This window comes from Lycorma delicatula, chromosome 2 (assembly GCF_047948215.1).
Source record: "Lycorma delicatula isolate Av1 chromosome 2, ASM4794821v1, whole genome shotgun sequence".
NCBI classification, from domain to species: Eukaryota; Metazoa; Arthropoda; class Insecta; order Hemiptera; family Fulgoridae; genus Lycorma; species Lycorma delicatula.
The window spans coordinates 76,159,020-76,231,108 of record NC_134456.1 but is presented as its reverse complement, the minus strand read 5'-3'; positions in this window follow the sequence as shown (position 1 = coordinate 76,231,108).

The following is a 72,089-nucleotide window of genomic DNA, read 5'->3' as shown; positions in this document are numbered from 1 at the left end:
ATTTCTTAAAAGATTTTGCAAAACAGCTTTAAATTAACCTCCACACTGACTTTTCGACACGGTTTAACAGGTTTTCGACACGGTTTAACAGGTTTTCGAATTGTCCTTCTTTAATCAAAGTTATTATTTTGGCACCCACAAAAGTTTCTTCCTTGATTTCAGCGCCACTAAAATTAACACTTTAGTATAGCCGAGCTGCAAACCCATTACTAACGCGATAACCTTTAAATCGCAACATGTATTACAACGGTACTGGTTGTACTGAATTTTTTTACATGATTTTCGTATTATTATATATTTATTCAGTGGTTAGTTGCAAAATAACGGCACAGAAGGAATTTTGTTGCCGTTGTGCAAAAGGACAGCCTTTAAACTAATTTTCGAAGAATCAGTGAACATTCTCCATTCTGTAGAGTTATGTACATGATGAAATGCGTCAATGACTGCACAGATATTGTTACAGTACCTTAAACTATTTCCTTAAGGATGTAAATCCTGAAATTTGTCCTGACGATTATTAAATAAAAACACTTAAGGTCAATGTGGAAAAAATTGCAACCGTTTAGCTTAGATTCATTCAACAAGTTCAAATCCCGAAGTAATTCACCTTGAGTTATCAGAAGAGATTCATGGAAAGGGGATTATGGTTGAAAATTAGGATCATTTTTGTCCTCATGTTGAACTTCATATTCCGAATTTATCTTCTAAAGTTATATGTGTTGGAAAATGCGGTACATGTAAATCGTCGCCATGAGGTACTGGACTTACAGCTGACGATAAATTCGTGTACTACACTCTGTGTTTCGGTTTACTATTTATTCCTTTTATCTTTCTAGTATAGAAGTAATAGTCCAACATATGGTGTTGTGGTGTTTACGTCACATCATCGTGTTGGCAAGCCTCATGTGCCTATTACTCCTAGAGTCAGTCAGAATTTTCACCCAGGTCGAACAACAGGTGTGAGGGGCCCAGCTCTTTTCTTGATTCCCGATTTAACAGACAAAATATAGATCATAATATTTTAACTCGTAGAGTAAAATTCCGTCGTTAATTTTTTAAACATCAAATCTCCACATACGTAACAGACGTTATCCGGACATTTACGCAGTTCCTTGGTTTATTTATTCACTAACACAACACATCTAATACAGTAACCGAAAATCACAAAACAGGTTGAAATCACAGTACTTAAAAACACAGCGACATTTAAACAATACTGATGTTTCAATTGTGTGATTCAGAAAATTGCTGTGTGTTGACAGTCGAACCTACAGTAAAAAAGAATCATCATGATATTGCCTTTGTAATGTTACGTCTGTACTCAACCCTCTGTTAGAAATCATTTAAAATATTCATAGAATTCCATAAAGCAATACTTCAGAACTGTGTTATCAAACAAAATCTTTTTGTGATGGAAAGATTGTGATTGAATTTTTGAATTCAGCATAAAAAGTTACAATAGAAGCACAAAAAATGTTTACGTGCCAAAAACAGGCCACCTGATCTAATCAGGCTGAATCAGGAAAAAAAATAAAAGATTTTCATTTAATATTTAAAAGTTAATAATTTGGTTAGTTTTGAATATTACGTGCACTTATATGTTACAGGCATCGAAATAGGTACGATGCCTGAAACAGGTAAGAATGTTTAACCTTTTTTTAAAAAACCTGAAATCTCTACCAATTCATTGGTACGCCGGCATCGATTTGATTTTTGTTAGTTACCAAAATAAGACTGTATCGAATGACTTGTTTCAAGTAGTTCTATTAACGTTCATTATTGGTTTTGGGGTTTAAAGCAGTTTGGTTCATATAATTCTTATAATCAATAATCAGTTGAACGCCTTTTTTCCTGGTTTCTCTCTAGCCTATTTGATTTCATTTGATTATTGTATAGAAAGAAAAGGCCGTTATTTTAAAATTTAAATAGAAAATTTATTATTTGTATATCGATCATTTGAGAGAGAAATTTATAAAACCTTATTATTTATAATGATGGACTAGGGTGTCAGTAGAGATACTGTAGATATATATACAAATAGGAGATATCGCTGTTATATATTTTTACTATTTAAAATTCTATGTCTAATTAAAGGAAATTTATCGATGCCTTTTTAAATTATTTAGTTTGTGTATGTAACCAGCGGATCGGTCTAGTGATGAACTTGTAGTAGTAAATTAGCTGATTTCGAGGTTGAGAGTTTTAAGGTTCAAATCCTAGTAAAACCAGTTACTTTTATACGAATTTGAATACTAGATTGTGGATACCGGTGTTCTCTGTTAGTTGGCTTTCAATCAACCACACACCTCAGGAATGACCGACCCGAGACTACAAGACTACATGTCATCCCCATTCATCGTCTGAAATAATACCTTACGGTGGTTCCGGAGGCTAAACAGAAAAAAGAGTGTGTTTGTATTTGCAGTAGCTTGTACAAATATTTAAGTTTAAGTCGGGATGGTAATCAATTGATGGGATAAATTGAAATAAACGAAATCTTTGAAGTAAAAGAAGAATATTTGCAATTGTATTTTATAGAACCAAAAGATGACATATGATCTCCAGGACGGAGTGGAAACGACTTGTCTGGAATCCTTAGACGTCCCGGATTTGGATCCCCGTCGGGGAATCATAAAATAAATTATTTATTTTATTTTAATGTATTATTATCAGAAATAATGTTCATTATATAAACAGTCTTTATATATATGTCGCTACAAACGAGGAACTCCGACGTCATATGAATTCTAAAAAAAATAGTAATAAATTAAATATTGGTGATTTATAACGATATATATTTAAATAACTTTTACTAAGTAATTTCTACTAAAACTACGCATACAAGAATTACATGGTTACCTCTGAACTTAATTTAAAGAATCAACAAATTAAGAAACGTGAAATGAGTCTGTAAGATAAGATTATTTCTCATTCTAATCTATTATGCTAACAAAATAAAACAGCGATCAGTATAGATTTACTGTTGTAGTCATCAGATTTCAATAAGAATGTCGGTTAAAGAAATATTTAGGTCGGTTTAGCGACGCTTATTTTTTTAACGATCGTCTTCCTGTACAGACTTGTATAAAATATGTACGTACGGATTTACATGTAATTATTTATTAACACAGACGAGAACACTGATTGTTTGACAAACGAGGTCAATTTTGTAGTAACAGATTATTATCTAAATTTGCTATTTATATACAATAAATAAATTGGCATTAATATTTATTTATTTTTTTTTTTTTTTAAACTAAAACATATGCTTATTTGTATAATTACTTAACATTAAGAAATAGGTATTAATGATAAGGAAGACAACGAACAATAGTTCGGAGTACGGGTAATTGAATATTTGTTTTCATCTATTAGCGTATTTTTGCCGTTTCGAATTTCGATTTTTTATAGTCTGGTAATATTTATATAAAGAAATAAATATTTAAATTATCAATGACCTAAATCTTTCTTAAATTTTTATATTCTGATCGTTTTGTAATGAATCCTTTATTATTGGGCATACATGCATTTACACTGGAAAACATTGATGTGTGTCCCATGTACTACATAAAGGACTGGTTTAATTGTATCTTTGTCAGTAATTAAGCTATAAAAAATTACATTACTTTATTATTATTTCTTTTTTTTTTGTTTCGTGATGCCTTGCATAATAATTAGACATTAGTATATTTTGCTACAAAAAAATAAGTGTGTTTAATTATAACCTGTTCTATAAAAGTTTTTACTATATTTTAGAATTTAGTAGTTATTTCTTATTGTTATACCTATATAATTATTATATATACCTATGTTATTATTATTATTATATTATTCTCATTCTTATTCTTATATATGTTTAATGATTAATTACGATTTGCGGTACATAAAGAAATAAGAACTAATAACCTCTTACCTCTTAACCTCTTATCAGAAGAGTATTTAACATTATCACTAACAACTGCTTTTTTTTGTAATTTTTTTTAGTGCAATACCTGGGTTCAACTACAGTTAATAGTTGTTTATTTACGTGTATTTAGATTAGAATTATTATATATTTAGGATAGCAGAAAAAGTTTAAATTTACTAAATAGTCAAAGCATTACTGAAGTTAAAAAAGAGAGTACAAAAATACATTAAATTACAATTATTCTTACTTTTCCGCCTAGAGTTATAACTGTAGAAGGGAAAGTATAGTAATCGATTCAATTTGATCATATGCGGTTTTCAGCGGATTTTTACGTTTTAACAGCTAAGGAACCCCAAAAAAGCAGATGGAAATATTCCGGATGTTCGTTTGTACGTATATGAGTTCGGTGTAGGTGTCGCACCCTAAAAATCATCTTGTATTTCCTAAACTACTCGAACGATTTTAACCAAACTTGGGCAGATTACTTCTATATATGGAGCATTGATACCATTCAATTTTCAACTTAAAAGGCAGTATAGTAAGGTCACCCTCATTATCTCGACATTTTGCCTAATTAAGGTCTTATTTTTCTTAGAACATCTGTTAACAATTAAAAAGTAATAATATTTCCACAAAAAAACAACTTTTGCAAAATCGCACCACCACCCAAAAAAAATACTCGTTAACTAGTGGCTAAATCGGTATATGGTACTATTAGTACCTCCTTTCAACACATGGAGCGCTAGTGTAGCTAGTGTAGGAAAGCTGTTGTAGTTGTCTTTGTTGTATCTCACAAGTAAGTGATAGATTAGATCGTGGATACCGATGGTCAGTGGTGGTTAGGTTTCAATTAACCGCACTTCTCAGGACGATCGACCTGAGACTGCACAAGACTAATTTACATTCATACATATCATCCTCTGAAGTAATAGCTTATGGTGGTTTCGGAGGCTAAAACAGAAAAAAAGACGTCCATTGTAGAATTAAATAAATTAATAATATTTACAATGTAAAAAAGTATTTAAAATGGCCACTAGTACAACCACACTCGCGCGAATGAAATACGGTATGTGCGCGCGCTTTAGTTGTAATCATTAAATTAAATAAACAAAAAATATTATATATAAATAAAATGATATATTTATAATTAAGTTTTGTATGTAAGTCGTGCATCAGAAAAAAGCCGCGCGGCGGGAAAGTCCTGGAGCTGTATGGGTAACTTTATTACTAAACTTTGTAAACACATTTACTGTAAGGGAAATAAGTTATATTTTTAAGAAAAATGTGTAAAAACCCCATACGATTCAGAATTAACTAAGCGGGAATTATCTATTTGTACGAGCAACATGAATTTAGGAAAAGAGGGGACATCCCCTCTTACACATACAGTTTGAAATATTTAAAATGAAAATCAATATTTGAGTCATGTTTGAATAACTTGTGTCGGGTTTTCTTTTTATATATCTACGTCATTCATTACGAATATTGCCAATTTTTACTATTTCTCTAACGAATTACCAGTGTAAAATGCTGAATAAAATTAAAATAAAACGTAAGTTAAAATTAAATTAAGTTTAAATTGAATAGATGTTTTAAACACCTGTTCGTATTAATTTTCATACATGATGATTTACTGAATATTATTTAAATTTATTATAATATATCTTTTCTTAATATTTCGTTTTACTCAATATACTGTAACATCTTTTATTTTTCATAATAAAATGCGTTTCCTGTAATCTTTTAACGTTTCATTTTTTTAATATTTGCATCAGCCGATGTTCAAAAAAGTTAAAAGTTTTAATAATAACGTAATCCTATAATCAATATTGAATAAAATTGAGAAATAAATAAAAAACTTATACATAAAAATATAAATATATATATATATATATATATATATATATATATATACTAGGCATCGGCGTCGCGGATTCGCTCTCGCTATATGCTTTTTTTTTCTTTTTTTTTTGAACTCTACTTCCCTGGGCCGGTCCGACAGGTTGGTATTGCGCCTGGGAGTGCCTGTTCTACTCTAATGGGCCTTCCCACCTATCGGCAATAAGTCCGGCATGGCAGGTCGGCCCACCGGTCAGTTCTTTTGTCCCATCCGTATATCGCCACGTCAATACCATTTATTGTCGTGACGTGGCGATTGGGACTTTTCAGATCTTGATATTAACCTAACGAAAAACCCTTAGGAGTCCCCAGTGGATCATCGGAACCGACACACCTCGGCATGTCAGCCCTCACCACTGAGGCTGTCCACCCTGCCCTATGCTAAAGTTTAAAATCCTAGTCTCCTCTCATCATTGTTTTTCTGCATAAGTATTCTTTTGATGACCAACTCAACTTTTTTCAAGTTTCTTCACTGTTTAACATGCTATTGATTAGTCTGCCAGTTCCATCAGATGACAGGTCAATACCCTCTGTCTCTTCCCTCCATTTATGACATACAGTGAAAGTATGTTCGACATCATCATCACAGTCACAGTACATTCAGGCTGCAGTTTCCCTTCTACCGACTCTATGCAGATAGTAATTAAAACAACCGTGTCCTGTAAAATACTGTGACGTGTAAAAGTTTATTTCACCGTGTTTTCTATGTATCCAGTTCCTTAGATTGGGGATTAGTCTTCTGGTCCTGTCTCCAGGGCCTGCTGTGCTCCATCTCTCCTGCCACCTCTCTATTAGCCTATGCCTCGCTTCATGAACTTCAACACCTTGATCTCTTTCGACTCTGAAATGAGCCATAAGGCACTCCTGATAAAACGCATAACGCGTCATAGTAGACTGTCCTGTACGCGGAAACCACGCCAAGCAACAGTCTCCTATGGGTCCTAACTAAGCGTGCCAAGTTCTTCTTTATCCGTACTGAAGGCCAACATACCGGGACAGCATATAATATCGACGACATAACCGAGGACGCAACAACCCTCCTTTTAGGCGCTTTAGGTGCTCTTTGAGAAGTCATAATAATATTAAGAGATTTAGTCATCTTATCAGCCCTATTGCAAACCTCGTGTATGTGTTCCGTAAATGCACCATTTCTCTGAAAGGTGACCCCCAAGTACTTTAATCTATCTGTTTCTGCTATTACTTGTTCATTGACCTTGATATTTAGCCGTTCGATGATCCTTCTGCCAGTAAATGTAATAAAATTACATTTACCAGTATTTAGCGTTAGATTCTTTTCACATAGCCAACCATTTATTATCTGCAATGCCAAATTGGCCTTTTCTTGTGCCTCCAATTCATGCCTGTCACTCGCCAAGACCACCAAATCGTCGGCATAGTCCATAACTTCAACCCCAGCAGGATAGTCTAGATTTAAGATCTCATCAAACGTTAAGACCCATAATAATGGGTCTAAAACTGAGCCCTGGGGCACACCACCATGTATATCTATCTCCATTTCTCCTTCTTGCGTTGCCATCTTGCATGTTCTATCAGAGAGGTATCTCATTACTTGCCTCCTCAAATATAGACTAACATTTTTTGCTAATAGCGCTCTATGTATATGGCTTCATTTAATTGAGCCAAACGCATTCTTGATATCCAATGAGACAAGCAATGGAACACCCCTCCAGGTGCAGCGTCTTATATCTGTCATCCAGGAGACTACTTTCTTGGCGGCCATCACTGTGGAGCGACCTTTCCAAAACCCATATTGCTTTTGGCTAATCCCCACTCCTTGCTCAATTTCTCCAATAATCCTTGCGGCAAGCATCTTCTCGATCACCTTGCTCACATTATTTAAAAGGCTTAACGGCCTGTATCGAACTTGTTCTTGTTCCTTTCCACCCTTGGGGAGAAAAACAACTCTTGCTTCTCTCCATCTCACTATATGCTTACTTCTGTTTTCCGTCACGGTCAGAGTATATTTAGCAGGTCAGGTTTCCGTCTAGCCTGGGGCTCTGCCCCTTGCCATCCTATATTCATTAAACTCATGCTTGTGTAAATACACACATAGACGTTCAAGCGAACGGTTTTTTCAAATTAAATTTATTTGGGTATAGGAATCATAATAATAACTAATTTAAATCCCTGAATCTTGGAAAAAGGTACTAAATGAAAATCTAAAGTTTGAAATTAGCGCACTTAAGAATATGTTGAATATTAATCAAGACTCATTTTTTAAGTAGATTCAGTCATAACATGTCTACTAATACGATCAAGATAATAATACCTCATTATTATATTGATTACTGTATCAAGATAACAATAAGATATACTACTTCACTTTTATTCAGAGATTAGATAAAAAAATTAAGTTCTTTTTGTTATTTTAAATATATTTGGTAATATTAATTATTGCATGTGTTTTATAATTCGTCTAATGAAATAATTTGATTGTATAAAAGATAAATAGATGATCAAATCATTAAGTCTTGCACGGTATAATATTTATAGGCATGTCCTACTGGCTGATAATTAGCTTGTCTCTAGAAAGAGGAGACTAAGTTGAATGATGATATAAAATGTAATATTTAAATAAAACCGGTATATGCATACACATTTTATTGGAGGGATAAGGCATTTACAGAATGTTAGCAGTAAATGGAGAAAATAATGTAAAAATATTTATCAGATTGGAAAAACAGAAAATTTATAAAGGAAACATTATATATAGTGTAGAGGGTTTTAGTTTAAATAGAAGATGAAGAAACTAGAGAAATTGGTTATGAAGAAGGGGTAACAAAAGGGTGTTGCATATCACCATTTCTATTTGATATTTGTGAAGATAATGTAGTAGAAAATACTGAAAGATAGAACTGAGTTGACTTCGTAATGTGGGAAAAGAGAAAATGAAAAAAAGTAAAATATACATTAAATAAGACTGTAATGAAGAAAATTTAGAAAAATTACCAAAATTATAAAAATAATAACTAAACAGGTTAAAGATTTGATATAAAAATAATTACGGAAAAGTCAAAGGATATGAAATTATCAAAACAACTTAGGAAGGCAAGAGTACTTATGAATGGTAGCAATCAAAAATATTATGTGTTTAGGAAGCTGAATAAAATTCCATAAAAGCTGCAGAGAAGAGACCGGAAGCAGAATTTACAGTTGAAATAGTAACATTCAACAAATTGGAAAATTATTGTTGATAAAAAGCGTATAGATACAAATAACAAAAAAAATTAACGAATACCTAATTACGAATTAAGACAGTTACGTTCAAAAAATAATTAAATTGTGAAAGAAAAGCAAATGAGAAAGAAATATGTGTATGTTAGATAACCTGAAAGGACGTCAAGGATGTAAGCTAGTAAAAGGCAAAGCTTAGAACAGAAAGAGGCGGAACACATTCTTTGAAGCCTGCCAATAAATAGAATCATTGAAGAAAAATAAAATCACTTCAGATTCAGGTATCAAACATTTTTCCACCACGTTTGTATGAAGCAGTTCCTAAAAAAGTCCGGTTAACAACCAAGTTGATGTCAATTTACAAAGTAAACGCGATGTGTAAGTGTTATTATTTTTGTAACATTAACTAAAATTTTATTATTATTTTTTTTATCACGTAGATGCAGTTCACATACGTATATATTTTATTTTTATGAAGAAATTGACATATGTTTAGACATATGACATGTTCCTAGGTTAGGTTTTAATTTAAAAGCCTGATTGTGTAATAAAAACAATGAAATTAAAATTTTTTATTTCGTTTTGTGTTTTTTTAAAACTACGATCTTAAATTAAAGAACACGAATTTTTAATTTTTATAGAAAACTTCCTTTAACAAAAAAAAAAAAAAAAACGATTTATAAAATATTACCCAGGAATTAAAGTTTGATTATTTTAAACATACATATATTTAAAACCTAATCTCTGAATACAAATAAATTATGTGACGCGGTTTTCTGTTTATTGCGATATGTAACAAAATTTAACTTTTATGTTATAATGATTTAGCATTAGGCAATTATTTTTAAGATGTTTAATTTCTTCTTTTCCATATTATGGATAATTAAGTGATAAAGAAGTGTTATTTATTATCGTATTTTACACGCGATACAGCCATCTGGGGTTATAACAATGGCTTATATGTTACACAATGACACGATAACTACTGTGAATTGATACTAACTTTTTAGTATGCGTGTAATACTTGCTTACGATTTTGAAACAATCCTGTTAACGAAATGGATTCTGAATAATGTATATATATATATATAGATGGTTAACCAGAATATGCAGATACTTTGGTAGCTCATTCTGCATGTAAAAATAAAAAAAATAACGTTTCGTTAACGAGTTACGGCTAGCGAAAAATTTCGTTCAGATTTCATCTCTTGCAGTGAAATGAAACCGTGCAGAAATTATTGGCACGCAAAAATGTAAGCTAATTTGACGGTATCACATGAAATTTGATCTGAAAAATTGAAAAAAATGGAGTTCGAGAACTGTAACATCAGTAGGTTTTTAGAAAACTGGCGGAGTGCTCAAAAAACGGGAGTCGAAAAACGCACTCTTTTACGTTTGACTTGTAATAACTTTGTTAAATTACCGATAAAGAGATAAAATTCTTTAATAATACTTGTAGGAAATTTGATTGTAAACAGAATATTATAAATAAAGTAAACAGAAAGCGAATAAAAGTTGAAAATAAATGAGTGGTTTAGTTTCATAACCAGACACATCACTTTTTTCGAAATTCGGATTTTTACAGTTTTAGTATCTTTATAACATTTTACATCATATGTGAAAATCATTTTTTTCAAATGTAAACACATCGCTTTGTAAAGAGGCTTTAAAATGTATGTTTAGTTTCATAACCAGACAAGTATCAGCTGCTTTTTTTCAAAACCAGACACATCCATTCACAGTGCTGCGCTCTACAACAGTTGTGAATTAGTTGTCGATAAAGCTCTTGTTTTTGCTAGTCGGTTTCAGTTAGTCACAAATTTAAAGCCAAAGCGTTTTATTCAATTTTAAAAGAAAAACGTGCTGACCTATTAACAGTAACATTTGATATGCAGAAAAATCAAGTGCTACCGAAGGTCCCAGACCAAAGCGCTTATTATTCACGACAGCTTTACGATTACAATGTCACTGTAGTTTTGGGTGATTCAAAAAGCAGACAAACTAACAAAAATGTATTTATCTATCAGTGGAACGAAAGTGAACATGAAAAAAGCTTTACTGAAATATGTTCAGCTGTATGCCATTGTCTTTCACTCATTGAAATTCCGGAGCACATCAAAGTTGTCCGCCTTGCATCAGATGGGTTTGGCGGCTAAAATAAAAATCATTTTATGATGGGAATGCTTAGTGCCTAGTTATTAAATAATGCTCAACAAAATATTAAATTAGTTGAATATATTTCCTGCGGTTGGACATTCGTTCCTACCACCGGATAGAATTTTCGGACAAATTGGAAAGGCAATTAAAAAATTCAGGATTATTTTAGACCCAATCGAGCACACAAATATTTTTTCACTCTTTGGAACTGTAATACCTTTACACGATAAGGTTTTTGATTGGAAGCAGTCCGTCTCTGAAGTAATGCTCCCTCCTGGGCAGTGGCATTTTAAATTTAATCCTTCGAAACTGTTTTTTTTTTTCAGACTTAATCATAAGAAGGATAATGTCCTCATAAAAGTTGAAGTTCATTATAGAACAGAAGAAGGAGTGTACAAAAGTGTGTGTAAACGTTCAAAACACATTGTATTTCCAAAGATAATACCAGCTGGTAAGGCCGTACCACAAGTAAAATTAGATGATACTAAGAAATTGCTAGCAAAATACTTCGGTGAAGCCTGGGTTGATTTAAATTCTTTAAAGTATTATAAGAATATTATAGAAAATCAAAATAACAATTTGCAGGAAGATTATGTCGAGGACGAAATTATTTATTCATGTGATAATTTTAATTGTGAGGTGGATGAATTAATTTTTTAACTTTTTGTTATAATAATTGGAATCTAATGAAAAACATTTTCTTTTATAATACTTATATTGTATTTTTTAAGCTTTTCAAAAACGACTAATTCATGATAATATATTTAAGATATTTCAATTAAAATTTTTCACTTTTCTGTAATGTTTTATAATCTTCTCAACGGTAATAATATTACAACATTTTCTTTTTATGAACAGTGTTTTACTTCATAACCAGACACGTCAAACACAAAATTTCAATTTTCTGGAAAAATAATTATAATTCTTTCCTTAAAATTTAGCCAAATAATAGCGATCACAAGACTCAATAAGGTAACATAATTCCAAATTTTGAGTTCGCAGGATAATGGAAAAAAATGTTTTTTTTTTGTTTCCTGAAAAATTTTCCTATTGTCATGTGTCTGGTTATGAAACTAAACGACTCAAATGGACTTTTATTTAGAGCAATACAAAGTTCTAAATATCATTTTAACTGGAAAATAATTTTTAACGTAAAAACATTAATAAAATTTACAATAAATTTTCTAAAATGTTTCCATTTACCTCAATGGATTTTACTGCACATATGTGGATTGCTCGTATTGCTCTTTTTAGTTCATCGGAGCTGTTCTTTAACGGTGCAAAAGAATCAATAATACGGGCAAGTAACTTCTCTCTGGTAATTTATTTTCAACTTATAAAGATTTACCCCGTACATAAAAATCCATCGGCGTAAGATCTGGTGATGCGGGTGGCCAGGACTGTGGACCGCTCCGACCAATCCATTTATCCGGGAATTGATGATTTAAGTATGCGGAAATAATACGAGAGACATGTGGAGATTCGCCATCGTGCTGGAAGTACATCCAGCGGCGTGTTGCAAGAGGAACATCTTCAAGTAATGGCTGTAATTGTTGTGGAAGAAACTGTATGTACGCCCCACCTGTTAAGCGCCCTTGGAAATAAACGGTTCAGTCAACTGATTATGAATAATCATACACCGTACATTAATGGCCAATCGCTGTTGAAAAGTACATTCCACCGTTGTCTATGTGTTGATTTCTCATGTGGTTTTGCTATCATGTGGTTTATGAGTGTTGATTTCTCATGTGGTTTATGCTATCGCGAGTGAACCGTGACTTATCGGTAAATAAAATATACTTGAAAAGTTTCAACGAGTATTTAACCGATTGCGGAACGCCAAGCGAACGACAGTGTCTCCTGCAAGTAAATATTGTACTTTTTGCTTATGATACGGATAAAGGTTGGTGTCGTCTATACTTTAGTTTGTGAAACTCTCAACCGATTCGAAAGACTTCACGTACTGACGTCGGGACTACGCTGAACAACAAAAATAATCATCGACATAAACATCATGCTGGAGAGGACAATCATAAGGGATACTGCTAGGAAGAGGTCCTGTTTCCCGTAACATACGTAATGACGCACTATTAGTTCTTGGATTTGGAATCTTGCGATTAAGGTAACATTGTCGGTATTCTTCTACAGCGGTCGTAGCACTGCCTTCACACATACCGTATAACAACATATCGGCATATTCTTCATTCGAAAATTGGTGTGGTGTTATTACTTCAATCACAAAAAGATTTAAAACGGCTATACAGTATACGTGTCTACTTGTACTAACAGGAAAATTGAACTAATGAACTGGAATTCGACTGTAAGCTTACAAAACAATACAGTTAGAATTAAAAAAAGTTAATTTTTGGACAGCTGTTATTGTATTGCGAATTTATGCAATAAAAATTTTTTCTAAAAAAATTATTGCTTATTTTAATTTGATTTAAAAAAAAAATTATAATTTTTTAAAGGAACTTAAATACATCGCTACATTCGTTAATACAGTGCTATCCCGTATGAAATAATTTATTTTGAAATTCTTTTATTAATTTTGAATAACAGAAATTTCCGTATTTTTTCCCCCAGTTTTGAAAAATATATCGGTTTCGATAAAAATCATTTTCCAGACAACTTTGTGTTTCTGTAAATAAAAGTCCATTTTATTTAAATGTTATTCGCTTTCTATTTACTTTATTTACAACATTATTCTGTTTATAACTTTTCTACAAGTTTTATTAAAGAGTTTTATCTGTTTATTAATAATTTAACAAAGTTATTACAAGTCAAACATAAAAAGTGCGGTTTTCGATACCCATTTTTTTGCGTTTTTCGCCAGTTTTTTAAAATGTGTTAAGTTATGGTTCTAGGACTCATTTTTTTCAAGTTTTCAGATCACATTTCATTTCAAACTATTAAATTAACTTACATTTTTGCGTCCCAAGAATTTCTGTATGGCGTCATTTCACTGAAATGACGCCATACAAATGAAGTATTGGCGAAATCTTTAGCTAGCCGTAACTCGTTAACGAAGCGTTTCCGGATCTATGTTTATTTATGTACTTTTTTGTTAGTTTTACATGTAGAATGAGCTACCAAAGTATCTGCATATCCTGGTAAATCAACTGTGAATGTATATGCTGTATATACATACACACACACACACACACACACACACACACACACACACACACACACTTAATGGTACGTGTGTAATTTTTTTATTGCGTCCTCTCATTGTTAATTGTTTAATATTGATTTAGGATTAGATTTCTAATTAATAACTTTATTGTAAAAATATTGGCTGATGGAAACATTAAACGTTATGGAATTGTGTTGTAAGTTTTCTAACCTATATAGTCATATATGATGGGCTTAATGCCTTGACGCAAGTCTCATCCCCTTTATCAGTTGTTACGCAGGCTACTCAGACGGACCCTATAGTTGCAAATTCTTACTAAGGAGCTGACAGATGAGCAAATAATAGATCTACTGCCCAAAAGGTGGTCAAATAGTTTGCGGAACAAAATTAGTTTGATTAACGAGTTGCCTTCTGAGGTGGTGGACTCTTGTACTGTTAGTGATTTAAGTAAATCAAGTCAAGGGGATGAAAAAGAAGGTATTAGTACCAAATACAAAGTAGGCGACATTCGTAAAGATGTACAATTAATTCTTGGAGACTGTGACGACATTAAGAAAAGTAAATACAATATCTACTATGATGGTAATGCTACTTAGAAGAGCACAATGAGAGCTATATTGAGGGCTTTAAGGAAGATTATTCCTCAGGCTGGTAATTTAGTTTTTGTCGTCCCCAATAATAATAGTGGAAACTATATGAAGAAATTAATATCTTATTTGCAGAGAGACGAGGAAGTAGCGGTTAAAGTGCTTACGATCCCAGTTGAAGGTAAAGCTATACAAGGCAAGTGGACAAGCCCATATTAAAAAGTCGACACCACCGGCAGTTGACAGTCGAACTGTGGTTATCAAAGCAGCTGCAAAATCCTATTCTGATTTACTTAAAATGATGAAGTCTGCAGTAAGTAGTGAAGATGCAAAAGAGGTCTTCTCCTTACGTAAGGGCAGGAATGAAGAACTCCACGTGAGAATTCAGGGAGCGCAGAAAGCTGCAGAGTTTACAAGTAACCTACGAGATAAGGCGGCAGATTTGCAGGTTGACCTGCGTACAAGAGCGGGAAGGCGCACAATAGTTCACATCAGGGATGTAGAATATGACACCACTGAGACAGAAATTTTTGCTGCAATTACTGCAAGAGTAGGTACTGATGAGGACATCAAGATATCGTCAATTAGAAAAGGGTATGCAGAGACCCTAAATGTTACAGTTATCACTTCGTATAGGGCTGCCTGTAAGCTGGTGGAACAAAGATTGAGGATTGGCTGGGTAAATTGTCGGGCAAATATTAGGGAATCAGAGGAAAAGTGCTTCAGATGCTGGAATACTGGACATCGTAAACATGAGTGCAAGGGCCCTGACAGAATGGATCTCTGCTTCAATTGTGGAGGCAGAGACCACAAGATTGCTGAATGCCGGGAGCATAGTAGCTGCCTGGACTGTGGGAGCCAAGAACACCGCACCGGAGGATGGGGGTGCTCAAAACATTTAAATGCTTAGGGTGATAATAGTTAACGCAAACAGAAGCACCATGTCTCATGATTTGGTTAGTGAACTGGTCATAGAGCAGAGGGCTGATTTACTGATAATCACGGAGCCGAACAAGTACTTTGTTGCTAGATCAGGCTGGATGGTGGATACAAATGGTGACGTGGCAATTATGGATGTAAGTGGCAGGATAGCATGGTGATTGACGTCCAGATCTGGAGGAATGTTGGCGGTGGAGTCGGATTTAACACTAGCGATTGGTGCCTATGTGTCTCCAAACTGTGACATACATGAATTTACTAGAAGACTAGACATAATACAAGGAGTAGTAAATAACGCTAGGAAGAAAGTCATTATTCTAGGTGATTTCAATAGTAAAGCGATTGCAGCAGGGGGCGCATACACCAATCGCAGAGGTGAGATCCTTACGGATATGATGGGGGCAATTAGCTGTCATTGTGTAAATGATGGCACCCCTACATATGAGGCGAGAGGACACTCGTCTTAACAATCATAGACGATAGATGGAGTAGGGAACACTGGGACTGGCGAGTGTTACCACATGATGTGGCGAGTGACCATCATGCCACTATGATTACCATAAAAGGCTCAGACTATGTGACTAGAGAGAAAATGCCCTATAGTAGTTTTACAAAGGAACAGATCGAGATCATAATCGACAGAACGGCCGAAAGGATTATCAACATAGAGAATCTGACACCAGTTGCCCTGACTAACGTTATAAGACAAGAAATGGGCAGAGTAGCTCACAGAAGAGCCAATAGACACTCAGTGTATTGGTTGAATATGGAGATTGAAACACTGAGAGGGCTCCTACAATCGCGCAGAAGAAGGAAGCAGAGACTCAGAATGCGAGGCGGACAGGAGTACGAGGAGGCATCTCTGGCTTATAAAGAGACCAGACGGCCCTTAAACAAAGCTATTCGTATGTCTAAGAAAAAACAATGGCACAGACTCTGCGAGGAGTTAGACGGAGACCCCTGGGGACAGGCATACAAAATAATCACTAAGCGATTTGGAAGGCGTGTGCCCGTATTAAATAATGAGCAGGTAGAACAATAATTTAATGAGCTATTCCCCGGTAGAGTAGAAACTGCAGTAAATGTTATAGATTGCGAACCCAGACGCTTCACGTTCTCTGAACTGCACTTGGCTGTAGCACAACTGGGTAATAGGAAGAGCCCGGGTCCAGACGGAATTCCAGCGGCACTCCTTAAAGGGCTGATAAAGAGAATTCCTTATGAAATGCTTGATGTTGCCAGCCATGGATTAGAAAACAAGAAATTTCCAGGAATCTGGAAGGAATCTAGGGTGGTGTTTATCCCAAAAGGCACAAATGAGAATGGAGAACCGTTATACAGACCATTGAGTCTTTTAAATACCATGGCGAAGGTAGTGGAGAAGATGCTCGCTGGCCGAATCTTTAAGGAACTTGAGGAAGAAATAGGCATTAGTGGAAATCAGTTTGGATTCATGAAGGGTCGTTCGACGATACAGGTGACGACAAAAGTGATCGACTGGGCTAAGGATACTAGGAGCGGCACATGGAGAACGAGGCGTATTCCCCTACTCATAGCTTTAGATGTAAAAAATGCATTCGGTTCTATTAAGTGGGAATCAATAAATAGGGCATTAGTGGAAAAAGGTATCAGTCCTTATTTAAGAAGGCAGATAGGGGAATACCTCTCAAATAGAGAATGCTTGGTGGAGACGCAGAGTGAGTGCCTACGTTTCAATATTTATGGCGGTGTGCCACAGGGGTCTGTACTGGGACCCTTACTCTGGATACTGGCCTTCGATGGGATATTAAGACTAGACTATCAGGTTGGGGTACAAGTAATTGCCTATGTCGATGACCTGGCGATACTCATCAAGGGTAAAACAACTGTCGATGTACAAGAGAGTGCTAACAACACGTTACGGACGATAGATAATTGGTTGAAAGAGAGGGGACTCCAGCTGGCAATAGAAAAATGTAAATATATTATGTTCACAGGGAAGAGGATTTTAGACCGTCCGGCCATCCAAATTGGAAACCAACAAATAACAGAGGTCGAAAAGATTAAATACCTGGGTGTGACTTATGAGAGGAATTGCCGGTTCACCCAGCATATAATAGACATATGTGCCAAAGGTGAACAGATGACTAAGAATTTGAATATAATAATGTCTTCGCAGAGAGCTCCAAGACCCACTAAGCGAAGGGCAATAGCGTCCACAGTGACATCTATGATGTTATATGCAGTACCAGTGTGGTGGCACTCAGTCAGGGTTAAAAGAAATTTGAACAGACTGGTTAGTACTCATAGGAGGCTGTTGCTGGGGGTTGTTTCAGCTTACAGGACGGTCTCCTATGAGGCGTTGTGCGTGTTGTCTGGGGTGCCACCAATAGACTTAATGGCCCTAAATAGAGTCGAGAGGGCGCAAGGCCTCGAAGCAAATGAAGCAAAAGATAGATTTAGACATAGATGGCAGGAGGATGGACCAGCCAGACGCACGAAGGAGCTGATTCCAGATCTTGCACTATGGTTAGACAGGGAACATGGTGAGTTAAATTATCATATCACGCAGTTTTTTACAGGTCATGGCAATTTCAATGAGTACCTCCATCGTGTCGGAAGAAGGCCAGGTCCAGAATGTATGTACTGTGAGAGAATTGACAATGCAGAACACACATTTTTCTGCTGCGAGAGATGGGCAATTAAAAGGAGGAACTGTGGCATAATAGGTATGAGCCCAGCAGAGGTCCTAGAGCACATGTTGAGGAGCGAAATAAACTGGAAGAAGGTTACGGAATTTATAGTAGCAGTATTAACAGAGAAGGATATAGATGAAAGGCGACTAGGTTACTAGTGTAGAATAGGGTAGGGTGGACAGCCTCAGTGATGAGAGACGGCACGCTGAGGTGTGTCGTTCTCAATGATCCACTGAGGACTCCAAGGGTTTAGATAGGTTCCGATGAAGAAGAAGAGTAAGAAAAGACCCGGTGCCACGTTACGGCTATTTGAGGTATGTCGTGGTTTCCAAATGGGCAAACAGAAAATCACTCAAAAGAGCTGACACCGGCGAGCCGACCTGCCATGCCGGATGTTCAGCCGGTAGGCGGAGAGGCTTGTTAGAGTTTACCAGACATTCCCCTGGGTGGCGCAATACCAACCAGTCGGACCGGCCCAGGGGAGTAGAGTGAAAAAAAAAAAGAAAAAAAAAAAAGTTTTCTAACCTTTAAAAATATTATTTTAAAATGTAGTTTATAGATAATCATATTTTCCTTAATTGTATTATCTTCATTAAATAATTCAAATCGATGAGTACTTAAGATTTTGCTTATTACAATTAATAATTATCACTTTATACGTCATTAATTTCCATTAAAAAGATCTTTATTTATGAAATCAATTTGTATTATTTTTTCTGCTTAGCTTTTTCATTGAAGCCACTTCATCTCGGGACTGAATGAAATAGAAAAATAAAAAAAACAGATAAAACTCTTTAATAAAACTTGTAGTAAAGATAGTTATAAACAGAATAGTATAAATAAAGTAAAGAGAAAGCGAATAACAGTGGAATTTTGTTTATTTAGACGAGTAATAGTTCTTAATTCTTAGTTTTGTTTTTTTTTTTTATTAATGATTCAGCATAATTATCGGGCAAGGAATTAAATAATGGCGCCTATTACATGATTTAACTATAGTTCAAACTAGATAATTAAACTATAGCCTATTAGGCTGGTATCTAAATCAACTTAAGATGTGTATTTAATACTGTAGTGCGTAGGCAAATCCATCTCATTAAGCATATATCATCGATTTAATCCGGAAATGTTATGGGATTGCTACCGTGCTCTGATTACTCTCTCGGCTTTCAGTAGAGTATAATTTACGTTGGATGCATGGACATCAAGGTATAAGAAAAAAATAACACTTTTTTTGCATTCACTAAGAAGTCTTTTCCGTGCTTTTGGAATGTTTGTAAAGAATTCAATTACTTTTTCCGGTCTGGATTAATTTGTATTGTGGGTTTATTCTAGAGTGATATGCTTTACCGTGCTCTATTGAAGTGTTTCCATATTTTTTGAGTTTGTCTTTCTGAAAGTGTTGAGATTTTTGAAGTGAGTGAGAAGATTCTCGTACTTGTTATAGATGCAGAACTAGACATGTTTAGGTAGCTTGTAAGAATGTAACAAATCTTTTGGCTGAAGTTTGGTGATATCATGAGGTAATTGCTGGTTAAGTTTTTTAATATTGTAATAATAAAAAAATGGTACTATAAACTCTCAGTTAATTTTATAGTTACTTCTATGATACTAGGGATTCTACGAATCTGAATTCAAATGCAAAAATTTTTCAACAAAATAAAAACGGAAATAAGAAAATTATACGCCGAAAAGTTTTTGACGTTCAGAATAAATTATTCCCTAAGCTGTTTCGAATAGCGGAGCCGCTAATAATGATAAATACCATCACGCTCTGGAAAAAAATTATAATTAAAATCCTAATATTACAGTTATTAACTGTCAAGTGTTAATTTACTTTACTTGTTTAATCGGGATCTGGTTTAGTCTTGTGGAAGTTTGGCGTAATTTATTATATCAGGTGAAAGACGAGACTTGTGTAGTAAACAAGTAACCCTTACTTGTCCCTTATTTGTGTAGTGATAGTGCTCATTTTGTTAATTTACATGCTCGATTCACCAGACCAGGTCGAGTTACGGTTTGTATAATTCTTGCTTGATCGAAGTGTAAGGTAAGGATTTAACTTTACCGTAATCCTTATGTCGGTTACATCTTTTTTGGAAATACTGTTATTAGTGATCTTTTATCTGTAATCTATTTCATTAATAAACTAACAGAAGCATCCACTAAGAGTACTTTGTTGAGACAAAATGGTCCAATTCTGCCGCAGTGACCAGACAAAAAATACATTCATGCGTGAATGGAGATCATTTTGAAGGTGTTTTTTAATCATCGGATTTGAGCTTAATCCATAGCATTTATTGGTATCAGAAAAAAATATTGATTAACGCGACTGAAGTATAAGAAATAATGAATTCTGAGATAACCGTGCAAATATGAAGTTTTTCACAAAATCAGCTGATATAAGCGTTTCAAAGCAAACCGAATCGTGTTCAGAATTTAATACTTTGTACAAGGAATACACTTTCACTATCTTTTTAAATTTCTTCTGTTAATTTGAAATTTGTCAATGATATTAAATATCTTCTGTTAAAGTATATCAGTTTTTCAAGTCAAGAGCGTAATACTTTTCCAAGTGCATTGTATTATTTATCGATTATGGCATGAAAACAGGTTAACTGTTTATTTATTTTTTGTCTTACATCTAGAAAATGTAGTTAGCATTAAAATTTTGTGGTGTATACAAAAAATATATATGTATATCAGCATAATAAAGTTATAAGTTATGTAAAATACTTAACAGCCATGTTTCATTAAGAGTTTATTTCATTAGAATTCCAAATTGTGTTTTAAACAAATCGTAATAAAAATATTATCTTACCTTCCCCTTTTATTAAAAGAACTACATGATTTTTGTTGAAATCTAGCTCATGCAACAAACAAAAGTGAATAATTTCACTTTTGAGATGAGTAAAAACATTTTGAACGTGACAAAATTGTACGATGATCAAAGTTTCATTAAATGTAAAAACGTTTTTTATAATCAGGAAATTTAAAAATTACACTAAAAAAATTTAATTAATCTCTTTCAAGGGTTGTTGAAGTAATATTACATTCGCCAAACAAATATTAAAAAAAACAAGCGGTTGAGAGGTTTTGGATATTTAATAAATGCTTTGTTGTTACGCGTACTGTGTTTACAATTGAAAATTAAACTGCATTACGTAGTGGCAACAGTATTATTATTGCGCAAACAAATTTGGTACGTATTAATTAAATCAGAAATTGTTTCTGTCAGAGATTGTTCTGATATCATTATAATTGATTAATTATTTCAGCTAGCGGTTTATTATATATTTAGAGGATTCAGTTCAATGTATACTATTTAAATCAAATGTTACCAAATAAACGTTAATTTCACAGTTAAAGCACTGTACGGTTTGTAAAGCTTAATTTTGTATGTGTATCATAGGTATAATTTTTTCTCTTTAATCACATATTCTCCAAAAAATATTTCTCTTTATGATTATTTTTCTTTAGATTAATTTGTATATAGCTCTTTCTGACGGAAAGTATCTAATACATTTTTATTATCTTTTAATAAACTCTCTCTACTAAGATGGGCAGTTAGTTATTTATTATTATTATTATTATTATTATTATTATTATTATAGTCTAGCTTATTAGAATGCGCTTTTTTCGTTAATAAACTTTTTTAGTTCATAATCTTCCTTATTAAATAAAATAAAAAATGTAAATAAAATAAATATTACTTTAAAATGTACAATAACTGGCAGGTAGTAGCACAGAAGTACTAAATGTGAGAAGGTGAATGAGAAATTTTTTCTCCTTTGAGTATTAATGAGATTTATTTTTAGGACGTTCATGGGACTTTATATTAGCATTTTAGATGACCGTAAAGTGGAATTAGTTAAAAATTATTTTAAAAAATATATATTTTACATGTTACTCATTGTTTTGATGGTAAATTTAAATAATAAAATGAATATTTATTTAACAGGAAAAGGAATTCCAAGGAAATAAATAAGGCTGCTTTCACTTTTTTACGGTTATTATTAAGAAATTTATAAATTTCAAACTCATGGCGGCAGGGTTAGTATAATATTACGTGACTCTACTTTACACAATGTTTTATTTTTACTACTGTAGAACAAGTTAAAAAAAACTCTAGTAAAAATGTCATTATTATTATTCTTTACTGTTCCGTTACTGTCCAATTTGTGATGTTAATGTCAGGTTTACCAATTCGTTATAAAAATGTATCAAATGATTTAAAGTTTAATTTTCTTTAATCAACAGTTCTGACGGCCGTAATATCATTATATCACAGAAACTAAATTTATTGGTTGGTATCTGGTTAGATTAACTATACTAATCGGTAAAATTAATTATTTTTGTGTAATTTATGGTTTATTTGTTTATTTATTATCCGTTAATACGTTCTGTGTTTTGAAACACAGAACGTATCGTTTGTTCTGTGTTCTGTGTTTTTCTGTATTTTGAAATTAAATCATTTGTTATAATATATTATCAAAATTATAAACTTGAATAGAGTTTTTTTGTAAATGTTGTAAAACTCGTAGCTAACAAACAAATAAAATTGCCTTCCTAAAAGCGACGTTCTCAAATTCGAAATACTGTATGCGTATTATAATTACTATTCATTCTTGTTCTAAAGTTATAATACATCGAAATATAACGCATTTTTTAAAATAAATAACGCAAGAAATTTTTCATACCGTGAATCAATCCGTGCTACCCCAAAATCACGATTACAGTGCAGTTGAAAACATTTTAGGTTTGCTAGTGTGTTCTGTTACTGCTCAGCAGCGTTGTGTTTATATTTAAAAAAAAAGAAGGAAAAAGCCTATTCCATTTACAATACATCTCACCCCCAACCCCCTTGTTTTTTACTTTAGTGTAGCTTTTAGTTCGTCAATCGTGCCTGGTCTGTTGGAATACACTACTTGTTTCGCTGCTCTCCCATAGAAAGTAATGGTGGGTATGAGGGGGGGGGGGGGAGGCAGATCGGGCGATCGTGCAGGCCAGAAAACCCTCGAAATTATTCGTTCACCAAAGACATTTCGTAAAAAAGTTATTGACCTGTCAGCTGTGGCGCCATCTTGTTGAAATAAACCGTGATTGATTTCCAGTTCTGTTAATTGACTAATGATCTTTGTTAAAACAGCACAGTAACGATCACTATTAACTGTAATTTCAATAAAAGATTGGACTCACAATGCGCGTTCTACTCACAACGATACAGCTGCAACATTCGCTTTGTGTAAAGATTGTTCGTGTAATTCAATGGAGTTATTTGTCGACCACAGTCGTGTACTAGGTGTGGCTATTAAATATCAAGACTAATGCCGTAAAATATTTGATTTTAAATACATACATATTTAGTAATTACGCCCTTCAATACACACCCCTCCTCTATCCCTACAACGCTCCATGCGAATTTTCCATCGTTGGAAAATTCCAGCATTGAAACAATGCTGGAAGTCTTCTTTCTGTGAGTTCTTTCATGACGCGCGCCGATTTTTCTTTCACAGCTTCAACGGTCTGAAATCTTGTTCCTTTTAATGCAGATTTGACCTTGGAGAACAGATGAAAGTTACATGGTGCCGTGTCAGGCGAATAAGGCGGATGGTCTAATACTAGGATGTTATACTTGGCTAGAAACGTTTTAACAGAAAATGAAGTCCCATGTGAGTGTCAGCATATCCCATGTCTGTGCATGTCAGGCATGCAGTGTGAGCAGTAGTCCTCATGAAGAACCCATGACTTGTTCTTCCACAATTCGTGTTGTTTTTTTCTTATTTTCTCACGGAGTTGAGCAAGGACCTTGAATAAAGACAAGAATAGTTAACCGACGGTTAATTTTTTCAATATTTTTATCCGTTTTTGACATGGATGGGGGACTCGGGCGAACGTCATCTTCAAGTTTTTCCCGGCTATCTTGGAAACGCTTACACCACCCAAAAATCCGCGCATGTGAAAAACATTCATTGCCACGTACTTTTTTTAATAAAAGATTACTTTCAGTAGTGGTTTTTCCAAATTTCATATGAAATATCAGGGCAATTCTTTGCTCTAATAAAACACATAATTTTTTCGGCAAAACAAAAAAAAAACAGATGTTATCCAAACGAAGGGCACGGCAGACTAATATGTCCACAGAAACTGGTGTGATAACAATTGAAAGAGAAGGCTTCATGCTACAAAGCTGTCGGTCGTATGAATTTGGTTCATGCGCAGTTTTTCTGTAGCAGCATTAGTCTCGTTATTTAATAGCTACACCTCGTATTTAGTAAATTAATATACCCTTCCAGATTCATGCTTCATCTGTAAAAAAGGTAATGTCGAGGATATCTACGGGATTTTTGTCGGTAAAATATTTAAACCAGTGACTGTAATTTAGTCTTTTTACATGATGTGTAGGTTTCAGTTCATCATCACACATTATTTTGTAGGAGAAAAGTTTCTGTTCTTTTCTTACAGCTTTATGTGTGGTAGTAAGTCCGATATCTTGCTGCTGTGCTAACGCATTGATTCTGATGGACTTTCGGCCATAGCATCTGAAATATCAAACAGCTTCTGTTCGTTTATTTTAGGTGTCTTCCAGTTTGATCATCGTCTTAAACAAAGCCTATTGTCCGAAATTTTTGAGTAAGAGTTCGAAATGCAACGAGAATATTTGTTCCTCTACCGAAAGAACCATTACGTTTTTTCGCAAATATTGATTCCGATAAACGAAACAACAAGAAACGAAACGCAGCACGTTCAATCATAACTCAACCACTGACGTCTTGGTTTATTGCTAAGCAACGACCATCGAACCCACAGGGCAGCAACCAACCTAACGTCGAAAAAATAGAATGCACGTAAAAAATACTTTAATTCTAACAAATATTTCACAACGACTTTCCGAACGCATTGTACTTATATTTCAGGTCATCTATTTATATAGATAGCTTTTCCATTTTTCAAATCTTATAATCTTACAGTTTCCGATTTTAGAATTGCAGCTCGTACTTCATTCTCTTCTTTGGATCTTCAATCTTTTTCTCACCCTGATAAGTTTTATAGAAAGGTGATTTGGCTTACTGTTACATTGATATAATTCTTTTAAATAATCTCCTTAACTTTATAATGCTTTGCAATTCTATTTGCAGTTTCTTTAGTACTTTTACTCTTCTCAGTTTATCCTATTTTACTGTTTTACGTTTTATAGGTTACTTCATATTGTCCCTATTTTTCTAAATCATCTTTATCTGAGCGTTTGCCAAAGCAGTTTTTTTAAAATGCAAAGAATTGTTTCTTCTTCATTCGTTATACAATTTTTGTAGCATCTTAGTCTAGCCTATCAATTTTGAATTCGTTACATTTTAATTTCAATTGTCTTTTTATCTATTTATTTATTTTTTTAAATTTTATTATTATTCCCCTCCCCTGGGTCGGATTCATAGCTAAGTATAACTCAGCCCAGGGGAGTGTCCTTTGACTAACTGGCCTACCTGCCTTGCCAGAGTATACTGTAGTTCTATAATTTTTTACATACTATTCACTGTTTCAACGTATGAAATTTTATTTTTTTAAATTGTTTTTTTTATGAATGAGGGGTAAATATAATAATATAATGGTTAATTTCATCCTTTATATAATGTCTAGGAAGTACATTTTTAAATGTGTTAATGTAGCATTTTTATTTTTAAGACAATATACTTCATTTTACCATATTTTATGGAAAAAGTTTTAGTGTTGGATTGAATTTTTATAAAATTTTATACGTATACTAAAATACAGTAAATCCCAGTATAGTTGCTTATTATCAGTAATCCGAAAGAAATATATCTATATAATCCATATTCCTGTTCCCTGTGCTTGGTCCTTCGTGTGTTTACTAGATACAACTGTAGTACAGTTACGAAGGATCAAGAACAGGGAACAGGAATATGGATTACATATTATATATATATTTCTTTCGGATTACTGACAGTAAGCAACTATTCTAAAATACAGTAAAATAAGAATATATGCGACGTTATAAGAGTGAAAACCTTTTTTACTTTTTTGCGATGGTAAGTGGTTAAATGTTATAAATTATGTTAATGTGGAGAACGTTTATATTATAATTCGTTTAGGGATATGTTAATATATGGAACGTATAGATTCCGTTTTTTTAAAATTTATATTGTTTTACTATTGTATTTATTATTGAGATTTTTTCTTTTATGATACAAATTATTAAATCAGCGTTTTATCTGTAGTCATAATTTTGGTTTACGTTTGTTATTTTTTCAATGAATTATTTTATTCACGTTCAGATATTCACATTTCAATGTCCCTGTTATTATTTTTTAAAAAGGTTTTTGTAGTCGTTATTTTAAATTCTTTAATATAATATTACTTTAGATTTAGTTTATTTGTTTATAAAAAAAAATAATACCTTCTGTTTTTCGAACTGTATGGAAGTACATTTCAAATGCAGACATTGAATTTTTCTCGACCAGAATTTAACCCATTCTCTGAAATTCTATACGTCCATAGATGTACTATTGTGTTAAGACATCGGCCTCCGGCTAATGGAAAGGTCATGAGAAGTACTGAATTAAATTGGTTTTTCAATTGCTCTCCATCTGAATCTAACTTCGAATAATGTTTAATTTAAAAAAAGGTTTTATGTCTAATTTTTTTTTTGTTGATCATAAATAAATATTATTTTAATTTGAAAATTTATTTATTTTTTTAATAATAATTTTCGTAATCTTATCCGAAACGCAATATAAAGTGTTTTAATATATTTATTAAAACATGGGCTATATGTTTTAACATTATTTTTCATATTTGTTGAATTAAATTGCAAAGAGAGAACAGAAATTTGTTCTTTTTTCTTAAAAAGAAACTGCTGATCGATCTCAATTCCTACATTTCTTGGCTGGAATTTATTAATACATAATAATTAATTACTATTAGTACTGTTAATATTGATTGATACTAAAAAAATTTATTTGTTTAATTCATTTTAGTAATGTATTTTACAATTTTTTTTGTAATAAACTTTAGGGAGTTTTAATAGAAAAAATAATTTGATTTTTTTTTTTTTTGTAAAAAAATCTAATGTGACACCATATGACTTCCTTGTATGCCTATTAAATTACATATACACATTTTTCAAAGTACATAAAATTTTATTTCACTAATAACTTCTGTTTTTTTCAAAATTTTTTTTATCGTTATTATTGAATTATTATTAATTCAATAATAAATAAATCAATATATTTAAATTGAAAAAAAAAATTAAAAAGAAAAAATGAACTCGGATTCGAACCTGTGCTTTCTACTTGTAAGATCCAAATATTTCATTAATAAAGATTTTATTTGGGTTTAACTCTGGAACCAGTGAAAATAAGTACCACTTATGATATATCATTGGAAAGCTCTCACTGAGAGCTTATTACGGCAGTTAAGAAAAATTCCAAAATAAAATTTGTTTTGATTTTAGACTATTTTGACCAAGTCGATTGCAATCAAAAGGGGATGTGTACAATTAGATATTACAACAGTCCTAAATCCAAAATTTGAACATTGTACGGGTAATCGTTTTTGAGTTATGCGAGATGTATACGTACATACAGACGTCAGGCCGAAACTAGTCAAAATGGATTCAGGGATGGTCAAAATGGATATTTCCGTTGAAATCTGGAAACCGAATTTTTTCGCGATCACAATACTTCTTTTACTTCGTACAAGGAAAAAAAGGGTTCGGTTGTTGCAAAATATCGTATTTTTAAATTAGACACAAAAAAATAATAACCACAATTTAACAGAAATAATCTAGTAAAATTACCAATAACTATGATGAAAAAAAGAAAAATGAAAAATTTTATTTTTTTACAAACATATCGATTTAATTTTTTATTTCTTGAAAACAGAGAAAAGAGATGAAATACAAGGAGAAAGCTGTTATTATCCATTAAGTGGACTAGTTCTAGAAATATTCTCGTAACATAGACAAACATTGTTATGTAGGAATGAATAACATGTAAAGAACACTGTAGCGTAAAAGTTAAGTTATTTGATTAAACTGAAAAAGAATTCTGCTTGTTGTAGAGTTTAGTAATATCGCTGTGTGTTTTAATATAATATGAGAGGAATAAAAATGTGCCGATGTACCTAATAAAATAGAACATTGTTGTGGTTCATGGTTGCTAAATATAGGATATCCACTTTCTAAAATGTAGGTAAACTGTTATTTCCATGAATGTTTACAAAATTGTATCACTCTGCTTTTTTAAATTCACTTTCCAAATATATATATATATATATATATCATATATCATACAAAACTGCAATAGAAATATGCAAATTAAAAAAAATACAATTTTCTTTTTAAACGTTATTGTGATGGCTTTATTTAACTATAGGTACCTTTAAACTTTAGTACTATAACATTAATCGATCGTTCTGCTTTGGTGATTAAAACTACAGTCAATTAGTGGAAAATGAAAAGTATTGGTCAAAATGTGGACCGAGAAAAATGTTTACTCCTAAAGAGTTAAATGAATTTTCTTAGTAAATTAAAACTGAAAATGAATAATGTTAACGCTAATTAAAATTGTTCGGTTGTTACCTCTCTCAAAATGTATTATTCTGAAGGAAAGTGAAAGTTATCGTTAATAAAATCCAAATCAAATCGAGGCTGAAGGTAACTCTTTAGTATCTGGTGGAAAAGCAATTTGTGCAGCATTTATTTAATTTTTTAAGCAAAATTATTCAGTAACGTCCTCCTCCCTTTAGTAGGGATGATGATGCTTGGAGGAAAAGTTAGCGGTTTCTTGGTTGTGGTTGTGGTTATTGTCTTGTTTTGTGGTCGTTCCGAGAGTAAACCATCTCTTTTCATCTTCTACCTCTTTTTTCTTATTTTTGATCCTTTCCTCTCTTGTGATTTCCTGTTGAATGTTGCGATTCTAATGACGATATTGTAATTCATTTTCAGTTATCTACGTCAGTGATGCAGGAATACTTGATAGGAATACTTTTCAGTTCAATTATTCAGTGAATTGTTTCCTACCTGGTGCATTGCTGTACAAAAAAAAAACTGGGGCTGGAATAGTTGTAAGGAAATGTCGTCTATCCTATATAATCCTTCCTTCACAATAAAAAAACCTACTTTTTTTAATGAAGTAGTTTCTTGTATTTGTATTAAACAATTGTACCATATTTGTTTGTCATAAACCAGTTCTGTTGAAACATTAGAAGAAGCCAAGATTTTGTTATATTTAATTGCTCCAAACATCTATCTTATAAAAAAATATTATTTCCAAGATTTTGTGAACGTTTTATTTACAAAGCAAAATCTTTGTTTCCAAAGATTATTTTCTTTGATGAGAAATTATCTTACCATTTAAAGTCTTTCAACAAATTTATATACAATTAAATTATTTTCTTAAAACAAATATATGTTAATATTTACGATAATATTACTAACGTTATCAGTTTTAATGTAATACTAATGAAATTAACTTCATTTACGTTATCGTTTAATGTACATAAATATAAAAAAAAAATTATAATGAAATTGTAAACCGTACGGAAAGAGTCTTGCAAATGTCATTTGTTCCGTTCAAAAAACAAAAAATGTCTGTAATATAAATAAAACTGTTTTTAACAAAACGATACTGATATCAAAAAAGGTAAGACAATGGTACATCTCTATTATCAAAATCTGTTATTAATTTAGAATTTTCTTTAAAACAAAATTGATATGTTAAATATATATAATAGATAATAAACAATGTTTTTAAGGGTTCCATATAATAAAAAATAAAAATTTGTTAAAAAACTCTTACCGGCCCGATTAAATTTATTAAAGAACGAATAATTAAAAGAATTGTATTAATTCTGTAAATATATGTATAATTGAAATCAGGCCGGTAAGAGTTTTGTAACAATTTTTTTTTGTGCTTATTGTATGGAACGCTTAAACATTGTTTATTATCTAATATTGTATACCTATTGTTTGTTGAATATATTTAACGTATATTTTTATAAAGAAAATTCTAAATTAATAACAGATTTTGGTAATAGAAATGGTATAGTGTCTTACCTTTTTTGATATCAATTTAGTTTTGATAGAAAACATTTTTATTTATATTACAGAAATTTTTGTTTTTTGAGAGGAAGAAATGATATCTGCAAGACTCTTATCGTACAGTTTACAATTTCATTATAATTTTTTTTTTGATATCTCTGAGTTTTGTTAAATTATTATTATTATTTTTTTTAAGGATTACTGATTGTTACCTTATGGATTTATTATTAAAATTTATTGCCTTTCTAAAACAAACAAATATACATTTTTTGAATTTCGAGGAGAATCTTTTTTTATTGATAATCATATCATTCACTTCATATTATATTTTTCCTTTTTTAATAAAAGTAGTGTATTTTTATTTTCTTTTAAAGAAATTATGGGAATTAAAAAAATTGTTACGTCTTCAATACATTCATTTACATAACAACATTTACTATTAAAACAAGCTGTAATATAGTTTCTTTTAAATTTTGTTATTTCAAGTATATTATCAAGTTTTTGTACCTAGTACTATCAAGTACTGCTATCTAGCAGCGTGATACGTAGTCATATTAAAAAAATGAAAAAAATGACTTATTCGAGTCCCGCGCTTCACCAAATGGGAAAAAAAGTTTAACAATATTTGAGGTATTTTTGAAAGTATTTTTTATTATTTCCTACCTTTTTCCTGATTAACCTCCGGGAATTACCATCAGGTATTAATTCAGATGATTAATGAGGGTGGTATGTATGAGTGGAAGTGAAGTGTTGTTTTATACAGTCTCAGGTCGACCATTTCTGAGATGTCTGGTTAATTGAAACCCAACCACCAAAGAACACCGGTATTCACGATCTAGTATTCAAATTCGTATAAAAATAAATTCTTCTTTATTACTAATCTAATTGAACTGAAATATAATATTTTCACGCTTATTTTATTTTTTCCCCATCTTCATTTCACTGTTAGGTTAGGTTTAGAACTAACTATAAACGCAGTTCGTTGACTTCATCGCCTCTTACCGACAAAGTTCTAGCGAACTCCGTGATAATGCAATCAGACACTGTTTCATTATCACCTTCAAAGTTATTATCAAGTCATTATCATCTCTTCCTTCCTTTCCCATAAAAAAAGCACGGTGCGTGAGTTTGTTTGATGTATGTGCTCACATTTTTATTTTAGCTGCTGCCGGCGCAGGGCGGACCAAGTGATTCGCGCAGCGCACGAACGATTCATTCGTTCGAACGATTTAAACTTATTTATATGAACGATTTATCGAAAAGTATAATTGTGTTTTGTGGATAAAAATGGATAACATTGGGATTAGAGCTGTGTCAAAAAAAAATCGCAACTCAAGAAACGGTTAAAAATGTTCAGGAAGCTTTTCGTTGTAAAAGTTTTTGTTGTTGTTAGTACGCTAAATTAATGAACGTTGTTTAGTTACATTTGGCGAACACATTTAACAATATCATGTGTAATGAAACATAAACCATATTAACATTTTCGCGGCCGGCCGTAGGCCCACCTTTTTGCTAGTTCTGTATTAATTTTATTTATCCATGTTTACAGTAATTAACACGTAATTATTATTTCATGCTCTAATATGGGAAAAGATTTTTGCTTTATATTTATTCATTTTGTACAACTTTGTAACTGTGCTTTGTTGCAGAATATCCTTAAACTTTCCAAACAAATGTTTGAACAGTTACATTTGTTATCCGTGAAGTAGCATATCTACAACGATAGGGCCATTCTTTTCCATTAATTTTTTTTTTAATGTATAATTTTATGTAGATTTTCTTTATTTTATTTGTTTACTTGTATATAATTTTAAACATCCAAAGTCGTAAAATCAAAGTCGCACTTGACTAGATGTAACTTTTATTAAGTTCCTTATATCAATACGAGATTAGTGGTCATCAGTTCCTTTCGTTCTTAAATCAATAAATTTAATTCTGATTACAATTAATGAGCCTAGAAGTAATTAAACTGATTTCCTTAAATGTAAACTATTATATTATATCATTATATTGTTAGACTATAAATATCGTCACACTAAAAATAATTTTTAACGAGATTAATTTACTGAGTACTAGGGTGTGTGTGTGTGCACGCGTGTGTAATAACTCGTAATAAAATTTCACTACGCTCTGAATCAGCATATATTTTTATTTATTTATGTGACCTGTAATACGATCAGAACGGTGATTTGCACTCCTGAGGTTTCTATAATACAGTTAGAAAGCCGATTTTTTTCTACTTTTTTCTGTTATCGTTGCATAGTATCTGATCAAATCACAGTCATATTCTATTTTATTCTCATTGATTATTATTGTATAACATATACACAATAAGTACTATTCAAAATTTTTGTTTAACTTATTTCGTTGTAAAAATGTCTCTAGTGTAGTCATGTAGTTGTTTAAGATTATTAGTAAAGACTTATCATTATTTTACTTATTATATCCTAACAATAAATTGTGTTTTTTTTTTTAAAAACGGTCGATATTAAAATACACTAAAAAGTAAGAAAGAATTTCTTCCAAATAATTAATTCCTTACACACTTTTGAATCGGCGCTTGCTTCTACAAAATTAATTTCTAGATATAATATAAATTTGTTTTATAATACTATACACGTTTACTTCATAAAAAACCAATACCGATATTACATCAGTGGAATTCATACTTAGGAGCTTGATTGCTTTTTCGTTTGCGATTATTACGTACGAGGTGTGTGAGAAAAGTAATGTGACTGACTCTTTACTTACTAAAGTTTTTATTTTTTTCAAACAACAATATTATCCCCTTCAAATTAGTTCCCTTGGGCAGCTATACACCGGCGGAATCGTTGATCCCACTCCTGATACCAGCGCTGGAAGGCTTTAACTGGTCGGTCACAGTCTTTAAAATGTTCTCCAGAGTTCCAAAATGACGTCCTTTTAAAACATGTTTCAATTTCGGGAAAAGGAAAAAGTCAAAAGGACTCAAATCAGGTGATTAGGGGGTTGAGGAACCGTAGGAACGCGTTTTGAGGTCAAAAATTCCCTGATGGAAATGGCCATGTGACACGGGGCATTGTCACGATGAAGCATCCACTTGTCTGCAATGTCTGGTCTCACGCGAATCACTCTTTTCCTGAGCCTTTCAAGAACACCTTTGTAAATCACTTGGTTGACAGTTTGTTTCAGAGGAACAAATTCTGTATGTATGATACCCGTACTGTCAAAAAAGCAAATCAACATGATTTTGATCTTTGATTTGCTCATTGTCATTTTTTCGGTCGAGGAGATGATGAAATGTGCCACTCTTCGGTTTGCCGCTTTGTTTCAGGATCGTACTTGAATATCCAGGATTCATTACCTGTGATCACACGATTAAAGAAGTCTTTGTCATTGTCAATCCTCTCAAGAAGATCAACGCACACGTTTCTTCGATTGTCCTTCTGTTCCGTTGTGAGGTTTTTCGGCACCAATTTCGCACAAACCTTTTGGCATATCAAAATCGTCTGTCAAGAACCCTCACACGATCAACGTTTTCGTCAGATTTTGAAGTTGAAGGTCTTCCTGAGCGAGGTTTATCTTCAACGTGTTCTCGGTCTTCGAAAAATTATTTGTCCCAGCGGAAAACTTGTGCTCTTTATAAGCAATGTTCCCCATAGGCCTGTTTCAACTTTTCAAAGGTCACACTCGCGGATTCCCCAAGTTTAACACAAAACTTGATTTCATAACCTTGCTCTAAATTCCGATGTTCCATTTTCGTAACACACAACAAAAACACAACTTCACTGACGGCGCTGTCAAAAATAATGTGTTGGCTGAACGGAGTTGAAACTCGTACTGGGCATGTGGAAGGGATGAACAAACCGGTCTAGCACAGACCGGTATACACAACGTTGCCAGATGGCTCGCAGTGTTACCAATCTCATTACTTTTCTCACACACCTCGTATTTTTATATACGCCATCTATAGGTCCCCATCAGTATTATCATGTATTTTGGCACCGATTCAAAAAAGTGTCAAAGAATTAACTATTTCGATGAAATTATTTCTTACTTTTTAGCTCATTTTAATGTCGGTTCCATTAATTTTTTAAATAATTATTTAATAATTTATCTGATTAATAATGATAAGTTATTCGGTGGAGTTAATGTGCTTCTTTTTGGTGATGTAATGCAACTACCTCCAGTCAAAATTCATTGGTGTTATGTTCAACTTCCTTGTTGTGAAGAAGAAATAATTTTTTCAACAGCATGGTACCAAAAGCAGCTGCATCGATTGGAATAACATTTATTAGAATCGGATTAATTGGAAAAACGTTATGCGCGAAAAAAACATTAAAAAAATATGCAGGTGAATACATACATACATACATACCTCCACATCTTTTGAAGTCGATTTGTGTCTAAAACCTTCTACCACATCTTGGTAATACCCATCCAATTACTAACCGCGCCCGATGTTGCTTAACTTCGTTCATCAGACGAGAACCCGGTGTATTCAATATGGTATGGCCGGAGGCAAATCGTTATCATTTTATTAACGGTATTTTCCTTTGGCAAATCATCATGGTATTACTGTGAAAAGCAGCTGCGTGATTGTAACAAGATTTATTTCAATAGGATTAATAGCAAAAAAGTTATGAGCGAACAAAAATAAAAAGCCGGACGACGAAAAACATTCTTTGTCACTTTTCAGATTGATTTTTTGTGTGTAAAAATTTTTTCAAAATCATGGTACCACTGCGGAAAGCAGCTGCGTCAATTGCAACAAGATTTCTTTCAATTAGATCAATAGAAAAAAAGTTATGCGCATATAAACATTAAAAAAATAAACGGGTCGAATAGTAACCTCTTTTTTAGATAACAGTAAAAAAGCACTTTGTTCATTACTAATTTACATATAGAAGGAAAAATTTTAATTTTTAGTGCAGCTTTGTTCGCTCGGGATCCGTAGACAGTTGTATAGTTTGTTTGTTTAATGTGTTGACCTATAAGTTTCTTGTTACATCCCCGGGATTGTCAGATTAGGATGTGCTATTAATTAATTACAAACTTAGAATAGTTCGGTGGTCGCGAGATAATATTTAGAGAGCAGAATATCTAGTAATAAGCCAATTTATCGGAGACTTTTTTTCAGTTTGGTGTAATCGAATTATTAAGCGAATTCGACTGTAATATTTTATCACGGAAATAAAAAGTTTTGAATTGACTGATTAAATTTGATGGTTTAAACGGTAGGTTTATTTTTTAATTTTTAAAAAGGAATTAAAGTCGAAATATATTCCTAGTATTATAATTCCCCAATACCATATTACTGATTCCTTTAGTTCATCGTCTTTAATATTTTAGTATAATACTTTTCTATCTCGGTCATATTTGGACTCGCTCCAGTTATAAATGACACCGTTCCATGAGAAACGATTTCGCCGCAGCACTTTTGAAGTGAACTTTTGTATCCTTTAGATATTGAGTTGCAGGCAGTGCATTTTTTAATTTGCAACAAAACTTAATTGCAAATAATTTCAGATTATAAATCCCGTACTAATTGAATTAAAAGCAGTGTTTTTTTTTCAAATATTAGCAGAGAATTGGTTTATATAATTAATAGATATTCAAAGAGCCTTAAAAAATTTAATGACAGCTAAATTTAATTTAGATTAATTTTATTCGTTTTAAATTAATTAGCTTCCTTAATTTACCATTGATCAGTGTGCTGGGGATATTTTTCCTCACATAGAGCGGTAGATTGTTTATTTATTGTTATTCAGATACTGACGTGTAAGCGTTCTCCCCTCTCTGACTACCTTCCTCACAAAATTTGTATATCTTTTTTCACTGCATCAGCTATCTAACAATTTGTTTTTTCTCTTACAGCTGAACAGAACAGCGTGTCAACATAGGCTGGGGTATTCTATATTTCGACAAGTCTGATAATGTTGCTGTCAATACGTTCCATTTTTCTTTTTATTCTGGTAGTTTTTGTTTTGACAAATTTATTACGACCTGAGTCTTGTTTATTTTTATTTATTGTGTTTCATACCTTTATAGTTCTATATAAATGTAAGTAACGATTATAGCCTGCTGAAAGAGATGCTTCTTTTAATACGGTAAAATTACAGAAAATTCTGATCGTAATGGAAATGCATCAGACTTAATTCAGTAGTTTCTCTTCAAATATATATATATATATAAGTTTGAAATCTTTCAAAGAAGAAAGAAACCGAACAAAACGTAACCAAACGATTTACACTTGCAATCAAATTACATTATTATTTTAGTTTCACATTATTTAATTTTTTTCTTTTTTTTAACTAATGAACTGAGATTATGAGGTATATTGTGCAGTATACACTTACAAATAATTGTAACAAACTACATTCTAGTAATAGATGCAGCTGATAGGAATGATGTATCTGATTGAGATTTAGAAAGTCGAGTGTAATGTGATTGTGAACTTCATGTTCTAAAAGATTTCTTTTTTTATATTTAGATGTATTTGACGACCAAGGCTAAAGGACGTAAAATCAAATATAGATAAGCTGTCAGAATTTATATTTGTTTTAATAATTTTTTTTTGTAAATTGTAATAATACGTTTAGTATTAGTGAATTACTACAGAATTTTTTTTGCTTTTATTAAAGAAAAACTTTAACCGCGTTGAAAACAATCTGCATTTAAGTCTAAATATCGCCTTTATTAGTGTAAATATAAATTTTGGTCATCCCTTGCCGTAAGGGTTGGTTATATCAAAAATTATTTCAGATAAAAGTTTTAAATAATGTTTAGGGGACTAATGACCACTTCAAACCGATTCGATACTATACCTATTAAGGGAGGTATGATTTTTTGTCTTCGAAACCCCATTTTTTCCAATTCTTGGGCTAATGGTTGGTTATATCAAAAACCTTTACTAACATACGTTTTAGGTCCTTATCAATAAAATAGTAGGAACTTTAAACGAATTCAATATTTTACTTAATAAGAAGGTTATAGCGATATTTTTTTTTTTCGAAAAAGCCCCCCTCCATTTTCATTCCCATGGTCCGATTTGAGATGTTAACGATCTCGACCAAGATTTTTAGTCGAGTAATTTTAAGCAACAATTTGAAAGTGATTGGCGCAAAATTATGGCAGTTATAGTGTCCACAAGAATCTGAAATATATATATATATATATATACATATAAACTTTTGAGCTGACGGTAGTTTTGGGGTCTGGGGGATGTGAACCGCGAAAATATGTCGAAATTATCTGCAATTCGAATCATGGTACCCATTACAATAGATAGCTTTCTTATAAAATCTACCTAAAACATTAGATTATCCAAAAATATAATGAAATAAACTATTTTGTGTTTTGGGGGTTACCCATTTACAACCCCTTGAATTATTGAATTATTCATTCGGTTTGAAAAATAGATACTTTACATAAAAATAAAAACAATAATTTATTTTTAATTATTAAAGATCTTTTACTGATTCTGAATAAAAGTCCATTTAAAACCATAACCGCGTGTATATTAACATCGGACCTTTAATTATTAAATATCACGTTATTATTTTCAGGTAATTTTAATATAAAGTGATGCGTTGATATTAAAGTGTCAGCTGTCCTATCCTACTCGTATTATATTTTAATATAATATAAATTTAAACTTGATTATACGTTATCATAAGCGTGTCATTACACGTGTATTATTCTTTTTTTTTATAAGTTTTGTTGTTATACCTGTAAGATAGGAATTTTTAATATTATTACGTTCTATTAAATTAAATGTTTTATCTCTTTAATTTTTAAATAGCAAATGTAATAACATTTTTTATTACTTTAGACCGGAACACTCGTTTATAATTCTTTTTTTGTAATATGTCGACGTAGAATATAAACTGCAACAAATATAAATGTAACCTTTTACTTCAGGATTATCTTTTTTTCTGTTTAGCCTCCGGAACTACCGTAAGATATTAATTCAGAGGATGAATTAGGATATGTATCAATGTAAATGAAGTCTAGTCTTGTACAGTCTTAGATCGACCATTCCTGAGATGTGTTGTTAATTGAATCCCAACCACCAAAGAACACTGGAATCCACTATGTAGTATTCAAATGTGTAAAAAGGTTATTCTCCTTTGCTACGATTTGAACCTAAGAACTCTCGACTTCGAAATCAGTTGATTTGCGATGACAAATTAACACTAGACCAACCCGTTGGGTTTACCAATTAAACCTGCTAGTCTTGAATTGCTACAGCAGTGAATTAAATAACCAGTTACCAATAAAAATAATTTGGGACCCGTTAAAATAATTCTTGTTTATAAATTTCGAGTTTTACATACTTATCAGAAGTGATTGCGAAAAATTTCGGTTTTCAGATTTAGACGGAAATTTACATTTGACCAACCCTGATCCATTTTGACTATTTTCGGTGTGATGGCTGTACGTACGTACATTTACGCGTATGTATTTCGCATAACTCAAAAACGATTAGTCATAGAATGTTAAACATTTTTGATTTAGGACTGTTGTCTCTTTTGCGCACCTCCACTTTTGATCATCCCTTTTGGTCATCCCTTGCTGTAAGTGTTGGTTATATTAAAAATTGTTACAGACAAAAGTTTTAGGTAATGTTTAGAAGACTAACAACCACCTCAAACCGATTCGATACTGTACCTATTAAGGAAGGTATGGTTTTTTGTTTTCAAAACCCATTTTTCCACCCCCCTGGGCCATTGGTTGGTTATATCAAAAACCTTTACTTAGATAAATTTAGACCCATATCCAAAGAATAGTAAAAATTCGATATCTGACTTGAAAGTTATAGCGATTTTTTTCTTTGTTTGTTGGTCATCTGTTGCTGTAAGGGTAGGTCATATAAAAATTGCTTCAGACAAAAGTTTTAGGTAATGTTTAGAGGACTAATGACCACTTTAAACCGATGCAGTATTGTGTCTATTAAGACAGATATGATTTTTTATCTTCAAAACCACATTTTTTCCACCACCTTAGCCGATGGTTGGTGATATCAAAAAAGTTTACTTACAAATTTTAGGCCCTTATTCAAAGAATCGTAGGAACTTAAAACTAATTTGATAACTGACAATACAAAATTTATAGCAATTTTTTCGAAAAAGCCACCCCATTTCCACCCCCGTGATCCGATTTTGGCCGTTAACGAACTCGAACGAGATTTTGGCTCGAGTTTTTTTAGAGAACAATTTGAAAGTGATTGGCACAAATTTACGGCTGCAAATTATCCTGCTATTTTAAGCAATGTAAAAATAATTTGCAAATTATTTTTTGTTCGTTGAAAAAATGTATAAAAAACGATTTTTAAATAAAAATTAAAGTACAATCTAGTCAATACTTGGTAAGCCAAGAAATAATTTGTAAGTTGCTAGAGTAAGTTCAGAGAATCATCTCTGGACGCAGTTGTCACGTAGATTAAAATAAGGATCAAGTATTTAATAAGTTCTATATTGAAACTTAAAAACTGTTCGAGCTGCTTGATAAGTCATAGGCTTATAACTCAAAAATCTTTTACTTATGACTTTAATTCATTTTTCGGTCGGTCTAACTAGCTTTAAAATCTCTTCTAATCATTCTAATAGAAGAATTGTTGTTGTTAAAATGCTTTGATGATAAGTTAAAATTCTTATATCCTTGTAATAAAATGATAACGATCAATATCGAATTTGTTGGATTTTCACTGCTTTTTAATTTTTTAGTTCTTTAAATTAAACTCATTCTACTTATTATGAGGAGCTTTGTAATTTATTCTGAAATAATTAAAAAGTTCTTGTAGATTTTCACTACGCAAATTGACAGTGGGAAAGAAATATAAATATACAAGTGTGTGAGTGTGTGTGTGTGAGTGTGTGTGTGTGTGTGTGTGTGTGTGTGTGTGTGTGTGTGTGTGTGTGTGTGTGTGTGTGTGTGTGTGTGTGTGTGTGTGTAGAGCGTGCTCTTTTTAAGTCAAGATATTCTTGGAATTTTTTAAGCATATTTTCGTTCAGTGTCAGGTATGTGAATATTTAGAAATTTTACGTATTATTACATTTTTTCACTCTTTTAGTGAAAATTAATATCTGTTTATCTATAAGTAATTAAATATCTTTGTTATCAACATTAGTTATTACAAAGATTATTATTATTACTCTTTTCTTTTCTTTTTTTTTAAGTAATGTTTATGCTTCGCTGTTAATTAATTTGCTGAAATAACTTGTTTTTAGATAAATGATATGTAGAATATCCAGAAGTTATGATAATAATAATTATTATTCACATTCATATGCATGCCTGAGGCATCATAATTAAACTCCTGTTTAATCCCCTATCTGATACACAATTTTGCATTCACTCTAATAATTTTATTTAATTTCATGTTATAATTATTCGGTTTGACAATTATGAGTAATTGTACGGCTATATAATTATAACTTTAATTGCCGTTATAACCAGATAAAATAAGAAAATTAATTTATTAAAAATAAAATGAAGTAAATATTTTTGTTTTGTTTTATGGGTGTTTTAATGAATTATAATAAATGTACTTAGTTTAATTAATTTATTCTTATATTTTTTTATTTTTTTGAAGGTCGTGATAAGCTACTTAAAAATTGTGTTGTCTGGTGACAACTGCGATGAGCTGACACCACATAATGGCTTGGTTAAACGCTTGCCTTTGCAGTCCGCATGATAGACATAGAAGACCTTCTGTCAGTGCACCCATTCATCTTTTACTTAAGGTAATCAACTTGAATCGTATGTATCTAAAGTATGTATCTTTTTTTATTTTATCAAATTGTGCTTGTAACTTTTAAAATTTTTATTTAATGTTTCTAATAATTTTTTCCTTCATCGGCTATCTAAACAATGTTATATTATGTTTTTACTCGTGAAATTTGCCAATTTGCCAACTCTGCTCAGGAATGTAGTGAATGTTCTTGTAATCTACTGTCAAAATGTAGCGATGACATTTCCATTAGGGTTTAAAATATATTTTAGTGCATTTTAATCGGTTTTAGAATCGGTTCTCGGTTATCAGACCACTGAATTATACGATCCATTTTCGAATCCCAGTCACGGTATTACCTCTTAATTTGTTTACTATTCAATAATGATTTAACTTTTATTTTTCCAACTTATCATTTAGTAATATACAGGTCATTGAAAAAGGTTGCAGCAACTTAAAAAAATCGTATCTCAGAAACTACGAGAGATATCAAACGAGTATTTTTTTTGTTAAATTCACCAATTCAAAAGGTTTTTTTACATACCTAGAATGTTTCAATATGAGCTTTGTTAGTCGCTCTCCAAATAACCAGCCAATAATCGACTTGCGCCCAGGTCCGCTGGATCATCGCAGGCGTAATTGTGACAACAGCAGCGGTGATCTGTTGTCTTAAATGTTTTGGCATAATTGTAGGATACGGGGATCTCAGCAACCCGATCAAATTATTGAATATGACAGAGATTTCCCAAAAATGAACGTGTGGTGCGGTTTGATGTCCGATCGTGTGATTGGCCCATTCTTTTTTCATGAGCCTATTATCACAGGGAACGTTTATTTAGACTGGACGTTCTTCGCAAGTTGACCAAATTAAACAAGAAAGTAACGTTGCTGTAATGCTTCAGCAAGATTGTGCGTCCTCCATACTTTAGCCTAGGCGTTTGACACACCTAGGTGATTTGTGGTATGGCAATAGAGTTTTGATGATAAATTCAGCAACTGTCACTACTATTTTTTATTCCCTCTGTTTCCGTGTATTCTTATCGTGATAGTCATTTACATGCAAACGTCTTGCTGATATTACCCTCTAAATTTCTTCATTTCAACCAAGTCGTTGACTTCTATGCTGTCTTACTGAAGAATCCTAATCGAAGGCTTTATTCTGTACTCTGCTTTCGCTCATCATGCCTCAACTTTACTAATTTTTATAAACGTTACCATCTTTCCCAAACGTCACCGGTTTTATGTTGTTGTATTTCACGGGTTATAATTTCCATATATTATGCGGCCTTGCGTCATTAATTTAAATTTCTCAGGAATTTTCGTCAAATCCTGGGCAATAATAAAAACGTTTTGGACCAGGTGTTTTTATTTCTACGGGGTGCTAATATTTTACATACTGTTTAATAGTGTTTTTAGATATTTTACAGTAGTTGTATGTCTTTTGTGTCTTTAAGGTTTTTCTTTTTAATGTTTTTGTTTGTTTCTATCTTTCTACTTTAAGTATTTACTTTATTTTAAGTTTTTATTGTATTATTTTTTGTATTTATATATCATATCTTGTTTTCGGGCGTTTTTATTTAATATTTATTATGAAGTTTTTAAAAGCAAATACATCACGTTCGAGCGATGATAACGCCGGAGCCTCTTTCGCCCAGCGAAAAAAAAATGGGTTATAATTTCATTCAACCCGATTTGCTGTGGAATTTTCAGATTTTCTAACCTCGTCTATCAACAGCTTCTCCTGAGGAAGTCCATCCCTGTGAGAAACAAACTACTCGTATATAAACAAACGACAATATATTTTTAAATATATTTTCTATTATTATCCAGTTAAAGATATTTAACAATTATTTGGTCGGTATATGCACGTCGTTATTTAGTTTAGATATATAATTTACTGGGTGTTTATTTGTTGAAAATAAACTTAAAAAAGTTACTTATTTTTGAAAACTTTCTTCATAACAGCTGATTTAAATATATTTTTAATTAATTTTTGTTTTAGACCTGGAAAAGAAATTTTACTGTATTAAAAACTGTTATTTATTTCAAACATGATTTTCTTTGTATACTTTATTTATTTTACATCCTCCCACTCACTCATTCGCATAATTATCTTCAAATATTTTTTATTATTTAACTTTATTAATTTTTAAGTAAAATTAAATCTTGTTCAAAAATTTGAAGGACCTTTAGAAAAAGTATTTATGATTTAGTAATTTTTTTTTTCAAAATGTGATCATTTCTTTGAACGATTCCGTAAATAAGAGGTTTTATTATCATTTCTGCTGTTTAGATCACGAGAAAACCTTTTTACCAAACTGAAATTTCTTTTTGTTAACTTATTTTTATTTGTGCCAGTACAACTGATCAGATTTTCAGGTGTGTAAAACTAAAAAAAATTAACATGAAACTAAAATGTCTAATTTTAGTCTTCCAGGTTACAATTAACGACATTGGCTAAGTATATATTTTTTTAATTATCTAGGGAAACGAGATTAGATTCGTAATAGTTATTCACAATTTAATGTAATTTTTTCCACGATACGGGCAACATCATGTAAAATTGATTGCAACATGAAATTTAATTATAAGATGAATGAATATAAGAAAATGTAATAGTGACATTGTGTAAACGTACTACCTCAGTTTCTTAGTTGGTTTACGTGATTGTGAAATATTCAGTAAATTATATTTTCATCTATTAAAGCAATTTAAAATGTGTGAAAATTAGAGTTTTTTAAATGGAGTTCATTAATTTATTTTCAAGCATTAATTAAAAATATTGTTTGATGTTCCGTTGCACAATATAGTATAGTGAATTTTCGTTAGTAGGGCTAATAATGTTTACTAATCAATTTTGTAATTTAAATGTCGATGGAAAAGTGAAATCTTTTACAGGTGATTTAATATCGTGTTTTTTAAATAAAACTTGGGATGAATATTTATTAAAAAAAACTGATAGTCTCCAACTTGTTTGATTTTGGTTTGATAATAATAAATTAATTCTTATGATATAATTTTATGTCGTATTTTTTTCTCATATAAAATGGCCAACAAATTATAAATGTTCAAACTAAAAACATTTGTAGGTGTATATTGCTCTGAAACAAACATGGAGTACTACTTAAACAAGAAGTACACTCTCCTTTCACTAACGTGATGTTTCTGATGATCTTGTTTGTTTTCTGAAGAGGATGATCCATGATGAGTGGCAACGTGAATGGAATGCTACCATCAACAATAAACTGCCTCCTGTCAAGAACACTGTATCATTGTGGAGCTTCTCATTCAGTAGTAACCGTCGAGAGGAAGTTATTTTCCGTTTGCGAATACGGCATACTAGGATCACTCATGACTTAGACCGTTTGTATTCGCTGCGACTGTCAGCTAACTACATCACATCCTTGTGGATTGTGTCTGTTAGGCATTCCGTCCGAAGTTTAAATTAGGGGCTAACTTTCGAAGTAGCTTAGGAAACAATGTGACGATGTTATCAAATGTTTTATGATTTCTTAAGACCGCCCGTTTGTATTAAAATATTTGATTTTTACTACAGCGTATTTCAGCTATTTATACCATTTGGCGTATCGCAGATTGTAATTTTATTGTTTTAATTTAGATTATTAATGTAATATATATAATTGTGGTCTTATTTCGCTTTTAGCAAACGTCATAGGCGTTTTCCGTTTATACTGAGTTTATATATTAGTAGATTTTAGTTTTTTATTTAATTTTTAATATTTTATTTATGTACTACATATATATTGTGTTCGGGCAATGATGACGGCACTTCGTTGAGCGCCCAGGACAAAAAAGCGTTCTTAGTATAAAATATTATTTTACAGGAGTGTGAGATATCTCTCTCACTCTCTTTCTCTCTATTTCTCCCTTTATTGCACATTTTTTGTTTTCATCGTTACAGGCATTAAGAATAGAGTAAACATTTTACTATCATCTTTGTCCCAGTAATTAAAATATATAAAGAGATATTAAGGCTAATTTTTACGATGGTGCATTAATGTTCTTTATAATTCTCTTTCAGAATTGTTTTAGTGTACTTGATGTGTTTATTAAGTAATATAAAACAAAAAAAAAACAGTTGAAAAAGATAACCTCTGGAGGACAAAGAGATTTTGATTTAGCGTTTCGAAATTTTACCGTTAATTATTAAGAGGTTTATTATAATTGGGCATTTTTAAATCTAACTGTAGACAATTTATGTTGAACCAAGTTTAGAATCTTCATTCAGTTAATTTTCATTCATGTTTCTATTGCCTGTTGACATGATGATGTTTTTGTGTTCTTATTTTATCTATATATATATAAAAATAAATGTTTGTCTGTCTGTATGTTTTTTATGCCTTTATAAACCGTTCATCCGATTGCGATGAAACTTTGGTAAGTTATTGTGCGCACGCCCAGGAAACTAATTCAGGTTTCTGAATTAGTTTGGACCCGCTAGGTGGCGCTGTGGTCGAGATATTTTGAAAAATTGTATTTATGGTCCGATTTGGCTCATATTCAGAATATGTGTTACATGGAAAGAAATACCTCTGCAAAAAATGGACCCGCTAGTTGGCGCTGGGGTTGAGATATTTGGAGAAAATTGTATTTATGGTCGGATTTGGGTCATATTTAGAATATATATTAGTTATGTGAAAGGAGAAATTTTTGCAAAACCTATACCCGCTAGGTGGTGCCGGTGGCGAGATATTTACGAAACAAAGAAAGAAATAAACAAACAGATTTTCTTCTTATATATATAAAACGCAATGTTCGTATGTGTGTCCGCTATAGACTAAAAAACTACTAGACCAATTTACGCTCTACTGGGCCAATTTAAAAGGAAAGACGGTAAATGGGGAAAAGAAAAACGAACAGGAAAATAGGGAAAAGGGAAAAGGTGAGGAGAAAAAAGATGCAAGGGAAGAAGGGAAAGAAGGAAAAAGGTTAAATTTTATGAAGTTCCGTAATGTTAATGTTCTTAATGTTTTACCAAACTTTCAATTTTATTCATTTAAAATATATATATATATATATATATACTTAAATCTAGTAATAGCGAAGCATTGCCGGGTCTGCTAGTATAATAATTATTAAACTTGAAATGTTCTAGGGAGAAAAATGAGTATATTAATAAAATAACTTCCAGTCTAATTATTCTGTTAAATTTAACTTATATTAATTTCAATTAAAAAAGAAATTGTATAAATTGGGTAACTTCATATCCATTTCCTGAGCAGAGATTTTGCTTTATTCAGGAAGTAGGTATAATTTATTTAATACTTATAAAAACAGGATTAAAATTTGTTGTTTTTATTATTAGTATGGGTGTTTATATGTAATTGTGAATTAAGTAAACAAAGTAAAAATAAAGTGCTATATGTTCTAGTAGTACGTCATTATAAATAATTCTTTCTTTTTTAATAGTGAAAATTACGTAATGAATTCGTTTTATTGAATTACTTCTTTCGTGTTATAAAACACGAAAATAAATAATTATTGTATAAATAGAATATTTTGTAATATTCAAGAATATGACGTATTTATAATATTTTATTCAAACATTTTGTTGTTTTTAATAATATTAATGTGTTATGTGTAACGTTACCGAAATTTAACTATCTTTTATGTATTAATGTAATGAAATGAATTGTTTTCAATTATGAATTCATTCGGTTAAAATAAGATCATAATACAACATTACCGGGCATTAGATCTGTGCTCACGAATTTCATTAGACCGCACTTATAAGCCGTCAATGCAGTTATGAACGGTTAGTGTTTTTAAGTGTAGGTCTCAAGACGAACTATTTTTACTCTATGGAGAAATGTTGACTGGATTACACGCCTCAGTTCTGATTTATGTCCTGAATCTCTCGTTTTAACTTTATCTCCTGGGGCACCCACCATTACCGCTTCGAAAAATTTGATAAACTATACATTCCGGCTGAAGTCTAAATATTCGTATCCTACACTATGGGTGGTAAGTCGCCGGTTTATTTACAATGTGTCGTGGTAACATTAAAATATAGCTATACCAGTGGGTTCCTTTGTTTTTAGAAATACACGCGAACGTTTAAGTAAACGGTACGGGAGAGAGAGAGAGTAAGTATGCGTGTATGTAGATGTATAAATATTATTTTCATGTCTTAGAAAATTAACGTTAACATTATTTTGTCATTCCTTTATGAAAATGTTTCCTAAACTTTAACTACGCGATTACGTACTGGGTGGCCAGTTTTTTGTTCTTTGTTGCTGCGCATAACGAATTACGGTGAAACAGTAACTTATTTTGTTTAATTTCAGATTAATTCAACGAATTTTTTCATTATCGGTCAACGAAAATCATACTTTTGAGATGACCGAATCCCAATTCTGAGATGAGGAATCCCATTTACAGACACCTAAGCAGTGTCGGGCTCGCTAGCAGGTGCCACAAGATGTTGTTATTAATATGCGTATGTAAACCTGCGCACTACCGACTAACCGCCACCCCTGGCTACCACTCTTCCTGGAACCGCTAGCGAAGCATTCTTTCTGAAAGGGGGTTACACGCCTGCTCACTTATTCATACGTCATACTGCAATCACATCATAGTAGGAATATCAACAATAACACATCAGTCATAACAAATCAACAGCAAACAAGATACATCACCATACATCAAAGATACAGAAGACAGATTATGAAACTAGATACAAAGAAAAATATCGCACAATATATACAAATACAAGAGAACAAAAACTCAAGAAAATAAGTCTTACTATATATATATATATATATATATATATATATATATATAATATTGAATCAAATCAGTACAGTAAACTTACTTCATAAACTAACCAGGCACACATACATACCCCTTATACTTGCTAATTGTGGACCCAATCAGATACGGGAGCGGAGTGCCTGCGGCCTCTTCACGTCAAGGCGACTCCCACATGCACGGGGGACCCCCTAATCGCTCAGCTCACTCGCTAACCTATCCGCCCTTGCACCCTCCGACACCGCCTATTGTTTCGTGACTTCTCCCATGCTTGGAGGTCTCTCATCATGATTTTCACTTACGTAATGATCGCCTTCCAGTTTTCTTTCTTTTCTATCATTATGTCCATCATCTCCTCAGGCTGGAACATCACCTCCTTGCCTAGTATTACAAGTAGCTCTGTCCTATATCTTTCGTACCTTGGGCAGTGGAAGAACACGTGGTATGGCGTTTCCTCCTCCTCGCATACCGGGCAGTTCTGTTCGTCATCGAGGCCGTACTTATGAATGTATGTTCTGTACCCACTTGGCCCGCCATAAACTGGGTAAGGCAGTAATCCAGAGAGCCATGAGCTCTCCCACGCCAGCGCCGCCTTACATCTCTCACCAAGCGGTGTCTCCATCTGCCTTTTGTCCTGCCGTCCGACTCCGTTCCTGCCATTCGTTCTCCATCTTATCCGTCAGTGTGCGTGTCCATCTTCTTTTGTATGCGGGAGAGAGAGCCCCGAGCTCACGTAATCTTATCCTTATTTCGATTATCAGATCTATCGGAAGTATTCCCGCATGTGCTTCTATCGCATCCTTCGACACGATCCTGTATGCTGCCGTGATTCTTAGGCAGCACCTCCTGTATAAAGACTCCATCACTTTAACCTACTCTGTTCAATTGATAAAGTTGCTTTTTTTTCTGAATTTTTATGGGCATTGACTGCTAAGGTCTTTAGCCCTCGTCAAACAATAAAGTTGTTTTTTTATCTTTTCTGCAAAATCCTAAAGATTCCATCAGCTAAACTCTCATCATACGTGTTTGTTTAGCTAAACACGTTACGCAGATCGGTACATTATTATATACTTTATAGATTACTCACGGATTTTATGTACGCTACTCTGCGGATGAAGGAAGGATTCTTAATTTTACTGTAAAAGTTCTAAAAAAAACACAGTAGCCTTTAAGGAAACGGTATCATTGTAACATTAGAAAAATAATTAAAAAAAAAGAAAAAAGTTATTTAAGTATACATTTATACATAAAATTATGAATATTGATATAATAAATAAACAAGTGAGTAAAATTATTATTAAAAAGCCCATTGAATCTGTTAATTAAAATTCAGTTCATAGTTATTATTTGTAAACGTTATAAAAGGTTGCAGAAAATTCCGATTTTTGTTTTTAATTATTATATAGGCCAAAGTGTGGAACGTAATATACAAAAATAGTTTTATAATCTACTTACATAGTAGCGAATAATCTTCAAATGACAGTTAATGAGTATTTTATTAAATACAAACTGAGGAAAAGTAATTTTTTATCCTTCGTGTGATTCTTATTTAAGATTCACAATAATGTGGTGCGATAGAATTTTTGTGTCATGAAAATTCGTTCTGTTTATTTGAGGTAAATATATTTTAGACGAGATTTTGGTTGACAGAATTTCATTTTCGCAAGATAAGTTTTTTTAAATATTAAATTAAAGAAAATTTAAGCAAAATAAGTTTAAATATTAATATATAAGAACTGAATTCTTAACTGATAAGAAATAAATATTTAATTTACCTTTCTGTTTGTTCCTTTCGTAAAAATAATAAATTTCGCATATACACATGTGTATATTTTCATTCTAAACAGTTCAAAGTTTATTTTTTGCTTCTCTTTTTTCGTGAATCCTAAATCTAAGTAAAGAACAATTTTTTAAAATTTAATTTAGGAATTTTAGGGGTTATTTTTTGTATATAATGTTAAAATCAGAATTGGAAAAATTGAATGAAATTTCAGTTTAAACAAAATTCATTATAAAAAAATTATATTATTCTTCTTTCTTTTTATTTTCGATTAAAAATTATATAATTCGATATTCTACTCTTATTAAGCAACTTACGCATAAATTAATTTATTCAATTTGTTTAATGCAACTTACGGAATTTTCCTAATATGTTGCTGTGTCCGAGAATATTGTATTTTTTCATTATATATTCATACTAAGAAAATATATTGTTTCTTTTTTTACAGTAAATTGTTCTTAAATTATTTATATTTAATATTTCATCTAAATTCACATCATATACGAGTATATGTATAATATTATATGAACGCTGCGTACACAAAAAAGAAACTAAAAAAAAAATATTCCTAGCAAAGAACCGTTAGTAGGAGATACAGATAAAAAATATTTCAAAAAAAAGATAGACCATCTTAGTTTTCTTCTTACATAAACGCATGCGCGCACAAACACAAACACCCCTGGGAAATAGACCAAGTAAGCAGCACCTTCTATATTTATAAAAAAAGGAACCGTACAAAAATAAGATTTGAAAGCAATCAAAAAACTAGAATACAATCTCACCTTAACATCACACTAACACGGCATATAACTTCTCTATTTCAAAGCGGAAAAAAAAGAAAACAGCCAAGGCTTAACGTTCACTTTAAATTTACCGTTTGAAAACGAATTTCCTAATATTGATAGGCAAGATATACAGAATTCTTAAATCAAGGAAAAGAAAACAGATTTAAGCATTTTGGTGTATTTAATTTCTTTAGTACATATACAATTATATATATTGTTCAGAATGATTCACGAAGAATGTAACAAAGTTTCAGGACGTGTACTGCTGGTAAAAATAAAGAGGAAAGCTTCTGTAAATATGAATTCGGAAACGCTTCGTTTGCGAGTGTAAGCTAGCGAAATATTTCGCCCTGATTTCTTTATCGTCAGTAAAATTAAGATAGACTGTAACTTTTGGGATCCAAATTAAGGAGTACTTTATTGGTTTTATATGAAATCTGACCGAAAAAATTGAAAAATTAGGTTCCAGATCCATATTTCTAATATTTTTTAAGAAATCTGAGGTAAAAGACAGAAGATTGGGGTTCGACATTTTTTGTTTGGCGTAAAATATATTTTTTTACGCCTAATAAAAATTTTTAGTTTTAATTAAAACCTATAGAGGACTTGATTTTGAGTAGTGTTATGTCTACAAAAATTAAATAGAAAAGTAAGAATGTCGATGTGTATTAAAAAATAAACGTATTTAAATGTGACAGATTTGAACTGGGCATTAAACAAAACAAAATTTTTAATATTACAAAACAAAAGAATTAACATTAAAATACAAAGAATACAAATATAAAATTACAATAGTAATACGCGTGCGCGTGCGTGTGTGTACATTATGTATATATTTATTAAATTTACACTTCGCTACTGATATTCAACTCCTTCAGGTTAACTCTCTCACTTTTAAGAATATTGTTCAATTACGGTACACATTGTACTTGAAGAAAGTAATTCTAATAAATAATTTTATTCGTATGCTAACCGCTAGAGAGATTGAAGATCTAAGATTTAACTAATTTATTGAGATTAAATTATCATAATTCATAAGTAAAAATACATTTATCAATTCTTTTTCGTACATTAATCATTCTTTCCATTAAAGATCACACCTGAATACCTTAGCTGTGACATTATTGTGTACTGTTGCCGAGGGTAAACCCTTAGGGATTAAAATGTTCTGAAGAAAAATAAAAAGTTTAAAATTTCTTGGACTATTTAATATTCTTTTTAAGAGGGCGGATGCGGTTGAAAAGAAAGTTTTATTAAGAAGTTCAAGCGAAAGATAGGGTAGATTTTATGTAGAGGTTTGTTGTTGCCAGTCGTACAGTCAACCAATGGGCGGTGGTTCTGTAATCCTTTTTTCATCTTTTATATTTAGAATTTTTCATCTTTTATTTTCTTCAATGTCGTCACATGGTGTGCTATTTCTACTGTTTTATATAACGTCCAGTAAGGGATTTTATTCAGTACATTCATTTTGTAAAATAAAACGAGTACTTGAGATTACATTTTTATTAACCTTAGTTCATTATTTTTCTGCGAACGTATTTATTTTTCTTTTTAAAAATCACACAGACTCTTTCTTTAAACTAATCATACAATATTATTAATTTTATTTTAAATTTAGATAAATTGTAGATTATAATTTTACTAAATTTTTAGATATATGTGTTTCTAAGGAAAAAGTTGGAATTGACCCAGTTACATTGAAATTTCTACGAGAGTTCACTAATGCCGATTGATGAATTTATAGCAGTATCAAACTAACTGCTGCTAACATTAATTATAATTAATGTAATTTATAAATTATAATTATTAATAAACTGACATATTATAAGCCCAAACACCTTTTTAACTCTTCACCAGCTTAGGCATTACTGGCGAACTGTACTATTGAAATTTTAAATAAAACGACTATTTCTTTTTCTCCCTTCAAAAAGAAGTCGTATAACGTTAATTCACCTTGTGTTCTTTTTTAATTATCTGAATAAATAATTAGTTTAATTACCTAAACATACTGTTATTAAACATTAAACATACGTAACTTATTATTTCTAAACGTAATTACTAACCTATTATCGTTCCACCGATTAAACCTTTTTAATTATTACCCTGAAGGGAACTTTCGGACAAAACCTTCACAGTGATTTTAAATTTAAAACGCTTTAGTTTTTAACTCTAAAATATTTCATCGAAAGGACTCCGTAGTATTAAAAATATAAGTTTAAGAAGAATAAGAGGTTTGCTGATCTGACAAGACAACCATCAAACTACGTTCTGAAGACACCGAACAAGAGCCAGAGTCCACAGGTGGTCCTTCCAACCAAATCACAATAAAGACTGGCGATACAGATATCTGCATCATTTTTATAAATAAATGTACATGAATTAATACTCTATACTTCCACCCAAAAAACGAAAATCGAGGAAGAAAGGATCAAGGATAAGGAGAAACCTTGGTGGTGAGAACGAGTTACCCTCTGAGAAATCGAGGTGCAAGACAAACGACCAGGGCAAAACTTAAAGGAGAGCCTTCAAGTTTTCTCCCTGGCACTCAATTCGTTCTCGGTGGGAGCATTTTATTCAGCTCATTCCTGATTTTGCGTTGACCTACATTAATATATATTGCAAAAAATCTTTCTTTCCTCTAAAAATTAATGTTTTCATAGTTTTCCTGCGGAATCTGTACCTGTTGTCTACTAAATGAAATGTAGAAGATTCTTATAGGAACTACCTTGCCTATCCCAGAATTGTATGGCGTGTGGAGATATTCAGCCAATGTATAAAAATTTAGCCAGACCTCTTACTGGAGGTTATCCCGAGTAATAAATCACAAAATAATCGCTTTTTTCTTGGAACGTTTGTTTGAAAATTAAAAATATAATTTTGTTAATGGCATGCAGAATTAAACTATTTGTCTTACAATTTCTTTGGAGGTGGAAAATCCATTTAAATTTAATAGAAGACCTTAGAAAATTAATCAGTTCTATTTTTAAGAAAATCTGATGTGTACAACACATGACTTCCTTGTACCCCTATTAAATTTACACATTTTTACTTCCATGTACGAAATAAAGGAAGTATTGTGATCGCGAAGCATCTCAGTTTTCATAATTAAACGGAAATATCCATTTTGACTAGTTTCGGCGTGACGTCTGTACGTACCTAAGTATCTATGGGCGTATGATCTCGCATAACTCAAAACCGACTAGCCGTAGGATGTTAAAATTATGGATTTAGCACTGTTGTAACATCTACTTGTCAACTCCCTTTTTTATTACAATTGAAATTAAAATTTTAATTAATGAAATATTTTGATCTTAAAGGGAAGGCATATCGGTTCGAATCAGACTTTCTCCTTTTGTTTTTTTTTAACTTTTTTTAAATATTTTTTGTAACTTTTCTTTTTTTAGTTTAAATATATATTGATTTATATATGTTTTATATTGATAAATATATATTGATTGAAGTCTGATTCGAACCGATGTGCCTTCTCCTAAGATTCAAATATTTCATTAATTAAATTTTTATGTGGTTATAAGTTTGGAACCAATGAAAATAAGAACTACTTATGATATATCGTTGAAAAGATCTCAATTACGGCTTATTACTCTTAAGGAAAAATCCAAAATGCAATTGTTATTGAATTTTGGGCTTTTTTTGGACATTTTTGGTTCAATCGCTTGCAATCAAAAAGGGAAGTGAACAGCTAGATGTTACAACAGTCCTAAATCCAAAATTTCAACATCTTACGGCTAATAGTTTTTGGGTTATGCGAGGTACATTCTTACATATGTACGTAGAGAATGTCACGCCGAAACTTGTCAAAACGGATTCAGGGATGGTCAAAATGGATATTTCCGGGTTTTTTCGCAGTAGCAATACTCTTTTCTTCGTGCATGGAAGTGAACATTTTTGTCATTAAAATATATTGCTAAAACTGTAAGCGTGTAATCCTCCCGAAAAATTAAAAAAAAATTAACCAAGAGGTGCTTCACTGAAATTCATAATATTTCTTTAATAAAACTTTTTTTTTATAATTTTATTATAAGTTATTGTTAAGGAATTGTTCCTCGAATAATAATACATTTCGAATAATAAAACACTTATTTTTTAAATATTAAGCACATTTTATATACATTTATTTTTTCCTTATTTCTTTTGTATGAAAAGTGAATCCTAGCAAAACTAGTAAATAAAAAAGATAATAATCTTTCTGTAAGAAATATTTTAAATAATATTCCGGTTATAAATAAGATGTCATCAGTTTTAGGGAGAATTTAAGTTAGATATTTCGTTGTATGAATTTATATATTCTTACCTGATAACTAAACAAATAAAGATTCCACTAACTGCTTCTTTTTTCTATCAAATATATAGATATGAAGAAAAACCATTGTATTTTGAATGTATAAAAAAAAAAAGTTTAATTTTATATTCGTCGATAGCAGACCTTGTAATAAAATAAATAACGGTTACAAAAATACATTTTGTGGACTGTTAAAAATAATAATCATACTCTATCAATAAATTAGAAAAAGTACCGTTTGAATATTATGTATGCGTTAGCCTCTGATAATGATACGTGTAAATGACGGGGATATGTCTATTGCGTGTAATTCAGTCATAATGTTCCAGCTTCATTTTACCGATATATATAGCTTATACATGCTATTATAACGGCTATTCGACGTTCACATTCTCTATAGAACAGTGTATCCGGTTTTGTCTAATAGTCTAAACATATTAAGATATCTTCTCATTTTATTATTTAAATTACTTTTCGATATTCTATGCTTAATGATATTAACTATTAGTGTATATAGACGGATAACCTACATATGTATTCTTTTTATTCGTTATTATCCCGCGGAAATGTTTTAGATCTTCAAGAAAACATTCATATAAACTTATTCAGGGTTATGCTAATTTTATTCCGTTGTAAGATAAATGTTTGCGTTAATAAGTTTCATTTGTATTAATATTATGATGATCATGTTTAAGTTAAATTTACTTCATCTTACTACATTTGTGTTTATACACGATCATTATAAATATTTATGACTCGTAGCTGATAACATTGGTTTCGCAAAGAAAAATGAAGGAATTTACAAATTATCCCTAGAAAAAAATGTTTCAGGTCATCCAGAAACTTCTTCAGTATTGTACGAGGAGTTCGTTAGTAGAAATCTACTCGTTCTATTGTATTATAGTTCTGTTTAAGGGATTTTGTTATTATCGATTATTAAAGTAAAACCTCTTGATAATAAATTCACCTCCAGTATGTATACTAATATCGTGTAATACAGAAACACTTTAACCAGCTGAATGTCTTGTACGTATGCTATTATTGAGGTTTTCAGTTCGTCAATCGTGCCTGATCTGTTGCGATACACTGCTTGTTTCGCTGCTTCCATAGAAAGTAATCTGGGGGAGTCATATTGGATGATCGTGCAGCCCACAGACCCCTCGAAATTATTTGTTTCAACAAAAATATTTCGTAAAAAGTCATTAATCTGTTGTGTACGCTGTGGCACCATCTTATTGGAACCGACCGAGATTGATTTCAAATTCTGTTAACTGACTAATGAAGTTTGTTAAGACGGCACAATAACGATCACAATTAATTGTATTTTCAAAAAAGATTGGACCCTCAATGTGCGTTCTACTTGCACCAATCCAAACATTAATTTTCGCTTCGTGTAATTTATGGAGGTTAGTTGACCACAGTCGTGTATTTTGTGAATAAATATACCCTCCCATCTGTGGACACCTCATGATTTCCTTTTCCTTTTAAAATTATTAATTTTTCCCGTGGTTTTGGTTTAAAACGCTCCATTTTATCGACTTAAAAATTATACAATCTAAAAACATTGATTTTTAAGCCGTTTATTGTTTTAATATCGAATTATTTATTATAATATCCTTCAGTTTTAGGTACTTTAATAATGTAGAATTATACATTTTTTTTGGAATTTATTTATTTAATTTAAATGATAAATTAAATGATATTAATGAATCGATAAGTGAAAAACTCTCAGATCTTTGCCAAGAATCAAACGCGAGATCAGTTAATCTAGAGGCCATTTTGCTAACTACTGTTCCAGCTAGCCGTTTAATTCGTTATTTCTTTAAATTGTTTAAATTATAATAATAAAATAATTACACTTCTTATAATTAATTTTAATTTAATGTAATAATTTTATGTTACTTATAACATTATTGAGAACATTTGCCTCATATGACAAGTCGAAGTTTAAAGTACTGTCAGGTAGACTAGAAAAGGTTGTGGAACGCTATAATATACTTACTACGGCATAAAATGGTAATTATATTTCGTGTTCCCGTCGGGCGTGAGTATGAAGGAAAATACTTAATGCGTTTCAAAGGAATTATCATGTAGAAAATGACGTACAGTAAGTACAAAACTCATCGCTTATTATGTATGAGACGCGTTAAACGAAGGTTCAGTTGACACTTAAATGTTGTCTTACACCACTTCTTTTTATGTCTTGTAATTTACGTTAGCTAAGCATTGAATAAGATTAAATTAATCAAACTCTCTCCTATTTATGTAATTAATTATTTTAAGATAAATAATACTATTTATTGTATACAGAATATTTATATTAAATAATTTGTATTAATATGTTAGCCTGTTTGATTGAGGCATTCAGGCCTTAATATTATTCACGCATGATATAATATGTGTGTGGGTGTGTGTGTGCGCGCGCGCGCGAGCGTTGATATACTGCGCAATACATTTATAATTGATATTATGTATTATAACGTCTGTATATACTACCAGACAAGGGATCTCCAGTGTACATTGCAACATTCTGTTGTTAACTGAATTAGTGTTAATTAGTGCACTATTGTTTAATGAAATTAAATATTAGATACAATTTTATTTCATAATACGTTTGAATGCTTTAAAACCTTCCTTATTTTATTTATAGGCTATTTATAAAAGAACACTAGGGTTTAAAGCTCAGTATACGGGTGCATGCTTATGTTAAAATTTAAAAAGAATTATCCCAAAATTACGCGTTCACCAAAAATCAAAAATAACTTCCGTATTATTTATCTATATTTCTTAACCGAATTTTTTAAAATGTTTTCCTAGACACAGTAGTAGCGCAAGCGACCCAAAAAATTGCTTTGGGGACAATATTGTGGGTGGGGAAGCCGATAAAAGTTTAAAAATATCGATTTTTTGAACTTTTTTAAAAATGTTTTGTGTTTATTTAAATATTTAACAGTATTAAACATTTAAATACTTAACTTTCAGTAATAATATTACAGTAAAAGAATTCTTGGTAGCTTTTTATGGGTTATACATTTTTAGTGGAATTTGTTTTAGTTCCTTACATTTAACATAGGAAACGTAGAAAAAAAAATAAATAAAAGAATACAGATTTTTTGAATTTTTAAAACGCTTTATTCAAACATTAAATGTAATTTTACAGTGTAGATTAATTACCTCCACCCCAAAAAATTAATTTTGGGAAATTTTTTTCATGTACAATTATTTTTCATATATAAGAATAACCAATGCCAAGAAAACATTGTGACTTTGTTGTCAGATTTTATTTTTCTTGGAAAAACAGAAAAATGTATTATACAGAAAATTAGTATCAGTTGGCGTTGATGAATCATCTCTAATATGAATTATTAGTTCGTCGACTACAACATCGAGAAAATTATGTTATCCCACATTTTCTTTTCTTCTTCTATAACGTGATTCACGCACTGTTTCTACTTATCAGTTCACGTCTTTTTTAAGCAGGATTTTAACGTATTTCATTTTATATATATTATTATTTCGGGCAACATAACCTTTTACTTGGCTCCACACTAACTCAATTGGATTAAGGTTACAGTGATAGTGCAGAACCTTAACATCGTATGAACTTTCGTTTCAGTCAAATAGTCGATTAAAAATTTATTAAATTTGTTAATTCATACTTTCCAAAGTATCATGACGAATGACGTAGTCAATAAAATTGGTCTCAACAAAATGAGTCTTTCCTGTTAATTTGTAATTATTCTATTGACATATTTATATCTTTTCCTTGTCTAATCCCATACCGTTAAATTCTAGTGGTAGAAATTTAAAAAAATAATAAAGTAAAAAGTTTTAGTTTTATACATCTAGGAAATTACTTTTGAAACTACACAAAATCGGTAAAAAGTAAATTTAAATCCATCGTGATAAAAACGAAATTTCAGAAAAAATCTATAAGAATGCTTTGCATAAGAAAGCATTAATTACAGCTTTTGTATTTCGTGACTGGATTACTTATATTGATATAGTAACGAGAAAATCTTCCTTATTTTTCACCTTGTAAAAGTTTAGTAAAAAAAAGGGTTAAATACAGACTGAATATTAATTTTATAAGTAGTCGTGAATTGTAAATTTGAACCCAAAAGATAAATGAGTTTTAAATTATTCCTTTTGGATTATATTAAATTAATACGTTGATGGTTATATTAATTTCTGTGGAAACCCTGCAGGTAAAGTCCTGTTCGTTATGCACCTCAGCTCTGGTTTAGTCTTGACATTTAATTAAAATGCCTCTCCTTTCTTTAGATCTCGTCGCAGTTTTCATAAAACAATGCTAAGGCAAACTCGTTAGAATCACAGTAGAGGGAAATTGTGTTTGCATTTTATGTAGATTACAAAACATATTTTCTTTGATGTTAGCATTTTAACCTGTAGTTTTTTTATTATTACTATTGTTGACATTTAACAAGTTGCGCTACTATTTAATTCTGTCGTGTGTTCGCAGCTCGATCAGGTTATTGAGAGATTGACGATTGAAGATGTTTATATAATTACAATTTATTAGTTAAAGATAAATAAAACAAGACTAATCAATAATGATAATAATGACAATAATTAATAATATTAATTAAATATTAATAATATTAATATATATTAATAATCATTAATATTAATGACAATATTAATAACTCATATTAATAATTAGAACAATGTCAATAATAAATAAGATCAGTCAGAAATATAATTTGTTTACATAAAAAATTAATTTAAACGTCAGGAAAATATTTTTGAAAGTATACGTTTGGAGCGTCGCTTTATATGGAAGTGAAACTTGGACGATCGGAGTCCCTGGGAAGAAAAGATTAGAAGCTTTTGAAATGCAGTGCTATAGGAGAATGTTAAAAATCAAATGGGTGGATAAAGTGACAAATAAAGAGGTGTTGTGTTAAATAGATGAACAAAGAAGCATTTGGAAAAATATAGCTAAAAGAAGAGAGACTTATAGTCTATTCCATTTGCCTACACAAAAAATTGTATAGGCAGGCAACGTTTGGAATATGTAAAACAAATTGTTAGGGATGTAAGATGTAGGGGGTTTACCGAAATGAAACGACTAGCACTAGATAGGGAATCTTGGAGAGCTGCATCAACCACTCAAATGACTAAAGACAAAAAAAAATAAATAAGAAATAATGATCGTAGTAATGACAACCACAGCAACAATAATATTATTAATAATAATAAAAAAAATATTCATAATAATAATAAATGTCATTAATAATAATAGTAAACAGTAATCCCCACGTCCGGAACACAACATCTACGTTCCACGTCCAGGGCGGAAACAGCTGTACTTATGTACAATACACATAGCTGGCTAACGGGGTTCCGAGTAAATTCCTCGATTATTTTTTTTTTAACTTTTGACCTGTTTCCAACTTCAGGTCACTAAACGGATTGGATTTTTCGGCTACCTGCAGGAAATGGAATAATACACGATTTTGGAAATGGTCTCATACCACTTTTAGAGCTGGCAATGTGGCGGCCAGCGTTAATGTTATTGCAGGTGTAATGGAGACCCTTCCGTTGTCCGCATGCCCCCTGCGATGGCAAGCATGTGGCAATGGTGCATGTGGCAAGGTGTGGCAATGGTGCACAAACATACCATGGTGGTATGTCGGTGCATGGGAGCTCTGAAAGCTTCGGTGAGTAGGAGCCTGGAGTCAGTGCAGAGATTGCGCATCCGCTCTCTGCCAGGACATATGCCGGTTCCACCGGAGTACCGGATCGGACCTCCAAGATTAGTATCCCAGGAGTGGGGGTGTACCCCGGCGGCTAGCCTTGCTACAGAAGGGATAAATGTTCATGAATATTGAACAAACTAACGTGGCAGAGGGTAAACACCCTCGTTTAGAAACCTCCGATTCGCCACAAGCGAAGAGGAAAAAGAGCAAGGAGTCAGATAAAATCAAGAGATGCTGACAAAATCAGTAGGGAATTGAGAAAGTCATTGTTTGGAAACATTTCTCCCAAACCAAGATTTTTAATTATTACAAAGGAGAATGGAAACTTTAAAAAAGTTAGCCCATTTTTAATCGCAAGAGAAATAACAAATTGTGCTTGTAGTCCTGTTAAGGAAATTCGTAAAACTTTTAATGGATTACATGTCGAAACCATCAACGACATGCAAAGCCAGAAAGTTCAGGCGTTGAAGAAGATCGGTGAATTTGCGGTTTCTGTCCAACCGCATAGCACACTTAACTCATCCAGAGGAGTTGTTGATTGTCGCGATCTTCTTAATTGTACAGAAGAAGAAATTGTACAAGAAATGTCGAGTCAGGGAGTGACTCAGTGTCGCAGACTAACCATGCGAAGAAATGGTGAAGTTATTCCTTCGGCCTCGCATGTTTTAACATTTAATAGGCCGAACCTTCCTGAAAAGGTACGAGCTGGCATCCATCGGCTTGATGTACGGGCATTCATTCCGCAGCTGATGAAATGTTTTAAGTGTCAACGATTCGGACATACAGCAGCTAGATGTGAAGCGCAGGAAATATGTATATGTAGAGAGAAAACATATGAGGGTGACCCATGTAAAGACCGTCCAATCTGCGTTAATTGTAAAGGGCATCACAACTGTCGTTCAAGGAACTGTCCTACATATAAATTAGAAACAGCCATTCAGGAAGTTAAAACGCTTCAGAAGGTCAGCTATCCTGAAGCGAAGAAAATTGTTAATCAGCGCACACCACGACCATCGACTTCTTATGCAGAAGCAGCGGCTGGCCCTTCCACATCTAAAATTAATGTGGAGCAGTTGCTTAACACGATTGAAAGAATCATTGATTCAAAGATTGAGTCCACTCATCAGAGAAAACAAAGTAAAGATGAGACGGATGATCGCCGGACCGACGCTGTTGACATGAGAGACGCACCAGCGCCGTTTAAAAAACCAGCCAAATCTGCGATCGTAAAGCCACCAACTAGCGTAAAAATTAAAAATCTTGACTTATCTGACAAAGAGAAACATATCACTCTGTCGTCTAGTCACATGCCTAAGAAATTTGTGACAAGAAAATCCGAGTCTACCGAAATGGAGGTGCAAGTTATTATTGAAAAAGCACCAGACGCAGATGATATAAAAACTGCAACAATGGAGCCTCCAAAAGCTCAAAGAACAGCTTCAGCGAGAGCATCTATTTCAGCTGGACCCAGCACTGCAGTAGAGATAGAATCCAGTTCATCAGCCGCGGAAAGTGCATCGCTTGCTAGTTTAGATTCCATAGCAACGATGCTAACAGCACCAATGAAGGTTTCATCACCTGATGTAAGCCGGCGAACGTCATTGGCATCAGAAAGGGAAGAAGATGCCATGTCCGAGACCTCAGACACACTGTCATCGGAAGTTGAGGCCGTTCGCAGAATGGAAAAACGGTGCAAGAAAGGATGGCCGAAAGGAAAGCCTAGGAAGTAATTTTTGGATTCGAATAGGAAAATGTAATTTTTTTGAACATTTTTTTGATTCATGAGAATGTGAGTCATTGAACCTTTTTTTTTATTTTTTTTTTTGAAGTTTGATGGGGAATAATACCAAAGTAGTCGATGCCCCTAAAAAACTTAAAAAAAAAAAAAAAAAATAGTAAACAGTGATTACATGCAAAAATGAATTTAAAGTAATAGTTAGGATTTATTCACAGGTAGACAAATAATGAAAAGCAGAATTCTGAGTAACATTGAAAAAGGATATTAGCATGACCGCTAGTCTTAACACTTTTAATTACTAATCTTGTATTAACACCAATAGTACAATTGGTAACACAAGTATAAACTTCTTTTACAGCAAATACCTTTGCTGTTCATACATAAAATTACCCTAACAATTTATGAATGAAATTTAGTACATTATCACTTTCACTTGTAGTATTAAAGTAACTCACCGAACTATTTCTTGTTTTCGTGTACTGTTCATACTGAAATTACTTGTGATGCTACCTGCTCTCACACATTCCCGTGAAATTCCTACCTGGCTTGGTAACTCTTCTCAAGGAACAAACATTTATTTAGGTGTGTCAGTGGGCAGTATAACAAAGGATTGTTAAACGGACCTGTTATCTTTACTAAAAGGATTTCTTTTAGCTTCTTTCTGGATTCCTCCCGTTATTATATTTCTGCTACTGTCTTCTTAATTGGTAGGAATCCGTTAATCAAGTCCGCTATACCGGTCTTGTTATAGTATTTTTCCTTTAAATAATCTTGCAAAATATTTTTATAATTGTGTGATATCTAATTATGCTATAATTAGCATAAAAATTTTAAATATGCTTTTTTCTTTTATCTCTTGGATTAGCCAACGTGAAATAACAACGGTACATTTTTTTAATTTACACGAACATTTTCATTTAGATGAACCATATTATCTTTATACAGTAAGTTCAACTGTTAAATCCTACTAATAGTATACTATTTGTGATTTGAAATCATAACCTGTTAAATTACCTGATCTGTCATTGTTCATTTGTACAAGTAATAATAGCACAGAATGTGGAATGGAGCCAAATAAGATGCGACTAGTGGAACTAACTACATTATACTATTCTTCGCTGTCACTTTAAACGGGCCTTTAGCGCGGGGGTTATTTTGTGCCGATCAATTTTTCTTATTAGCAATATTGTTGTTTTTCGTTAGGCAATGGATCATTGTATGATTACGTCTACATTTATTTATTTTCAGTATTTTTTTATTTTTATTTTATGATGAATTTAATTACACCGTAAGAGAAAATATATTCCATTAATTTTTATTTATTTATATAACTTCTGAGACTTTTTGAATTTTGTATTTATATTTTAAAAGAAATTAAGAAATCCGAATTTACTCTGTAAGCACTTTAGCTATTAGTTTTACTTTATGGCTACTGGATAGAAAATAGAGCACTTAGATTAGTTAACCGGCAGCCTCATCCATCAGGTCTCACCAAGAGTACATTAGCTATACAGGACCTGTCGTCTACAGCATGAACCGACAGAGTTGAGATCTACACGTGCAGAGCGAAAATGGGATAGATAAGTTATAAATAATGAAAAAGGGAGGATAATGAGAAAGGATGTTCTATCTTTGAAGGAAACGCAATATGTGACAAACAACCCAAGTAAGGAGAGATATCTAGGCGCCGTCATCCTATTCACAATTCCTTGTAAAATCGGGTTATTTTTTACGCTCTGACAACACTGCATTAGTGAATCATAACTTTGTGGTGACAAACATAAATATATATGCTGTAAAAAATGTTTTTCTTGCAGATAGTAAATAATCACACAAGAGAAATGCAAGGTTCTTAAACAGAATAAGATTTACCCTTTTCCGGAATCGTGGATCGTAGTATTCAACTGAGTTCAGCCAGATCCTCAATGGATATAATAGCTTTACAGGTAAAAGATAAACGTATAATTTATGAGATGTCTGAAGCGGAAGTTTGCAACTTGTAAAGCCTACTTTAGCCTTACGTGGGGTACCATTGTGTGTGTGGGGGGGGGGGGGGGGAGCGCGCGCGCGCTTATATGGGTATATATGTTTAGTTACTGAACCGTATTCAAATTGATCTTTTAACTTTTTATTTTTAAAGTACAGATTATGGCTTTCTCCGTCATCTCAAACAAATTCCCAATTCTCCTCTGCTTCTGTAATTCTGCTTCTACCCATCGTCTAAAAACCAAATAAATTACCGACGTGTTGTCATTTACAAAAACGTATACTCAATCACTTGTCGACTGTATCTGATTTACAGTATTATAATGTCTAGCTGCTACCCATGCATAGTTGTGTATGTCTTTCTCCCTTATAATTCATAAATTTAATGACTAAAAATACATCAGATTGTAACAAATTACTTACTTAGCAATGGTTGTATTAAATAAATAATATGTACTAGCTACAATATTTTTAACAGTTGTTACCTATAGGTGTAAGGCACCGCGAACCAGTTCTATTTTTACGATAAAGGCTACCTGATAGTATCTTTCGTCTGTCATTATTCTGCTAGCATATTCAAGCAAGGATTTTTTTTTAATTTAACGTTTTTTATTAAGATAAAAATCGGCTTAAGTTTAATCTAATTATTCATTCATAAAATAACAGAATTTAAAACGAGAGATTAGGATTTAGTTTAGTCACCGAGTACGAAGTTAAAGAATCGGAGAATTGCACATTCTTCACCGGTCCAATAATTATGATGTACTTTTTCTTTAGGATTCCTAATTCGTTACAGAGAATGATTGAGTAGTATGTTTACATGGTAACCAATTATTGAACATTTGATTGAACATCAGTGATTTTCTTCCTGTAATCAAACCAAGAGACCAATAAAGAATACAAAGACTTTATATACTTATATTTGTTTGGTTTTGCTGTAAAGATAATCTGTTGAATAAAGAATATTTTACTGAACAACATGATATACTGTGTAAATCGTAAGAATTAAGCTGCGTATTTATTTGAGTTATTCAGTCGTTGAAATGAAAGTTATTTCTAAATTTATGCCGTAGCACACATTTTATAATTTTAATGTTATATTTTTAATGTAGCGGTGTAGAAGAGATACATCTACGGTATTGTTATCATTAAAATAACGTAATTTGTAATCCAAACTTAGTTATTTGAAAAAACGGTTTCCTTTGATTATGAAGAATATAAATATCAAATAAATTTAATTGTTTTAGGGAAAAACATGGTTTCAAAATTTTGCATTCAAGATTAATTTAATGGGATAAATTTTGTCCAAGGTTATGACAGAACGCAGCATCAACGAAAATCGACAAAATTAATACTCAGTGTAAAATTTCGTATATCATATAACATAACAAAGAAAATAACAGAGAATTCCAGGGTAAATTGGAACCGCAGGCTGTAATTTTAATTTCGTATTTTTAATAAATGTTAGATAAGTAAGTAAACTGTAGAAAATGTTTATCACTAGTAGGGAAATGCTGCTTTTTATATACACTGGCATATTTTTGAATGCTACGCAATTAGTCTTTTACTCTTTCTCGTAATTCAATATTTCCGACGGCGATGACTTTATTCAAATCAGATCAGTGGTATTTATATTATGATTAAGAAAGAGAAACATCTTTTAAAATCCTAGTAACGTGGTTGTTAAATTTTTCATTTGTATTATTTTTATTTTTGAATTTAAAATGTAAACACCGTAAAATGTATTTGCTATACAGGTTCAGAAAATCTAGTCAGACTACAATATCCATTATCATTTCACTCAATATATAACTTTATAATAATCAAGAAATTAAAACACTTTTCTTGCCTTTTTTTCTGTTTAGCCTCTGGAACCACCGTAAAGTATTACTTTAGTGAATGATATGTATGAATGTAAATGAAGCGATGTCTTGTACAGTCTCAGGTCGACCATTCCTGAGGTGTGTGGTTAATTGAAACTCAACCACCAATGAACACCGATATCTACGATCTAGTAATCAAACCCGTATGAAAGTAACTGCCTTGACTACTAGGATTTGAAGCTTAGAACTCTGGACTTCGAAAACAGCTGATTTGCGATAACGAGTTAACCATTAAGCCAGCTCGATGGGCTAAATTTTCCTTCTGAAAACAAGATTGAAACTCAGTTTAAAATTTAAAAAAAATTGTTTAAATCGTAGAAAACATTAATAGTTTTTAACATATATGTAGTAGCTGATACAGGGCTCGTTTCACTCGCCCGACCATCTAGTCAGAAGGCTCCAACTCCTGTACCACCTGACGCATTCGTTATACTCATGGTTGTGAGAATATTAGATATTTTTCAGATATTCATTAAAGAAAAAAATTAGTCATTTTCTTTTTCATTATTGGTTTTTTCATTATCGTTTTCAAAATTTGAAAGCAATCGGGGGGTTGGTTCTCGCGTTTTGCTGTTGTAAACAAACAGACAAATTTTCGTGTCTGATCCCATTTTAGTGGAATGAAATACAACCTAATCATTTATTTAATCAGGATCAATAAATGCTTAACAAATATTTGTTTCAAGAGTTATAATTTTGTAAAAATAATAACTTGTAAAAATTTCGTTTCGATTTTTTCGTAAAAATTTAATTGTAATAAAGCCCCCACATACACACGAGATATCATACTAAATTTCATTATTATGCGTTCACTCATTTCATAGGTATAAGGAGAATATCTTAACCGACACGAAAATAACAACAAATAAATAAAAAGAATTATCTATGAAAATGTAGTTGCCGCAGTTTCATTAAAATTAGCCTTAGCTTGCCACCGTGGAGCGAGTGGTAGCGTCTCGGCCGTTCCTCCGGAGGTCCCGGGTTCGAATCCGGTCAGGCATGGCATTTTTCACGCTAAAAAATTTTCATTCATCTCATCCTCAGAAAGTAAATACCTAACGGTGGTCCAGGAAGTTAGGTTAACTATTTTAGTAAGTTCTATTAATGTTGATTACTCCGGATATACTGATAGAAAGTTAAAAGAGTGTATCGATGAAATATGTAATAGTATGATTTAGGTAAAATTATTTTTATTTAAGAACAAAGTACAGTAAATCATATTATTGGAAAAAAAATTAAACAAAAAAACACAAGATTACTGTTTTTAAATTATCAATGATATACAATCTAATAAATAAACAAAACTAAATAAATGTATGTCGTTATAATTGCTGGGTATCAATGAAAACTGCATTATATGATCCTCGAATGTAAATTACGTTGCAGATAATATATTATGAACTAAGTACAAGCTGTATACACCTGCTTGAATCCACTTAGTCTGCTATATTGTGTAGAGACGGTTTTGTTTAAAGGCGCATGTCCATGACTGTTCATAAGCAACAGAGCCTAAGCCTCTTCTGTAGCTTTAGTTAGCTCTCCGTTTGTGATCAACTTGTAATTTATGACTGGGCGGGAGGTAACTAGACGGTCGGGAAGGTAGAGAAGAGACCACACAAAACACGGCTTATTATAACGTTAGTTTCAGGCACCACATAAATCTTACAGCTCATTGTCTGTTCGGCTTCCTGTACAAATATTACTATGTAAGGTATTTTTGCACCGTAAAATTAACTTTTGTTAACCTATATTACTTTCTCATTATTTATCTGTTTATTGCACATCAGTAGTTTATTTACTGCTACACTATTTACATTTAAACTATTATCATCATTAGAATGTAGTATATTGATGATGAAATATATGAATATATAAACTAACTCATGAAGTTAACATAAAAATTATATTTATTGTTATGTTTTCGGTAGCATTTTAAAGCTAGAAAAACCTTTATCAAAAAAAAAAAAAAAAATTGGATGCTGTTTCCTTGATATCACAGAAACTTTTTAGCTCTGCATATCACCGTAATATAAATTACATTATTTTTTTACAATATTAATTCAACACATAAATTGTTTATGAATTATTATAATTTTTCTTATCGCTATTGAGGTCTATTGTATCGAGAATTAGACGGTGTATCGATAAACTCAGACGTAGTAGATCTAAAGAAACCTACACGCTAACCGAATCGTCAAGTCATAGGTAGTAAACAAATTGTGTTACAACTGATTACTTAAATAATTTTACAATATAAATTGAAGGGTTTTTTGTAAAAAGTCATATAAAAATAGTGTTCAAACAAAAGTTATAAAACTGGAGAACATGGAGGATAATAGTAGGGTTGTGGTTAAAAGGATTTACAAAGAGTTTTGTTTAATCAGATTTCGAATACGTGGATTACACTAACAATGAAGGCTTTCAGTATTAATAAAGACTGTGAGGGAAATAAAAATGTCGCTTTATTTTTTTATTTTCTCTCATATTACAGCCAGTTTTTCAAGAAGAAAAGGCGATTCTGAGAATCTCTCCGGAGCAGAAGCTATCTTTTCCGTCTGCACGCAGAGCATAAAGGAAAACATTTAATTCACGGAACCTGGTTAAAACAGATTTATCTTTTGTCACCGCTGTGCCAAAACAAGTTCACACGAATTTAGGTATTGAGCAGTGCGGATCCTGCAATGAGCTGAAAAAAGTTGTTCAGATGTTATCTGATCAGGTCGCTTCACTTACGGCCACTATTTCAGAGCTGACGAAAATGAACAAGAAGTCGTTGGTCGCAGTCAGTGAATCCAATTGTGGGATGGGATCCCTCTGAAGGTCCTTATCCCCAAAGTTTTGCCTGTGCGAGCGGGAATAGTCGTAGTTGGCGGTAAGTCATGTACTAAGCTCCCTGTTGAGGGAGCCCTCACAACCATCCCGTCTGGGATGTCGTCTACGACATCCCAATCATCAAAATTCCTTCCTCCATCACCTCATATACTGCCAGCAAAATTTTTTTCAGCATCTACTTCAAGCCTTAGGCCTTTTGACCTGTTGTGAACTTAAGGTCAATTTTTTCCCATCTCTTCCAATATTCCTGTATCCCACCGGTCTGTACTGCATTATCTTTTTTGGGAAACCGACAATTATCCATTCGATCCACATGTTGTTTCCAATTATTACTACATTCAATAATTTTGTCGTTCAGGTTGAAAATATTCAGCTGTTGTCGCACTTCCTAATTTCCTACTCTATCCCTTCGGGTAATTCCTATAACACATGTAAAAAAACGCATTTCAACAGCCTGTAATCGGCTTTTATCAGCTGATGTCAAAACCCATGTTTCACTATCATACAGACCCACCAGAACAGCTATGCTTTTATAAAGTTTCATCATTGTATCAATCCTCACCCAGTCACGCAATGTTCTCCTAATAGTACAACACATTTTGTTAAACTTTTCTATCTTATTTTTTATATCCGTTTCCACAAAAGGTGATACACTGCAACCCAGAAATTTAATTCATTCACTTGGTCAGTGATTTTATTCTCCATTTCTAATTTAATCGCAACGTATTTAATCCAAAAAAAGGTCATGGAGACCGTTTTACCCGGCGAGATATTAAAATTATATCCTTTGACTATCTTATTTGATTCAAACAAAGCACGCTGTATATAATCTTTTAGTTAGATATAATAACTTTATCATCGGCAAACAAAAGCGTCATTCCAAAATTATTCTGATAAATATTATCGTCCATTTTTAAAATTCTTAATCTATTTTTCCGTTCTGTAACGGTGTCATCTCAATAAATATCAAACAACATAGGTGAAATTCCACACCTTTGTCTTACGCCCATGTTCACCTTCCTATATTCAACCTTTCCTTTTCACAATCTAACCGTTACTCTTGTGTCCCGGTATAAAGTTATCAATATCTCAATAATTTATAAAGGAATTTCTCTTTTCGCCATTGTATTTCATAATTTATTTCTTAGTAATCCTTCGAAGGTCATTTCATAATCATTAACACTATGTAACTACTGCAGTTAAATTCCTTCTTTTTATAATCTGTTTTAATTTCAAGATATTATCCGTGCACGAACGTCCCTTCAGAAACCAGTTTGTTCTTCCAGCAGCACAGTCTCTGTGCTGGGGGAATTCGGTTAAAAAAAGCCCGGGAAAATAACTTATAACCAGAATTTAACAAACTTATTCCTGTATAATTACTAAGATTTTCTCTATTACCTCTTTCAAAAATAGGTGCCACCAATGCGTCCCTCTATTTCTCTGGTATTCTTCTCTGCTTCCAGCATAGGTCAAAGGAACTTGCTAACCGGATGTGCTGTTCTAATAGTGCATATTTAAGCAATTCCATGTTCAAATTGCCCGTCCCTAGCGCTTTCTTATTATGACTACAAGCAAGAGCCGTTTGCAATTCTTTGAGGTCTATATTGTCTATGCCAGGTATGACCACCCACGGATCATCAATTGGATAAACCTGTATATCCGTTGACCAATATTGTTGACACTATTCCAACCGTTTCTCAACATCAACAGATTGAATTCCAGCCGAGTCACGTACATCTGCATTGATATGTTTCATAATCTTATAAGCTTTACTCTGCCTACCATGAAGGTAATCTTCTTTGCTGGCATAAGATAATAGAAGATCATAATCTGTATTACAGAATATAAGATACCGAATTGATCTTGTAACGAACTGGAATTTTCTTATTATTTTTCGCCAATAAAAATGTTTTTATATTTTATCCTTTTAGAATATTACATTTTTTTGCGATTTCTTCTAACACGTTTTTAAATGTTACCTATGTTGGGTTGTTATAAACGGGTGTATAATGCGGGAGGTTATAAAACACTTTAATAACGGAAGATGTATTAATTATTTTTCTGTTCTATGGAATTCCTGGCTGTTACAGCTGTACAAGTTGGTTTTACCAAATTTATTTACTTATCGTATATTCCAGATTAAATTACAAGTTTTTTCTTCTTCATCACTGCACTCATCCACCTGCTTGCAGTACTCGCTTCTCTACCCCCTTTCCCACACTTAACTCCATTCTTTTACGTTTTCTGTTTATATTAATTCTTATAGAATTTTGCAATCTTATTTTCAGCCGTAGTATAGGTCATGCAGAACCTTTTGTTTTTTAAGCCCTACTTCCCCGGACCGGATTTACAGCTAAGTAGACCTCAGCCCGAGAGAGTGTCCTTACTCTGGGGGGCCTCCCCACCCACCGATAGTATGTCCGGCATGGCAGGTCAGCCCCCCCCCCGGTCGGTTCTTTTAAGTGCCTGCATCTAATCCCCAACGGACGGAAACCGGACCCGACTATGTCGTTCCCGGACTGCCCGCCAGAGACCGGGACTCGGTCATAGAGATTGCCTGCCTCAAATCCGCAGAAAGGAGAGACCAGGTTCGGCTGCAACCAGCAGGTCATGCAGCAACCTGCCTATCTATATTTGCACTACCAACATTTCCGTGTTTTTTTTTTCCTTTTAATATGCACATACCAGATAAGGAGAGTTTATACCGTTTTATTAATAATATCACACTATTATCGTAGTAAAAGTCCAACTCTAAAAAGTATCTGCTATTTCGTTATCAATTTTAAATATGAGTAGAAATGAACTTTCTTTGGAAAAAATCTGATGTGGACACCACATGACTTCCTTATACGCTTATTAAATTACATACGCACATTTTTTTTTAAATGAAAGGTACATAAAATTTTATTGCACTAATAATTTCTGATTTTTTCCATATTTTCTTTTTATTATTATTTATTATAAAACTTTTTTTTACATTCAGAGGTTAATAATTATTAATAAATCAATATATTTAAATTTAAA